Raw genomic sequence first — 72,089 nt, forward strand, 5'->3', positions numbered from 1 at the left:
GGGGGGCTCTTATTCCTGGCACGTGATGGGTGGGGTCTTGTTACTGGCACGTGATGGAGGCTCTTATTACTGGCACATGATGGGGGCTCTTGTTACTGGCACATTGGGAAGTCTCTTATTACTGTCAAATTGGGGGGGCTATTATTACTGGTACATGATGGGGGGCTCTTGTTACTGGCACATGATGGGTGGGGTCTTGTTACTTACACATGATGGGGGGCTCTTATTACTGGCACATGATGGGGGGGTCTCTTGTTTCTGGCACATTGGGGGGCTCTTATTACTGGCAAATTGGGGGGCTATTATTACTGGCACATGATGGGGCTCTTATTACTGGCACATGATGGGGGGCTCTTATTACTGGCACATGATGGGGGGCTCTTGTTACTGGCACATGATTGGGGGGGCTCTTGTTACTGGCACATTATGTGGGGGGGCTCTTGTTACTGGCACATGATGGGGGGCGCTTATTACTGGCACATGATGGGGGGGGTCTCTTGTTTCTGGCACATTGGGGGGCTCTTATTACTGGCAAATTGGGGGGCTATTATTACTGGCACATGATGGGGCTCTTATTACTGGCACATGATGGGGGGCTCTTATTACTGGCACATGATGGGGGGCTCTTGTTACTGGCACATGATTGGGGGGGCTCTTGTTACTGGCACATTATGTGGGGGGGCTCTTGTTACTGGCACATGATGGGGGGCGCTTATTACTGGCACATGATGGGGGGCTCATGTTACTGGCACGTGATGGGGGGCTCTTATTACTGGCACGTGATTTCGGGGCTCTTGTTACTGGCACATGATGGGGGGCTGGGCTCTTATTACTGGCACATTGGGGGGCTCTTATTACTGGCACGTGATGGGGTGCTCTTATTACTGGCACATGATGGGGGGCTCTTATTACTGGCACATGATGGGGGGCTGGGCTCTTATTACTGGCACATTGGGGGGCTCTTATTACTGGCACGTGATGGGGTGCTCTTATTACTGGCACATGATGGGGGGCTCTTATTACTGGCACATGATGGGGGGCTCTTGTTACTGGTACATGATGGGGGGCGCTAATTACTGGCACATGATGGGGGGCTCATGTTACTGGCATGTGATGGGGCTCTTATTACTGGCACGTGATTTTGGGGCTCTTGTTACTGGCACATGATGGGGGGCTGGGCTCTTACTACTGGCAAATTGGGGGGCTCTTATTACTGGCAAGTGATGGGGTGCTCTTATTACTGGCACATGATGGGGGGCTCTTATTACTGGCATGTGATGGGGGGGCTCTTGTTACTGGCACATTGGGGGGGCACTTGTTACTGGCACATGATGGGGGCTCTTGTTACTGGCACATGATGGGGGCTCTTATTACTGGCACATGGGGGGCTCTTATTACTGGCACGTGATGGGGTATCTTATTACTGGCACATGGGTGGCTCTTATTACTGGCACATTGGGGGGCTCTTGTCACTGGCACGTGATGGGGGGCTCGTATTAAAGGCACATTGGGGAGGCTCTTATTACTGGCACGTGATGGGGGGATCTGTGGATGACACTGTTATAGGGGGGGGGATCTGTTGATGACACTGTTATAGGGAGGGGAATCTGTGGATGACACTGTTATAGGGAGGGGGTTCTGTGGATGACACTGTTATAGGGAGGGGGATCTGTGGATGACACTGTTATAGGGAGGGGGATCTGTGGATGACACTGTTATAGGGAGGGGGATCTGTGGATGACACTGTTATAGGGAGGGGGATCTGTGGATGACACTGTTATAGGGATTGGGATCTGTGGATGACACTGCTAAGGGGGGATCTGTGGATGACATTGTTATGGAGGGGGACCGGTGGATGACACTGTTATACGGAGGGGGATCTGTGGATGACACTGTTATAGGGAGGGGGATCTGTGGATGACATTGCTATGGAGGGGAATCTGTGGATGACACATATAGCATAAGATGCTATATACGGTATGTGTCATCCACCGATCAACCCAAAACAGTGTCATCCACAGATCCCCCTCCCTATAACAGTGTCATCCACAGATCCCCCTCCCTATAACAGTGTCATCCACAAATCCCCCTCCCTATAACAGTGTCATCCACAGGTAACTAGGACATGTTGAAATCTGAGTGATTGTTGTTGTTTTTTTAAACCACAGACAGCAGGACTTTTCTTCCCTGTTGCGGTTTTAGGTATTGGTAAAGTATTGCATCATTTCTAAGCATACTTGTGTAAATGTATAGTTGTTATAGCTGCCCCCCTACTTTTGTCCTGGCCCCCAGTGTGCCCCCCTAAAATTTGAAAGCTAGAGACGCCACTGTTTGGCTCATACACAGCCAACTATCAGCACAACCCGGCCAGAGTGTGAATCAAATAGTGCACTTCGTCAGGAGCTGATAAGGTGTATAGCACCAAACAAATAAAGTCTGCCTAAGCCGCACTCTCTAGTTTGAGAGCCTGCATGCTAATGTGGCTCAGGTATAGCTATGGCACTATGCTGGCCGCGAAGCGGCCGCCAATGTGCCTCGGTTTAAAGGGCAAACACCCCGCCCCGCTGGCGAGCCTCCGCTCGTACAGCCAATCCGGTGAGAGACAGCGTTAAAGCATCACTGGTCAGCTGATGAGCAGGAGGAGCGAGGTACGCCCCGGGATGAGCGCAGGAGGGCTGCAAATACATAGGGGAATTAAAGCGGCAGCACAGGAAAGAGGAATAATATACAAAAAATGGCAAGGGAAGGTCCCAGATGATGACTTTTATTCAAAGCATAATAGCATTATTACTGACTTGTTTCAGCAAAAGCCTGAACCTTTTTCAAACTGAGCCGAAAGTAGTCACTGATGATGCTATTGTGCTTTGATTAAAAGTCTCTTCATATCGAAAGTGAGTGCCAGTCCTTCTTTGCTATATACAAGTGTATGACATGTCAGAACATACATATTATATGGACTCCTCCTTTGACATAAGAAAATCAAGACAGCAAATATTTACATGCTAATAAAGAGCTAGACTGATATATAAAATAGTTTATTAAATAAAAACATTTATTGAAAACATTGAATGCAAATAAAAAAAAGCTCAATAAGATCTAAAGTGTAATATAAATGTAATGTCCTTCCAGACTTATTAGAAAATCAAATTACTTTTTTCTATTACGTTACTTTCGCATTTGTGCTTTATTATTCTCTTTTAGAAATTAGATCATGCTGAGTTTTCATTAAGTATTTGTTTTCATTGTTTCCCTTTTAATGTTGTATAGTTGACTTGGTTAGCACATATTAGAGATGAGCTAATTTCTTGAAATTGGTTCCATCTCTGATTTGCCAAATTAAAAAAAAATATACAATGGAAAAAATCTAGTCTACTTGGATGTAATGTGCTCCAATTGCCCTGGAAATTGACATATAGTATAGCAATTTTTTTCTCTCAAATATAAATGTTTTAAAAATATATGTACTAGAAGACCATAGAGACTGACCCACACGTAATAAAAGTCAGACATGCACGACAGCTTTCCTTCCAAAAGGACAAGAGTACTGAGTAACTTGGGGGGGTTTCCTTTCTCATTAGGGAGACCACTTAGTATGCAAGTGGAGTATTGTAGTCCAACCAACATTGCTCTATATTTCTGGAAAAATATATGCATATTAGCAAATCTTAAATCTGCTGGCATCTGATAGGCTTAGTGTTCTTTTCTTTTTGGAAGGAAAGCTAATTTCTATACATTTAGGTTTCTGGGAAAGATATTCAAATTAGCTTCCTTCCAAAAAGAAAAGAACACTATCCTATTTGATGCTTAATAATGGTGGTCTCCCTAGTGAGAAAGAGTACCACCATGTCCAGGGAAATTTTCTCTTGACACACTCAGTAATCTTGCCCTTTTTGGAAGGAGAACTGGCTTGCACGTCTCACTCGGAGAAGTATAACTCATCAGTCTCTCTCTTTGATTTACCTTTGTTGGAATCTGAATTTTTGGGGACATTTGGGAGGAATTCTGAATTGATAGAATACATTTGCTTATCTCTGTTGCATATCAATCGGCATCAAAAGACACTCCAAGATAAGGTTATAACTGTTCAGAGTTGGGTTGAGCGAACCCGAACTGTAACATTTAAGTAGAAGTTCGGGTTCGGTGTTCGGGTAATATTAATCAGAGCATAAAATTTAAGAGGACAAAAAATTCTTAAACACGTTAAATGTATTATACAGATTCATATTATACAGATGCAGATGGTTAACATGTTAAGTTAACAATGGCAAAAAAAAAAAAAATTGACTTTTGCAATGGATTTCAAAGGCTTTTGTAACAAAATAACCGAGATAGCACAGTGACGTGTTATCAGAGTGAATTTTAGCTCGGCTACATCTGTAATTTATAGTTTCAAGTATATCTGGTGATAAATGGACAACAAATAATAGTCGACTTATAAGTGTTAATCTATTATTTCTAGTTGGAATGAAAATATAATTGCAGTACTCACTAATAGAGATGGCCTTGCGGTTCGCCCGGCGGTTGTTTCGCGGCGAACTTTGCGTGTTCGCTATTCGCCGAACATGCGAACATATGGAGATATTCACGCCCGCCATATTCTTTTACATTGTGAAGAACTTTGACCCATGACTAGGGTTGAGCGAACCCGAACTGTAACATTTCAGTAGAAGTTCGGGTTCGGTGTTCGGGTAATATTAATATTCCATAGGATCAGAGTTTTCTCCAATCCGATGGTATATTTTAACTTGAAGCATCCCCATCACCATGGGAACGCCTCTATGTTAGAATATACCATCGGATTTAAGTTAGATCGTGAAACTCAGATCCGACAGTATATTCTAACACAGAGGCGTTCCCATAGTGATGGGGACGCTTCAAGTTAGAATATACTGAGAACTGTAGACATAACGGCCCCCTGCTGCCTGGCAGCACCCGATCTCTTACAGGGGGCTGAGATCAGCACAATTAACCCCTCAGGTGCGGCACCTGAGGGGTTAATTGTGGGGATCACAGCCCCCTGTAAGAGATCGGGTGATGCCAGGCAGCAGTGGGGAGTTATGTACACAGTTCTTGATATATTCTAACTTGAAGTGTCCCCATCACCATGGGAACGCCTCTGTGTTAGAATATACTGTCGGATCTGAGTTTTCACGATCGTGAAAACTCAGATCTGAAAAAGCTAATACTATTATTTTCCGTTATAACCATGTTATAACGGAAAATAATAAAGTGAAGTTCGGGTCCCCATTGACTTCAATGGGGTTTGGGTTTTAAAGTTCGGCCGAAGTCCCCGAACCCGAACATCTAGGTGTTCGCTCAACTCTACCCATGACACATCCATCAGGTGGTACAGGACAGCCAATTGAGACGTTTCAGCACATGGACATACCCCCTACCTTATAAATAAACCCGATCTGGCTTCCATTTTACATTTAGTGTTTTGCCAGTGTAGGGAGAGGTTGCTGTGTGGAGCAGAGACAGGCTGTTAGGGACACCAAACGCTAGCTAATAGGGCCACAAAAGTCATTTTAAGGACTGGTATAGGTGTGCTATCGATAGGTGTGATACACAGAGGGAAGTGATATACTTATACTTTTATAATGAGTCAAAAACACATAGATCTATATAGTGATCACCTGGAAGTCAGGGGCCTAGGCGCTAGGGGCTTACTTGGGCCATTTTTATATAGGTTAAGGTTCCGGACGGGGTCGCTCTTATCAGGGCGGGTTGTCTGTGGTTAGGCTATCAGGACCAGAATAGCACCCCCCTGTAGGGCAATATCAGGGACAGTTCTTTGCCCACCCTGTCCTTCAATAACACATCATCATCTAGCCCAGGGATAGATGTTTTTTGCTTTCCCTCTTGGATTCATGGATGTGCACTGGAACCCCCCGGATTGTGGTAGGACATATGGTTTCTGATTTGGCGCCGCCGAGCACCTGATTTAAGTGCCGCCGAGCAGTTGTTATTGCCTACCACATCTATGCTTTTTGCTTAACTTTAATAATTACATTTATTTTCATTTTGAGGGATATCTTTTCCATTCACACGTTCGCAAAATGGGTCCGCATCCGTTCCGCCGAAACGGGTGCAGCCTCATTCATTTTCAATGGGGCTGGAATGTGCTGTCTGCAACCGCATTTGCGGATCCAAAAAACATTTGCGGATCCTCATATTAACATTATTGAAGGTTATGTTTTATCTTTATGTATATTCTAATGGATTGCCTTCCGTGTACAATGTTATAATATACTTTCTATGTTAGAAAGTATATTATTGTGCATTTGTATTATGCAGCAGTTGTGTGTGGTTCTGCTGCGATACTGCAAGTATATAGAGGGACAAGCGTTATTGGAACAAATAATATCTACTGGTGTGATATACCAGTCGCCCCCCAAAAAAACTGATTGAAGCGGGGTGTTATATACCAATATACTTTCTTTATAGTGCATTTGGGTACTGTATTGTGCATTTGCGCATGCGCGTACGCGAAAATTATATTGCCAATATTTTGCATTGAAAAAAATAATCAATGAAGATCGCAAATTCGAATAATACATCTGGTATGTCACTGTCCATGTTGTGGGACTATTTGTGCACTTCTGGTAATTATTTCTTGGCTGCAAATATGAGCTGAAGGTTTTTCAGGCTCGCCTGCCATTAAAATGAATGGGACCCGCCGCAAACTTGCGGTTCGCAAACATTTGATCGTGTTCGCGCGATTCCGTTCGTGAACCGTCCCGGCAGATGTTCGTCCATCTCTACTCACTAATACACTAAAACAAACAAAAAGATTGAATATATTTTGCCCCTCTTTTTTTATTCTAAAGTAAAACCATATACAGGTCATCTATAAGGGGAATTACTCCAGTAATTTTATTGGCAGACATACAGTAGCATTTAGCAAAAATTCAGTATGTGTGGAGGTCCCAGAAAACCTTTTGGCTAGGGTTACGCAGAAATCACAGCAACCATCACATGGCCAAGACTTTTTGACTTGCAATGCAGTTATTGAACTGCATGGGATCGCAGCACAACTTGAAGGTTGCTTTGACTTTGACTCTAGAATCTAAAAAAATTGTGGTTGTGTGAGCTTGCAAGTTACGCTGCAACCCATTACATTTCTATGGCTGCAGAGCTATGCAGCGATCCTTGGTCATGCAACAGGTGTCACTTCCAAGATAACCATGTAGTCCCAGCCATACTAACACAAAATAGTTTTTTGAACAAAGGTATTGAATTTAAAGAATGTTCTCAGGAAATTTCTTTCTAGAAAATAAATAGTTAAATATGGTAAGCTAAAGGAATGCTATATTCTCCAACATGTGCATGCAGTATTGTAGAACTTATTCCTAGACTGGTGTATGGCTCAACAGGTACGACAATCTAAATAAATAACCAGGAAACCTACTACTTTGTAACTGGCTCCTCGGCACCATATAATTTAAAGCTATATATATTACTTTGATGGTTGTACAACTTGCAAGAAGATTCCAAGGTACAGCCAAATAAAGTATAGTATAGCTGGTCTATTTGGAGCCAAAAGGCCTATTTCTTTCAAGTTGGATTCCTGGGTAGTGATGAGCGGCAGGGGTCATATTCGAATTCGCAATATTTTGCGAATATTTCGTAGAATATTCGTAGAATATTCGCAAATTGGAATATTCGTTATATTCTACGATTTTTTTTACTCAAAAATTCGGCAAGGTGATATGCAAATTTTCGTATTCGAATTTTCGAATTTTCGAATTTTTATTGCGAATTTTTCAACTTTTAGACAAAGAATATTATAGCACTATATTAGCTAAATTGCTCTATATTCATTTTTTTTTCCGAATATTCGCTATATTACTATAACTTTGTTTTTCAAATATTCATAATATTCTAAAACAAGAATATATAGCAATATAGCGAATATTTGAAAAAAACGAATATAGAGCAATTTAGCGAAAATAGTGCTATAATCTTCTTTGTCTAATATTTGTAATTTTTTTCTCATCTGAAGTTCAGATTGGAAAAAAATTACAACTATAAAAAAAAAGATTATAGCACTATATTAGCTAAATTGCTCTATATATTTTTATTTTCCAATATTCGCTATATTGCTAAAACAAGAATATATAGCAATATAGCGAATATTCGAAAAAAAAAGAATATAGAGCAAAATTTGCAAACAACACTACTCCTAAAGTCAAGTATATTGCAGCCTTCTTATTGGCCCACAAGCTAGAAGCAGGGAGGGATCATGTGTACTGATTTAAAAAAAAAAATATTGAATATAAAAAAAAAAGAATCTTCAAAATTACGAATATATATCACTATATTCAAAATATTCGCAAATTTTTGAAGTACCTATATTCGCGATAAAAATTCAAAATTCGAATATTCGTGATCAACACTATTCCTGGGTGGCTTTAGGTTAAACTTAATCTACAAGATACAATAGCTTGCCACAAAGGAACCTGTTGGACATGTTACTCATTTGGATATACTATTTGGGGGTAGTTCAATGGTACCATAAACCGAATATGTATAGACTAAAAGTATTGTTCATATTCTCCATCAACTCTATGTTAGATTGGTTTATTATACATAATTTAAACCAGCAAAATATTTTTTTTGCCCTATCCATCATCCACTGGATTAGTTAAAAGATGTTGCAGCAAAGGCTGTATGATGGCAGACAAATTTAGGGTAGATTTAGGAATGATGTAAAGGAAAATGGTCTTTAGTTGTCCTGAGCAACCAGTTAGATTTTACTTTTACTTTTCCAAAGGACCTCTGAAAAATGAAATGTGGAATCTGATTGGTTGCTATGGGCAACTAAGACAGTTTTCCCTTACACCATTTTTTATAAATCTCCCCCGCAGGGACTGTAAGGGCTGTTTCACACGAGCGGATGCCGTGCGTGACATCCGCTCCGTGAATGACAGCCAAGACCTGATGCAGACAGCAGAAGCACGGAGCATTAACATGACTGATAATGCTCCGTGCCTCTCTGTGATCTCTTTACTACGAAATCACAGTGACAACTTTCTCTCACTGTGATTTCGTAGTAAAGAGATCACAGAGAGGCACGGAGCATTATCAATCATGTTAATGCTCCGTGCTTCTGCAGTCTGCATCGGGTCTTGGCTGTCATTCACGGAGCGGATGTCACGCACGGCATCCGCTCGTGTGAAACAGCCCTAAGACTGCCGTTCCATGTGATGTCTAATGATCTCTCAAAATGGCACCATATTAAAGAGAACTACATTTTTAGAATGACAATGACTGATACTCTGATACTCTAATGACTGAATAGTAATAGATACAATTAAATACAGTTAAATAGGGGTTTAGGACCAATCTGAAATGTTCTTTGTGATTAGGCATTATTTGTAAGTAAACTTCTAATTAAAGTCGTATTTGTTCTTGATAGAAAGGGTGTTTAAAGTGACCTATATTTCCTTCAGTTTTCAGCAGTAAGCGCTGAAAGCAATTAGGGATTAGTGACTCATATTGATTGCCATGTCGAAGCAATAAAGCACACACATAAAACTGAATCAAACTTTAACACTTTCAGGGTAATTATCATAGACTAGAGAGGAATGGAAAAACATGGCACATATATGGTGACTGCTGATGGAATCTTTACATATTTTTATTTATTTTAGTCCTGTACACTGTAAAACAGCAATAGTCATTATGTGTTTTATCATGTTTATTTGACCATGTGAGCCATAATATAATATCACACATAAGATAATTATGGCATGGTGTAAGACAGAGTGTGTCTTTTTCTATTTAATGATTTTATTAACTTATAATGATGCCCCCCATTGTCACACTTAACAAATTGACACACGTCTCACTCTTGAAGGCTTCTAATAAAATAAAATAAAACACACAATGGGGTAGATTTATTATCATACACCAGTCTAAAAAAAAGAGGTTCAGGGTAAATTGTGGGGAATAAAAAATAAAATAAAAAATAGTATACCTCTTAAAATAAAAATAAAAATTTGGTGCATTGTGGACTGTTTTAAAATCTGAAAATTTAATTTTTTGACTGTTATTAGTGTAATGGTCAAAAATGTCACTTCCTACTTAGTATTAATACATTTTTGTGAATGTTGTACACCATGCTCCCTACCAATAGGCCATACCTTTTAAATTTTTTGAATTCGCTCCTATTATATGGGGAGTAGCATTCTTGTGCACTTTTTTCCCCACATATCCCACATGCTACTTTGCTTAGGTGGTACATATAGGTGTGCATAATTCTCCTCTCATTGGTTTCTTGATTCACGCAGAGATAACTAGGAGCATCACACAATATGTGCAGTTTCTGCTCTCCTGAATGTAGATACCAAATGGCACAGGTAGGTTTAGCATAGGATCTGCCTGACTGAGACCACCTTGGCGCTGGTAGGCGGGCACAGATGTGTTGTGAATGTGATTCAAATATATTGGCTAAGAGTCTCAGATTTTATAATATGAGAGTGAGGGCTTAGTCAATATATAATGTTTGCATCTATTGTGTTAGTGCATTATTTTTCGTGATTTTATCAATTACAGCTTGACAACGACGTCTCCTGCTGTTCACAAGTTGACTTATTGTCTGCTGAGGCATGGTATCCCACTTAAGGTCTTGAGGTTCTGGGGAACAGAGTTATGAGCCTCTACGCGGCGACTCAGCTGATCCCATAGGTTTTTAATGGGATTCAGGTCTGCAGAAAGTGCATGTCACTTCATTTGAGGTACCCCTGTCTCCAGCACCCATTCCCTAATGATGTGACTGATGAACTGATGTATTGTCATCCATGAAGATGAAATTAGGCCTGTGTTGTTCATGCAGAGGCACAATGGCTGGATTAATGATGTTATTCAAGTTATATGGGTTTGTTACTGTACCATTGACAAAGTGTAGGGCAGCCCTGTATTGACTAGACACACTTGCCCACACTGTAACACCACCACTCTCAAAGGCTCGACAACAGTGGTTGATGCATAGTGTTCTTCTTGATGTCTCTAACACCATTGGCGGCCATCATTTCTCAGCGGTAATCCACTTTCATCAGTGAACAGCACTAAGAAGTGGGTCTCCTGTCCAACATAGATGCTAATGCTCCCTGGACTATGCAATACAATGCCTGTGGTAAGGTACCATTGTAGGTCGTCTAGCACACAGACTACGCTGATGTAAACTGTTTCAAATGGTCTCACTTGACACTTGGGTGCCTCTCACCTCCCTAAATGTGCCTGGATTTGTGTGGCATTCATCATCCCGTTCCGCAGAACACTGTTCACAATGAAGCGGTCACCAGGATGTCCACTTCTATGCATTTCTGTGACTCTTGCAGTCTCTTTGTATCTCTGTTGCAACCTGCTGATGACACTTTGTAACACTCTAAGCTCAGTGGCCACTTCCATCTGTGAACATCCTGCTCAAAGCATTGCAATGGCGAGGCATTGTTGATCAATTATTAGGTGTTTTCTTGGTCTCATGATGTCAAAATGTGAACAGCATAATGAGGAGGACTGTTTAAATATCAATTCTAATTGAACCAGGAAATTTATTGGGTGATTCATGGATCAAACACCTGTTGAGAGAGCAGCAAGTTGTGCAAAAGTATTGAAACATTGAACAGTTGGACATGTGCATTCAAAAGTTTTAGAGAAGGTCACATTAAGGTCACCTATAAAGATTACATTGCATTTTAGGTATATCCTGAAATTTTACCCACAAGCGAAATATTCCTAACTTTTTATGAGTGGTGTATATATATTTGTGTGGTAAGAAAATTATTCTGACATTATTAAATTTTCGTTTTACGGTGTTCACTAAAATTAAAAATGGCAACTTTATTCTTAATCAGTATGATTGCGATAAAACCAAATTGATATAGTTTCAATTATTCAATTATTAAAAACATTATCAGGATTTTTTTATTTTGATGGCCTGTAGTCATGGACGAACATCGGCTGGGACGATTCGTGAACGTGATCAAATGTTCGCGAACCGCAAGTTTGCGGCGGGCTCCACTCACTTTAATGGCAGGCGTCATATTTGCAGCCATCAAATACTTAATAGAAGTACACAAATCAGTGACATACCAGAGGGGAATCAATGGCAAAAATTCCCACAGAAAAGATGTATTTTAATCAGGGGCCATTTTATGCATCTTAGGCTACTTTCACACCTGCGTTAGGTGCTGATCCGTCTGGTGTCTGCACAGACGGATCCGCACCTATAATGCAAACGCTTGTATCCATTCAGAACAGATCTGTTTGCATTATTCTTTTCAAAAAAAGTCTAAGTCAAAACGGATCCGTCCTGACTTACCGTACATTGAAAGTCAATGGGGGACAGATCCGTTTTTAATTGCACCATATTGTGTCAGTGAAAACGGATCCGTCCCCATTGACTTACATTGTAAGTCAGGACGGATCCGTTTGGCTCCGCATCGCCAGACGGACACCAAAACTCTGCAAGCAGCGTTTTGGTGTCCGCATTCAGAGCGGAATGGAGGCGGCACGGAGCCAAACTGATGCATACTTTTTTTTTCAAATATAATCTTTGTTAGCTTTTGTCATTTTTCATTCCAACATCATGTCACAGTGGTATGATAGTTTGACAGGTGATAACACATGCAATACAATACAACTGGGGTAAGTTAGACAGAATAAACTGATGCATTCTGAATGGATCCTTATCCATTCAGAATGCATTGGGGCTGAACTGATCCGTTTTGAACCGTTTGTGAGATCCCTGAAACGGATCTCACAAACAGAATTTAAAACGCCAGTGTGAAAGTAGTCTTAAAGGGAAACTCTCAAAAATGTGCTCTGCTGGAGCCTAGAAAATTTTTATTTTAGGCAACGGGAGTACCGGCCCCAAACATTAGGCATACACCGGACAGAAAACATCAAGTGATTATGTGGCTGGAGGTATATTAGACGGTCATTGGATATCAATTTAATTGCAGGCCAGTGGACTTCAGGCCCCAAAAAAATTATTGATTCACCTTACAGAAAAGAACAATTAATAATGTGGCTTGAGGTACATTAGGCGGTCATCGTATAACAATTTTACTGTTGGCCAGTTAGATTACAGGCCCCAAAAATTATGCATTCACAGTACATAAAAGATCAAGTGATTATGTGGCTGGAGGTATATTAGACGGTCAATGGAAATCAATTTTACTGCAGACCCCAAAAATTATTCATTCACCAGACAGAAAACATCAACTGATTATGTGGCTGGAGGTACCGTATTTTTCGCCCCATAAGACGCACTTTTCCCCCCCAAAAAATGGGGGGGAAATGCCCCTGCGTCTTATGGGGCGAATGCTGACAGTTTAACATCGCTGGATGCGATGTACGAGCGAGCGGGGGCCGGGGGAGGGACTGGGAGGAGCTGGGGGCCGGGAATAGCGGTGGGGCGGTGCAGTCAGTGTACTATAGCCCCTCCGCTCGGTATAGTAATATAAAATGTCTTATTCAATTAAAATTTATTACATATGCCCCCTCACTTCTAAATTCCTAATAGTACCTTACATCCTATTCCTAATAGGCTCTGTAAAATGCCGGCAGGTTACGACCGGGAGCAGGCTGGAAGAAGACGGGGCCGCCTCTCTGCACCCGCAAGGTCCTGCAGAAAACAGAAGCCTGGAGCACTCGTCAGCGCTGAGAAAGATCAAAAGGCACCCCCTATAAGGTACCTAAGTGGGGCCAGTGACTGCTCCGATTACACCAAGGCCTGAGCCGAATCGGGTGCCGTGACCTGAACTTCCGGTTTCGGACCTGCCGTTGGCCTAAGAAGAAACAGCTGCGCAGTAAATAGCATCAGAGCCCGATTTAAATAGAGAGTTTTGTACTACCACCCGCGGCTGTGGAGGACAGTAAATTGGCCAGCAGGGATCTGCTGTAAGGGCCACAAAGTCCTCCAAGTTCGGGGCCTAACATAGGGGGATGTAGATCCCTGCACTCATCTGCGCTCATCTGCGCTTATCTGTGCTTATAAAGCAAAGAGAATCAAAGTTATGCCCGCATAAATTGGGCCCCTAAAAAGCTGAAAACCTGATAATTTAAAATAGGGGATACCCTAACCATACCCCTGGATATCCCCCTGGGTCACTGCTGCTAGGTGGCCAGAGGGCCCTGTTGACACGGGAAGCTGCAACTTCTGCTGCACTTTGAATATCTAATGTACATAATGTGAAGTGAACAACTTCAGCATCCTTCAAGCCTGGTATTACTGCGATAAAGATCAAATATGGTCAAGATAGGTAACCCCAAGGCAGGTGAACACACCAACCACCCGAAATCCGGGGCAAATAGTGGGGATATGGAGAAATTTATAAAGAAAGCTGCTGCCACATATGTCTCCAAGATGACGCCGACGACTCCACGAGCAGCGAGCCAGAGACAGCAAGAAGAAGCAAGCACAGCAAGCGGAGGTGAGAATGAATCAGATAACCTCCCGATATCTCGCTCATACCTAAAAGAGATTCTGTCAACCTCGCTAGCTATAGCGCTGGAACCTCTGAGCGCCGACTTAATGGCTATAAAACAAGATGTCCACCATATAGGAACGCGAGTAGAATCTCTGGAGGACTCAACAATCTTCCAGCATCAGGCTGCAGTAACGCAACGCTTACAAATCTATCAATCTAACCTGAACAACACATATAATGCGATTGAAGATCAAGAAAACCGTGGGAGACGTAAGAATTTACGATTCCGTGGAATCCCCGAAACGGTTGGTGCTGGCGATATCCCCAATACAATCGCACAAATATGCCTGCAACTTTTAGGCCCAGATTCCGCACACAAACTCATTCTAGAAAGGGCACATAGAGCCCTTCGCCCGAAACCGCCTCTATCTGAGCCACCAAGAGACGTTATCTGTAAATTCCTCAGCTTTCCTGTGAAAGAGGCGATATTATCTAGAGCAAGAGACACCAATAACATCATATTGGACGGCCACGAAATCCTTGTGTTCCAGGATCTAGTACAATCTACACTGAAAAAAAGAAGAGCACTCAAACCTCTGACAGATCTGCTAAGATCACGCAAAATCCTGTATCGTTGGTCTTTTCCATTCGGCCTTTCTTTTGCTCCTGATGGTCGCAGAATTTAAATTGCCTCTTTCAGTGACTTCAGCGCGGTCTACAACCTGCTACAGATCGAAACACTGGCCATCTCTAACTGGGATCCCGTTGAAGAACTTGCAGACCTGCCGGAACTGCCAAGACAAGATCCCTAGGAAAGACAACGCACTCCCAAGTCTATATACAATGGAGACGTCTTATCCAGCCAAAATCATCTCCTCCAGATATGATGTGTTTATTGGGCTCTAGCTCTTTACCTTACTAGCTCACTCTTTTAGGACCATCTACCCCCTTCCCTTTTTTCCACCTGTCTAGATTCTTCGAGTCTTTGACCTTATCCTCATTTCTACCGTTGGGTGCTGTAACACACTACTGTCCCTCCCCCCCCCCCTTCTCTACCCACCTATCCTAGTCACTTCTAGCTAAATGATACAAGTTGTACTCAAAAGGCTATCTATGCTTAGATTAGCCATATATATTTTAACCTGTTACTGGTTATTTTTTGTTTCAAAAGTTTTTTATATTATCAGCACTATGAAACAAAAAATAAAGAAGCAACAAAGTGTGGGCGCAGCCACATGATATATATGAATATATACGAATAAAGTTATCAAAACAGTGGGCGCAGCCACAAGTTGAGTAATAGCGTAATGGTACAACAAACATATTGGACACAGTAGTAGTACAGGTTGACTATAATGCAGGTATAGCACTAGGGCATCTGCGTAGATGCTGCCTTCCTAGCGCTGTTGTGAAGCAGTTTCGAACATATATGGTAGAAAAAAAGAAAAACTGAAGTAATGAACAAAGCAGTCACTAATTTGGTGACCGACGAACGAGACAAATAGTAACCAGGAGCTGTGGAAGGCCACAGAACAAAATAGGGTACAGTGACACCTAAAGAGAAGGAAGTGAGAAGCAGAAGAAAAGGATAGGAAAGGGGGAAGGAACAAGGGGGAGAAGGACATGGGGACCTTCTAGTTGCATCCTCGTCGTCCCAGCGGGCAGCCAAGAGAACATACATCAGGAGGAGTAGAAAGTGCTATGGGTCCACCCACTCCAGGCCGCCTGTTTAAATTTGATGGGAATAATTGATGAGGGTAAGGAGTGTTCATATCTGCAAGTCTGGTTAATGACTTCGGAAACAGAACTGGTAATGACCAGTTTGGCGCTGAGCAGAACATGGCCAGTGATGTGTCTATGGGGAGGAGGGATCTCATGAATACCTCGAAACAGCAAGGCTAACTCTGGGCAAGGGTCCACCCTGCGGTCCATTAGTTCCAAGTTGGAAGATGTTCTTCCAGTAATCAGTGAGAATAGGGCATGTCCAGAGGATATGGAACAAGGATCCACCTCCGCCACAACCCCTCCAACAATAGGGGGAAGTGGAAGGGTAGATTATATGAAGTCTCTGGGGGGTAAAGTACCAGTGGAGAATGGTTTTTAGACCTGCTTCATAGTGAGTGACACATTTAAAATTTGACACGATAAATCCTATGGCTACAGTCCAGGATTCAGCAGGAAAAGTCTTCTTTAGTTCCCTTTCCCATCTATGGATGGGGGGACTTAATGAAGGTAGCCTTATCCCCCAGAAGATCATACAGGTGTCTCGTGGAATGTCGCATGAAAAGGGAGGGGAATTGAAATAGTCGCAAGATGGACGAGTTGACCTGGGGGGAGATTGTAAGATCTTCAAAAGGAAGTGTCGGAGTCTCAGATATGTATAGAATTCAGAATGAGGTAGAGCGAAGGCGCTTTGAAGAGTGGTAAAGGGAAGAAGGGAATGGTCTTCTACTATTTGGGAAATAGTGTCAATCCCTCTATCTCGCCATGACGCTAGGTTAATGTCGAGTATAGACAGTTCGATAGCACGAGTGGAAGCAATTTTAAACAAGTGAGTGGACGTATCTTTCGATGTGCCATGAATGTTGGTCCAGAGGGTACCAGCATGTGATATTGTAAGGAAAGGATGTGTTGGGGAGGTAGGGCCCCATAACAGATGAATCAGGTAATCTTTAACAGGAACCTGTTTCAGTGCATGAGATTCAATCTGCTGCCACGCTTTTTCGTTATCTGAAGCTCACCATTCTCTAGTAAAGGAAAGGCCTATCGCTACAAAATAATCTTTAATGTCAGGGAGGCCCGTCCCGCCAGCGCGTTTCTTTCTGGTCAGGAGTTCTCGAGCCACTCTAGGTTTAGAATTTCCCCAGATATATTTGCCCAGCAGAGCCTGAGCTTTTTGAAAAAAATGCGGCAGGGATCGGGATTGGGAGGGCCCGAAAGATGTAAATAAGTTTCGGTAGGGTCATCATCTGGAAAGATGCTATCCTACCCACCCACGAGACCGTCTGCATAGAGAAGCTTGCGGAGTCCGTGGACATGGTGGTAAGAAGAGGAATGTAGTTCCGCGTATAAAGTAGAGAACAGGGCGAGGTGATGTTAACTCCTAAATAGGGAATCTCCGAACACTGCCAATCAAGGTCATGAGAGGCTTTTAAAGTGGCTAGATCAGAGGGCGGAATGTTGATAGGAAGGGCCTGCGATTTTGAACCGTTAATCTTGTAATATGAAAGGGATCCATAATGAGAGATTACATCAAGCGAGGCTGTAAGGGATTGCAAGGGATTTGTCAGAGTGAGAATGATGTCGTCAGCGTACCGTAAAGGGTAATAGTATGGGATGTTACTGGTTATTTTGTTCTGATTCTGTTTCTTGTTACAGTGAGTGCTCCTTAACATATGTCTCTCCAGAAATGACACAGTGGAATCCTCATGAATCCCCTTCGCTTCGCCCCCGGGGAGTATATATATATTTAATCTACACCTTATGACATACCAAATAGAGCAGAAACATCACCTTTCTGTACAACTATTTAACCATGGCTAGTCTCAAAATAGTTTCTTACAATGTGAAGGGATTCAATTCACCTTCCAAGAGATGCCAGATCCTTTCACATTTGAAGAAAATGGATTGCTCTGTTTTTCTCATACAAGAGACCCATTTTAAATTCAACCATTATCCAAACCTTTCATACTCTAGGTTTCCTACTGGTTCCATTGTGGATCTGACTCCTCAGCCTCCAGGGGTGTAAGCGTTGGTTTCAGTAGGGATTTACCCTTCCAATACTGTCACCATATCCAAGACAGTGAAGACAGATATATCCTAGTGAAAGGCAAAATAGCTAACCAAACATATACGTTCATTAATATCTACGCCCCTAATGTAAGTCAGATTGGATGATTCAAATCTCTCTTTCCAATAATAGAATCCTTCAGGGAAGGTGTGGTTGTCCTGGGAGGAGATTTGAATGTTACATTAGAACCCCAATTGGATTCAACCTCTCAAAGATCTGCCCTATCCCAGAAAGCTCTCAAAATCATTCACAGAAATCTCCAAAATGCCCACTTGGTGGATGCATGGAGAATCCTTAATCCCTCCAAAGGGGACTACACCTTCTTCTCTAATGTACATGGCTCCTATCAAAGATTAGACTACCTGTTCATCTCAAAAAAACACTTACAACTGTGCCAAGAAACCCAAATAGGATATATTCATCTATCGGACCACTCACCAGTGTTCCTGAAAATCTCTACTTCCCAAAGAGATCCCAGTGATTTTAAGTGGCGGCTCAATGAACAACTATTATCCACTCAAACTCAGAGGGAGCTGGTGCAAAAACTGCTGGATGAATATTTCCTATTAAATTCCCTCCCAGAAGCCTCCCCCCATGTAGTTTGGGATGCCCTCAAAGCTTATATAAGAGGCCAATTCATCAGCATCGGAGCTAGACTCAAAAAAGAGAGGGCAGCCCAGATCGATGCTTTGTTAGAAGAGATACACAAACTAGAACTTCTTCATAAACACTCATTAGTTACCTCCCACTTAACGAAATTGACAGATCTTAGGTCAGAACTTAAGAACATTCTGAACAAGGCCTCTGCGAAATACTACCTACATTCCCAGTACAAATATTTTGCACAAATATTTTATGATGAGCCGAATCAAACATAAGTAAGCCCAAAACTACATCTGTAAAATTAGTAAACCAGGAGGTGATATAGCAGTCACAACAAAAGAAATAGCCCCGCAATTCCATAATTTTTATCTTGAGCTATATAACATCTCTCAACATGACCTGAAGAAAGATCCCACTTCATCCCAGAGCCCTGTTGATACCTTTCTTGAGTCCTTAACACTCCCCAAACTAGATAATACTCAGAGGGAATCTCTGCAATCTCCTTTTACTAGAGAGGAACTCTTAGCTGCTATAAAAAACCTTCCCAATGGGAAAGCCCCGGGACCTGATGGCCTACCATCAAGTGATTTATGTGGCTGCAGGTACAGTACATTAAGCGGTCACCATATAACAATTTTACTGTTGGCCAGTTACATTAAAGGCTCCAAAAATGATGCATTCAACGTACAGAAAAGATCAAGTCATTATGTGGCTGGAGGTATATTAGATGGTCATTGTATAAAAATTTTACTGCAGGTCAAAGAAGTACAGGCACAAAACATTAGACATCACCGGACAGAAAACATCAAGTGATTATGTGGCTGGAGGTATATTAGATGGTCATTGGATATCAATTTTACTGCAGGCCAGAACAAATACATGTCAAATACATATGTTTAAAAGGACTAAAAATATAAAATTGGATTAAAAGCATGGCTAACAAAATCCCCCCTCTTGAAAAACAAACAAACAATGTTAATAGGTGAAATTCAATTAAACATGGTTGTCACAGGTGGTGAATTCCATGGTGAGATACATGCCTTATTCATTTATAGAAATGTGAGGTAGTCTACACTGTCGTGAGCTAGGCGAGTGCGCTTATCGGTCACGATCCCCCCTGCTGCGCTGAACGTCCATTCGGACAGGACACTCGACGAGGGGCAAGCCAAGAGTTCCATGGCAAATTCTTCCAGGTCTGACCACAGGTCAAGCCTGCACACCCAGTACTCAAGGGGTTCCTCGCTTCTCAGAGCATCCACATCAGCCGTTAACCCGATGTAGTCGGACACCTGTCGGTCTAGGTGCTCCCTGAGGCTGGCTGTCGATGGGTTGGCTACAAGAATGATCTCATATCCGAAGTGACCAACACATCTTCAAACCGCCCTCTTCTTGCATGCACGGTAGGATTGGTACCCGCAACTGTTTCTCTGTGGGTGGAAATTCCTCTGCCAGCGCCCGCAACAGCAGAATGCAGAATCTCTCGAAGCACGGCCTAGAGTTGCTGCATTCTGACAGCCCTCTGTGATGCTGGTAACATGTCTGCCATTTTGTGTTTGTACCGGGGGTCTAAGTACGGTGCCACCAAGTACTGGTTCCTGCCCTTTATGCTTTTTTTATGGGGTCCCTCTACAAACACTAGAGCATGAAGGCCCCCATTTGCACTAAATTGTAAGTGGTGGAGCGCCCTGGCTCCTGCTCATCGCCCAGGAGAATGTCGTCCTCGGTCTCCTCCCCCCATCCACAGATGACACCAGGGATCCCAGAAAAGTTTAGAGCCTGCTCTTCTTACTCCTCCTCCTCCCCCCAGCCACCATCCTCCTCTGACTCCTCTTCAGACTCCTGCTGACCTGTCTCAGATGGAGTACTTCCCCCTGGGAATTCATTCAGCTTTGCAACTTCCTCCTCTTCCAGCTCCTGCTCCTTGACGGCGTAAGGTATGATGTCACTGATGGCGCTCTTGCTGCGACTGACCAGTTTGGTGATCTCATTAAATGGCCGCAGAAGACTGCATGCATCGTGCATGAGCAGCCACTGGCGCTGTGAAAAAAACAAGCTATCCGGAACCTGTCCTGCCACAGAGTTTGTATAGTTAGTCGTTAACTGCGTGTTTCTATTGGCACAGCCTATCACGCATATACAATGTGGAGTTCCAGCCCGTCGTGCAGTCACAAATCAGATGTCTGACAGGCAAGTGGTATCGCCGCTGAACGTCAGCAAGGTAAGCCATGACCGTGTAAGATCTTCTAAAATAGCCAGAGATTTTTCTGGCCTGCTGCAAGACATCCTGGATCCGGGGGTATTTAGCAATGAATCACTGCATGACTAAGTTCAGAAAGTGTGCCATGCTGAAAGGAGTGCAGGACCGGTGTGGCTCTTGGCTTCCAGGCACAACAGCCGCCGCACAGCATGGCAATGTCTCACCTGGCACGTCGAATAGGTTCTGGGGGGTGCAGCGGAAGAGGCGGCAGCAGTGGAAAAGGAGGAGTCAGTTGAGGAGGAGACGGAGGTTGGAGGAGCAGGAAAAGAAGAGGAAGGCCTGCATCCAATCCGTGACGGTATCACCAAATCCACACGGGTGCACAGGGTTGCATGCTTGACAGCCGTCAGAAGGTTAACCAAGTGGGCAGTAAAAATGATGTACCTTCCCTGCCCGTGTTTGCTAGAACAAGTGTCTGTGGTCAGATGTATCTTGGCACCAACACTGTGTGGCAGAGAAACATTCACTTGCCGTTGAACATGGTCATATAGCTCTGGTATGCCCTTCTGGGAGAAATATTTCCTTCCGTGGACCTTACATTGTGGTGTTCCAATGGCCACAAATTTTCTAAAGGCCTCCGAGTCCACCAGTTTATATGGCAGTAATTGGCAGGCTAGCAGTTTCGACAAGCCAGCAGTCAGCCGTTGGTCAAGAGGGTTATCCGGCGTCATCAATCTTTTAAGTTCGAACATTTGGGCCACAGTAGCCTGCCTTTTGCCAGATGAACGTGACGACGGCATGGTGGAAGGTGGAGTGAAGGACAAATGGGAGGAGAGAGGAGAAGGAGAATAGGCAGGACGTGGAGCTCCGGGAGTGTAACTTTGTGGGTTCTGACGGTGTTGCTCCCATTAGGCACGGTGATGAGAGGCCAGGTGCCTTCTTAAGGCGGTCGTCCGTAGGTGAGTTTTGGGCTTACCGCGACTTATGCGTTGACAGCACAGGCTGCAAATGGAACACTATTGTCAGCAGTGTACACGTTAAAAAAATCCCACACTGCGGAGCCATGTGCCGGCATCCTGGGAGAGCCAGATGTAACCATGCATGGTGGATGGCTCGCTCCAGATACATTTGCAGTCTGCTTTTTGCCTCCTGTGCACTGCTAGTTCTGCCTGCTTCTCCTACTTCTACCCCCTTTCTGCTGCTCTGTCTCTCCCTCTGAACTCCCCTCCTCTTCCTCTCTTGTGGGCACCCATTTGACATCCATTAACACGTCAACATTGTCACCTTCACCACCACTGACATTAGAGATCTCGGAGTAGGCAGCAACAGTGGGGACCACCCTCCTTGGGCTGATCATGGTACTGTCGTCAGACCGCTGGGTGGCGGCCGTTGCTACCTCCTCTTCCTTATCCGATGCCAAGAATGGCTGCGCATCGGTAAGGTCTGGGAATGGATGGGAAAATAATCCCTCTGACTCGAGGGGAGGGGCTTTGGTGGTGGTGTCTTTGGGGGTGACCACAGCAGAGAGTGAGGAGGCTTCAGATACAGAGGATGAGGAGGGTGCAGAAACGGCAGGCTGAGTGAGCCACTCAACCAACTCTGGTGCATCCTTTGACATAATCGCATTCAACTTCTCCAACTTACCACTTTTGCTCCAGCCTGGTGCACCTGCCCAACCCCTACCACCCCTGCGGAATGGCATGCCTCTTTCTCTGCCTGTCATTTTCAATATGACCCTGTGACAAAGTCCCTATAGAAGAGCAGTATTTGCGGAAGCAGGTATATAGAATCCCTTAATGATTATTTGCTGGAAGCAAGTATATCAAACCCCTTAATCAGTTTTTTTGGGGGCAAGAGGTATATCACAACAATTGCAATTAGTTGTTACAATAGCGTTTGTCCCTCTGTATAGCTGCGGTATGGCAGCAGAGCCGCACACAACTGCTGCACAATGCAAATGCACTATATAGAAAGTATATTATAGGTATATCAAACCCCTGCCTCAATCAGATTTTTTGGGGCAACTGTTATATCACACCATTTGCAATTATTTATTCTAATAGCTTTTGTCCTTCTGTATAGCTGCAGTATCACTGCAGAACTGCACACAACTGCTGCACAATACAAATGCACTATAATATACTTTCTATGTTAGAAAGTATATTATAAGTATATCTCATCCCTCAATATGTCACACCTATCAATAGCACCAAAAAAAAGGACTTTTGTGGCCCTATTAGCTAGCATTTGGTGTCCCTAAATGTCTGTCCCTGCTCCACACAGCAACCTCTCCCTAAAACAAGCTAAAGACTGAATGTAAAATGGCGGCCAGATCGGGTTTATTTATAGGGTAGGGGGTGTGTCCATCTGCTGAAACGTCTCAATTGGCTGTCCTGTCCCACCTGATGGATGTGTCATGGGTCAAAGTTCTGCACAATGCAAAAGAATATGACGCCGGCGGACATCGCCATATGTTCACCTGTTTGGCAAACTGCGAACGAGCAAAGTTCACTGCGAAACGAGCGCCGGGCGAACCGCAAGGCCATCTTTAATTGCTTATCCTCGAGTGAATGATATTGTAGCTTTCAGCAGTGAGGCTATTCTCTAACATCTGATCAGAAGAGGTGCAGGGTGTCGGACCCCAGCTAATCTGATATTGATAGTCTATCCTGAGGATAGGCTATCAATAAAAAAAATTATGGAAAACTCCTTTAAATGTACTATTAACATTTACAAACCTTTTCTGTAAAGTAAAAATTGTGCTGTGTCACTATATTTTGACACCCTTTTTTTTTTCTTGATGGAGGTGTGTTCATTGTGGGGAAAATCACGATACATGATTTGGACGTCGCATACCACCAACTATCAATTGTCACACAGTGATTTTGTATATGAGATGACAATTGAAAGACAGAAGGAGCCCCCTAACTGCTCAGATGCAACTATCGCACCCCCACTGATCAGTTGTTTTGGGCTGCTGCCAGTCCTGGAATCTTCACAGTGGACAGAGCCTTCTGCTTTTAGTTCCATCCATTGTGTGGCTATGGCACTGGTGGCTGCCATGAACAGCTAAATGGTGAGGGTCCAAAGTATGTCAAGAGGGCATCCATAACGAAGGACAGGTCATGAATATCTAAGTTTCAGAAAACTGATTTAAATGCACTTAGAACAGAATTTTTTTTGATACTTTTTTCATATAAACAATATATATGCTAGATTTGTATGAATAGAGGTACTGTAGAGGTAATGATGCTCATGATTATGCCACATCTTTTCTGTGCAATCATGGACTTTTTGACACTTTCCTAATGTTATTGTTATAATGACAGTTTTTCTACATTCATGACGAAAGGTCGTATCTGAAGTTACGTTCAGATCTGCTTTCAAGTTAGGAGACAAATGATTCTCTTTATCTATATGGCCTATTTACATAAGGACATCAGCTTTATCCTGCAGTATTCAGGAACCTTTGAATGTCACACAGCTTGAATTCAGTTTCCACATTTCACTTTGAACAATCAAAAACAATTTAGAGAAATGAGTTCTATTTACTTCCTCAATCGACATTGCTTCTTTTCATAAAGTCAGTCACAGTGGGGAATGCAGAGAACACTTTCACTGAGCTTAGTTCAAAAGTGCATCAGAATGTTCTGAAAGAGTGTTAAATACAGTATGGAAAATCCACATTTACAGTTCTTGTCTGCAAAATCTATGCATATGATTTGATGACTTGATTAGCTCCTGGAGTTAGTTGAAATTGCAATACAAACAGAGGCAAAAATATTATGTAGGTAAAGAAAGTAAACATGGCAAAGATTAGTTAGGAAATAGGCACAGTAACAATATTTACACATCCATGGGAGGCATATGTAAGCACGCAAATTATTTAAATTTGTAGCCAATAGTGTTGAGCGTGAATATTTTGAATCGCAAATTTTAATTGCGGATATTGCCACTTCAAGAATTCGCGAATATTTAGACTATAGTGCTATATATTTGTATTCGAGAACAGTGTTGATGGCGAATATTCTAATCAAGATTTTATAGCGAATTTATCGTGAATATCAGCACTTAGCAACATTCCTAGCAACCAATAGGAAAGTTGCCTACCCCTTAGTGTTGATCGCAAATATTCTAATCGCAAATTTTTATTTCGAATACAGTCAGGTCCATAAATATTGGGACATTGACACAATTCTAGCATTTTTGGCTCTATACACCACCACAATGGATTTGAAATGAAACTAACAACATGTGCTTTAACTGCATGCTGTCAGCTTTAATTTGAGGGTATTTACATCCAAATCAGGTGAACGGTGTAGGAATTACAACAGTTTGCATATGTGCCTCCCACTTGTTAAGGAACCAAAAGTAATGGGACAATTGGCTTCTCAGCTGTTCCATGGCTAGGTGTGTGTTATTCCCTCATTATCCCAATTACAATAAGCAGATAAAAGATCCAGAGTTAATTTAAAGTGTTCTATTTGCATTTGGAATATGTTGCTGTCAACTCTCAAGATGAGATCCAAACAGCTGTCACTATCAGTGAAGTAAGCCATCATTAGGCTAAAAAAATCCACAACAAACCCATCAGAGAGATAGAAAAAAAGTGGCCAAAACAACTGATTGGAACATTCTAAAAAGAAGGAACGCACCGATTAGCTCAGCAACACCAAAAGACCCGGAAGACCACGGAAAACAACTGTGGTGGATGACCGAAGAATTCTTTCCCTGGTGAAGAAAAAACCCTTCACAACAGTTGGCCAGATCAAGAACACTCTCCAGGAGGTAGGTGTATGTGTGTCAAAGTCAACAATCAAGAGAAGACTTCACCAGAGTGAATACAGAGGGTTCACCACAAGATGTAAACTATTGGTGAGCCTCAAAAACAGGAAGGCCAGATTAGAGTTTGCCAAACGACATCTAAAAAAGCCTTCACAGTTCTGAAACATCATCCTATGGACAGATGAGACCATGATCAACTTGTACCAGAGTGATGGGAAGAGAAGAGTATGGAGAAGGAAAGGAACTGCTCATAATCATAAGCATACCACCTCATCAGTGACGCATGGTGGTGGTAGTGTCATGGCGTGGGCATGTATGGCTGCCAATGGAACTGGTTCTCTTGTATTTATTGATGATGTGACTGCTGACAAAAGCAGCAGGATGAATTCTGAAGTGCTTCGGGCAATATTATCTGCTCATATTCAGCCAAATGCTTCAGAACTCATTGGACGGTGCAGATGGACAATGACCCAAAGCATACTGCAAAAGCAACCAAAGATTTTTTTTTAAGGGAAAGAAGTGGAATGTTATGCAATGGCCAAGTCAATCACCTGACCTGAATCCGATTGAGCATGCATTTCACTTGCTGAAGACAAAACTGAAGGGAAAATGTCCCAAGAACAAGCAGGAACTGAAGACCTGGCAGAGCATCACCAGGGATTAAACCCAGCGTCTGGTGATGTCTATGCGTTCAATACTTCAGGCTGTAATTGACTGCAAAGGATTTGCAACCAAGTATTAAAAAGTGAAAGTTTGATTTATGATTATTATTCTGTCCCATTACTTTTGGTCCCTTAACAAGTGGGAGGCACATATGCAAACTGTTGTAATTCCTACACAGTTCACCTGATTTGTATGTAAATACCCTCAAATTAAAGCTGACAGTTAAAGCACATTTTGTTTGTTTAATTTCAAATTAACAAGAATTGTGTTGATGTCCCAATATTTATGGACCTGACTGTATACAAATAAGTAGTCATTGTATAGCTCTGCTGATATAAAATACAAATTTGATATATAAATCTAGTGTCCCACTTATGTGTGTAGGGGCCACTCCAAATTGCTATATGCCCTTTTATGTCATCTTGCACTAATCACTGTATTTTCCATTGTCAATGCTGCTAAATTCCTATTAAAGGTTGGTGAAATGCATTACACACTACCAACACTAGAGGTCACTATAACACCATTTATATAGGTCAGACACAGGAAGTTAGTGGAGATTAGGTGTGAGGAGTTAGGAGGAGAGGAGGCAGACTTGTCTCTGTTCTCCTGGGCCTTGCCCAGGGGGTAATCTACTTGAACTTTTGGAATCCAGAAGAAGGATTTAGTAATCCTATATTGTAGAGTCAAGGCCAGGCACAACTTGGACTATAGTTCAGATAACCTTTTCAAAGAATGGAGCAGAGAGTTTGCCTGCCATGAGGGAGACCGCCCTTGAGTTGGATACTATTAGTACCAGAGGATCCATATTATTGCAATAGAGAATAGCCAGAGCAAGATCATGAACCAAGTAAAGTATGATTATCACTCCTGCATAAGTTAACCTGGAACCTACATACATCACCTCACAGAGCCTGCTAATCGGGATTTGCAGCTTTATCATCTTTACCAACTTCATGTAAGACGAAGTACTGCTATTGAATGCTATACTTATTGCAAGACAAGTAAATTTCCTGTTTGGTTCAACTATTGCCTCTCTCATCATTCTACCTCACGGTGCTGGCGTCACGAACACAGGGGCCCAGCCACCAAAGCAGCCTAAGCGTTACCCAATTACCATCAAGGGCACCTCAACTTCCATCTGGCTGGTGTTCCCTGCAATACAGAGTACAACCTACTTAATCATCCGAAGGATGAGCTAGATGTGTTCCAAAATGTTATAACTGAACCAATTAAACCCAAGGACACACATATAAGGTAATGACAAATTTTATTAAGTAATAAATATTACAACAAGACATAAAAAGTTATAATGTAAGCAGCAGCAATGCAGGCTAGCGCTGCAACAAGTAGCTCGTCCCCGGGACACAGGATATAAATGATCCAAATAAAAGGGGAAAATCCAAAAGATGACACGTGCCTCAAAGTGCAGGCAATATTGGAACCACCCCCAATAAATGTGCAAGACCCCCCCACTAAACATCTGATAACTGCACAAAAATAAGCCAGCGTGAGTGCCAAGTATGAAGCACCACAAAAAAAAAGCCCATAGACAGTATGGAGAGACAACACTAGTAGCAATACACACAAAATCAGCAAGCAGACTAGAGCATATTACCTAGAGTTGAGTGGAATCACAATGTGGATCAAAACCAGGACCAGTAGAGAGCACACCCTGACGCATGTTTCGCTCCGCTTCATCAAGGGGCGTATGTGGCTGTACCCACTGACACCCTACATATGCCCTAGGAAATAAAAAATCGAATGCAATTCACCTGACCCCAGGCCAATGGCTATGCAGCAGACGGGACTTGGCAGGACCTAGGCCGGTCAGTGGTGACCGCGTCGTCTCGCGAGACAACGCGATGACGGCGTCAGTCATCACATGACCTGCCAGAATCAGGTCAGGGGATGAGGGATGGATCTCACGAGTCCTCACCGATCGCGTCATCTCGCGAGATCTCAGCAGCTGACGTCAGCTATCACGTGACCGCTTCAAGTCAGATGCAAGAAACATCACGCTAGACAAATACAGTGGGATCACAAATCGGATCGCGATCACATGATCGCACGTCACTTCCTTATATGAGGGCTCCTGTCTCACCATGGTAACCGGTAACAACTCCCTCATCATCCCACCAAATTGGCCAGAAAAGGTCCTACCCTCTATATGGAATATTATGCTACACCATTAGTCACTCGAAACCGGGGCAGGTTAAACCATAATAGCACTTGAGTGACATAATACCAAATGACAACACCGCAAGACGATATAATATAGAATAAAAGACATATAGAAAAAAACACCAAAAAAGGTTATAACTATATAAGGAATATAGAAGCGCTGGATGGGCACATTAAAAGTGCTTGAATGTGTAATAGATCCTTATTAGTGTCCTCCAATATGGGCACACACAATATAACAAGACCACATCATAATACAATTATAGTGATAAGTATAACCAACTTTAAGGCGCAAAGAAGAGCGCTGTACAGATACTACATGCATAATGGATACAAAACCATGTCCCTCCATCCTAAGTCTAATGAGACTCAATAAGTGTACAGTCGTGGCCAAAAGTTTTGAGAATGACACAAATATTAGTTTTCACAAAGTTTGCTGCTAAACTGCTTTTAGATCTTTGTTTCAGTTGTTTCTGTGATGTAGTGAAATATAATTACACGCGCTTCATATGTTTCAAAGGCTTTTATCGACAATTACATGACATTTATGCAAAGAGTCAGTATTTGCAGTGTTAGCCCTTCTTTTTCAGGACCTCTGCTATTCGACTGAACATGCTCTCAATCAACTTCTGGGCCAATTCCTGACTGATAGCAACCCATTCTTTCATAATCACTTCTTGGAGTTTGTCAGAATTAGTGGGTTTTTGTTTGTCCACCCGCCTCTTAAAGATTGACCACAAGTTCTCAATGGGATTAAGATCTGCAGAGTTTCCAGGACATGGACCCAAAATGTCAACGTTTTGGTCCCCGAGCCACTTAGTTATCATTTTTGCCTTATGGCACGGTGCTCCATCGTGCTGGAAAATGCATTGTTCGTCACCAAACTGTTGTTGGATTGTTGGAAGAAGTTGCTGTTGGAGGGTGTTTTGGTACCATTCTTTATTCATGGCTGTGTTTTTGGGCAAAATTGTGAGTGAGCCCACTCCCTTGGATGAGAAGCAACCCCACACATGAATGGTCTCAGGATGCTATACTGTTGGCATGACACAGGACTGATGGTAGCGCTCACCTTTTCTTCTCCGGACAAGCTTTTTTCCAGATGCCCCAAACAATCGGAAAGAGGCTTCATCGGAGAATATGACTTTGCCCCAGTCCTCAGCAGTCCATTCACCATACTTTCTGCAGAAGATCAATCTGTCCCTGATGTTTTTTTTGGAGAGAAGTGGCTTCTTTGCTGCCCTTCTTGACACCAGGCCATCTTCCAAAAGTCTTCGCCTCACTGTGCGTGCAGATGTGCTCACACCTGCCTGCTGCCATTCCTGAGCAAGCTCTGCACTGGTGGCACTCCGATCCCGCAGCTGAATCCTCTTTAGGAGACGATCCTGGCGCTTGCTGGACTTTCTTGGACGCCCTGAAGCCTTCTTAACAAGAATTGAACCTCTTTCCTTGAAGTTCTTGATGATCCTATAAATTGTTGATTGAGGTGCAATCTTAGTAGCCACAATATCCTTGCCTGTGAAGCCATTTTTATGCAATGCAATGATGGCTGCACGCGTTTCTTTGCAGGTCACCATGGTTAACAATGGAAGAACAATGATTTCAAGCATCACCCTCCTTTTAACATGTCAAGTCTGCCATTTTAACCCAATCAGCCTGACATAATGATCTCCAGCCTTGTGCTCGTCAACATTCTCACCTGAGTTAACAAGACGATTACTGAAATGATCTCAACAGGTCCTTTAATGACAGCAATGAAATGCAGTGGAAAGGTTTTTTTGGGATTAAGTTAATTTTCATGGCAAAGAAGGACTATGCAATTCATCTGATCACTCTTCAAAACATTCTGGAGTATATGCAAATTGCTATTATAAAAACTTAAGCAGCAACTTTTCCAATTTCCAATATTTATGTAATTCTCAAAACTTTTGGCCACGACTGTATATATATATATAATAGAGTACATACAGCAATAATGGTTTGCTAAGGTTCTTAAGCAATTCATATAATAAATAAACTATAAAGTGCAAAGTGACAGGGCAAGTGACATGCAGTGAATAGAATAAATATATTATAAAATGAATACATGATCATCGTCCGGTTCAAAAACACATTAATCCATGATTCTATAAGAGTGTCAACTACGAATGGATGATCGCCCAAATATATGTCCAAAGAAAAACCCCTAGATGGGTTAGAGTATCGATGAAGATATGAAGGTATCTCCAATGGTGCTATATTCTCCGTACTCCCATATCTGCTACCAGGACACAGATACCAGGACATCCAGATAACCCAGGACATATGCATAGTCAGCAGGTTCCACATCCCATATGTGTAAACCTGTTAAAAAATTAGACAACAAACAATGTTACTATAAAATGACAGTTAAAAACACATGAAAGAGCGACTGATTCGGAACCCGGACCATAAGTAAAATATCCCACCAAGGCGCCGAAGGCTACAGAGAAAGAACACACCCCACAGAGAAACCGATCTAAAGGAATGGGGCAAAACTATTACCCTCATTCAAACCAAAAGGTGTGATGGTATCCATGAGAAAAATCCATTTGGTTTCTCTTTGGGCCAGCGCTTTTTTCCAATTGTCAATTCTGGTATTTATTATAATTCGATCGATACCTCTGACCCGCAACAAGGACCCGTCTGAATCATGTCTTTCCTTAAAGTGCCTTGCCAAAGTTTTCAGCTGTGTCTCATCTTCCTCATCTTTGGCTGCTACAATAGATAGCACATGTTTCCTAACTCTTCTCCTCAGTTGGCGGGATGTCATCCCCACATAGATCAGGTTACATGGGCAGATGGCCCAATATATGACCCCCATCGTCATGCAATTTATGGAATGTGTAATCCTAAATGTCTTATTGTTTGCAGAATTGTGGAAATGTGTTGCTCTCTCCATGTTTGCACAGGCAACACATTTACCACAAGGCTTACTCTCCCAAGGGGTCCCCTTTGTCCCAAATAGCCCTACCTCTTTGCGGGTATAGTGGCTGCGGATCAAGCGGTCACGCAGGTTTTTTGCCCTCCTGAAAGTAATGGAGGGGTATGGGGGTATGACACCCTGTAATTAGGGATCCTGCAATAGGATATCCCAATATTTTGTTAGAGCATTATTTACCTCCTTCCACTTGTTGTTATATCCAGTGATGAATCTTAGTTGTTGTGAATCTTCCCGTGTTGTTTTCTTATGTAAGAGGTCTCTTCTCCTTGATGACCTGGCCCTTTGGTAGGCTTTCTCAATACAGAGCTTTCCATAGCCTCTCTGTTCAAACCTTTCTCTAAGGTCCCCCGCCTGGAGTTCAAACAACTCATCCGAAGAGCAAACCCTGCGAGCTCGCAGGAATTGTCCCACTGGTATGCTTTTAATTAGGTTGCCAGGGTGTGACGAGCTTGCATGCAGGAAAGCATTTACTGATGTTTCTTTTCTATATAGGTTGGTTATAATCTGTACTCCTGCATCCACCTGGAACAGTACATCCAAGAATTCAATATTTGTGCGAGCAATCTTGTAGGTAAGCTTGATATTCCTGTCATTGTCATTGAGCAAACCAATGAATCGTCCAAACTCCTCTTCAGTCCCCTGACAGATAATAAGAATGTCATCTATGTAACGTCCCCAATATTGGACGCCTCTGTCAGGGGATCTGTCTGGAGGACCCCCCTCTCCCAAAGCCCCAGGAACAAGTTGGCATATGAGGGTGCACAAGATGCCCCCATTGCCGTGCCCCGGAGCTGCAGGTAGAAGGACCCCCCAAACAGAGATAGGACAAAATGACACTTATGCTTACCCATATTGGTACTGTTGAAGAAAAATGCTGCTGCTTCTAAGCCATCTTGATGTTTAATGGATGTATACAACGATTCCACGTCGCATGTGGCAATAGGCATATCTGGTTCCAGATGGATATCTTCCACCTTCCTTAGAATATCCATGGTATCCTTAAGATGAGAAGGTAATTCTTCCACCAGAGGTTGTAAGAAGTAGTCAACATATTTACAGATCGTGTCACTCAGGCTATTAATGCCAGCAATGATTGGTCTGCCGGGTGGATTTACCAGGTCTTTATGTACCTTGGGTAACAGGTATAGTGTAGGGATTACAGGATACTCTGGAACCAAAAAAGAGCATTGTTTAGTTGTGATAATCCCCTCTTCAACTCCCATTTGGAGTATCAATGATAATTCTTGTTGAAATTTGGTAAGGGGGTTGAAGGTTAACTTCTTGTAGCATTCAGTATCATGAAATTGTCTACGGGCCTCTTTCTCGTACATGGTAGACGGCCATACTACAATGTTACCCCCCTTATCCGCCGGTTTGATGACAACATCCAACCACTTCTCGATCTCATTCAGGGCTCTTCTCTCCCGGATAGTACAATTGTCCCTGCCCCCATATTTAGTGATTTTAGGCAATTCTTTCTCTACCAGTTTGACAACCAAATCTACATTGGGATATAGGGACACAGCAGGAAAGCTCTTTGACTTGGGGATCAAAGTCTTAGGGAACTCACCAAGTTGTTCTCCTTCTAGTTCCTGTTCCTCCAATAAAGATGTTAAAGTCCTAAGGGCTTCCTGTTCAGATAGCGTAGTAAAATTGGGATCCATTCGTGAATTAAAAATCTTTTTAAAGGTCAGACGTCGAGCGAAAAGATGTAAATCTTTCACTGCTGAAAAATGATCAAAATTACAGGTAGGTGAGAAAGATAAGCCCTTCCCTAAGATAGACAATTGATCCTCAGTAAGCGTCCTTTCGGACAAATTTATTACCTGCAATTTATGGCCCCCGTCCTGCCGTCTCTTGCTGCCCGGCTGGGCGGCTTCTCCCATCTTACGTTTGTTAAATCTCCTGGGATATCTATGTGTGTCCTGTCCGGATACACTCTCTGCCTCACTAATGGAGGTGTGGGAGGATACTGATGCAGAACGTGATCTCACGCCCAATGTTTTATACTTCCACCGATATACCCTATTAGTTTCCTTATCCTGTAAGTCCCGTTGGAATTTGCTAGTTTTAACTGCTTTGATTTGTTTTTCCCAAACTGTATATGCGTCATCAACTTCTCTTTTAAAGGTTTCCAATTCCACATCACTCAATTTTGGGGAGAGTTGTTCCTCCAATTTAGTGGCTTCTGATTCAAGTTGTATCATGGCCTGCACATTGGAATCAGTAATGAGGTTCATGAGAGTCATGGAATAGGATCCACAGGCAGACTCCCACTTATTACAGAAGTCAGCATCGTCCTGTCCATATGAAGGGAATATCTGCACCCGCAATCCCCTAGGTATCAATCCCTTCTCCTTATACTTATCTAGGGTAGCCTTATTCCACCACAGTTTCATACGTCTATGGAGTGTGTTCTTGATCTGTGCCTTAAGCTCGTTGGTGCCCCTACAACACGGGTCCTCCCCAGCCACTGTGCCGCCTGCAAACACTGCATCAACCTGGGACCCCCAGGCAGAGTCACGTGACCGGAAGACCATGTTAATCACTAGAAACGAATCTTCTGTGAAAACACAGGAAAGTATTAGTACAACCTACTTAATCATCCGAAGGATGAGCTAGATGTGTGCCATAATGTTATAACTGAACTAATTAAACCCAAGGACACACATATAAGGTAATGACAAATTTTATTAAGTAATAAATATTACAACAAGACCTAAAAAGTTATAATGTAAGCAGCAGCAATGCAGGTTAGCGCTGCGACAAGCAGCTCGTCCACCGGACACAGGATATAAATGATCCAAATAAAAGGGTAAAAACCGAAAGATGACACGTGCCGCAAAGTGCAGGCAATATTGGAACCACCCCCAATAAATGTGCAAGACCCCCCCACTAAACATCTGATAACTGCACAAAAATAAGCCAGCGTGAGGACCAAGTATGAGGCACCTCAAAAAAAAAGCCCATAGACAGTATAAAGAGACAACACTAGTAGCAATACACACAAAATCAGCAAGCAGACTAGAGCATATTACCTAGAGTTGAGTGGAATTACAATGTGGATCAAAACCAGGACCGGTAGAGAGCGCACCCTGACGCACGTTTCGCTCCGCTTTATCAAGGAGATTAAAAATCAAATGTAATTCACCTGACCCCAGGCCAATGGCTATGCAGCAGGCGGGACTTGGCAGGACCTAGGCCGGTCAGTGGTGACCGCGTCGTCTCGCGAGACAACGCAATGACGGCGTCAGTCATCACATGACCTGCCAGAGCCAGGTCAGGGGATGAGAGATGGATCTCACGAGTCCTCACCGATCGCGTCATCTCGCGAGATCTCAGCAGCTGACGTCAGCTATCACGTGACCGCTTCAAGTCAGATGCAAGAAACATCACGCGAGACAAATACAGCAGGATCACAAATCGGATCGTGATCACATGATCGCATGTCACTTCCTTATATGAGGGCTCCTGTCTCACCATGGTAACCGGTAACAACTCGCTCATCATCCCACCAAATTGGTCAGAAAAGGTCCTACCGTCTATATGGAATATTATGCTACACCATTAGTCACTCGAAACCGGGGCAGGTTAAACCATAATAGCACTTGAGCGACATAATACCAAATGACAACACCGCAAGACGATATAATATAGAATAAAAGACATATAGAAAAACCACCAAAGAAGGTTATAACTATATAAGGAATATAGAAGTGCTGGATGGGCACATTAAAAGTGCTGGAATGTGTAACAGAGTGCCCCGGAGGATTTAGTGCTGTCTTCCTTTCCACCGCACGCCAGCCCAGGGAGCTACTGAAAAGTGAGTACAACTACTGCACCCATTTGGCACACTACCACTCACACCGTGCACTCACTCACTACACCTCTGTGGCTTGGACATCGCATAAGTAACCCATATGCTCATATCTGACTTTTTTAAAAGACCCCACTAAAGCCACTAAATATGATAAAACATAAAAATATCAAGTACTGTACTAACTAGCTAATCCCCTGCCATTTCCAGCACTGCCACTTTGGCCCCTTTGTCTGGTCTGTGTTTACATGGCTGCAGTGGTGACATAGCCATCACTAGCTTTAGCTATCTCATACTGAACACCACTCAGGCCAGTGATTGGCTGCACACAGGATGTGGGGCATAAAAAATTTCATCACTGGTGGCCAGCAAATAAATCCTGGAGGAGAGGTCCAGAGTAACCATGCTGGAAAAAGCAATAGAACAGGGGTGGCCAACCCGCGGTTCGCGAGCCACATGCGGCTCCTCGGACCTTCACTTGCGGCTCTCAGAGGAGCGCGGTCTCCTCTACATATGCGGCTCGCAGGGGAGCGGGCCAGGGATGTCGCAGGTTTTCAAAATATTAGCAGCACAGGGGAGAAGGAAGAAGGAAGAAGAAAGCAGTCCCCTCCTCCTCCCTGTGCTGCTGCCGCTGCCACCAATGAGAATGCAGAGGGGAAGAGGAGGGAAGGGGCTGTTTCCACTGCCACCAATGATGTTAACTCACTCATTTATTCAAATACAGGAATCGGGTTCGGGCTGCAGAATCGTATAGCCCACACCTGAGAGGTTAAGTGCCGGGGAACGCAGCATAGAGGCCAGGTGTCGGCTATGTGATTCTGCCGGCACCCGCCCCCTGTATCTGTATTAAAGGTTGTCATTGGTGGCGCAGTGCACCCCCCCTTAATACATGCAGGCTCGCGCTCTGACCTGACGCTGTGCACGTCAGGTCACTATGGAGAGGTCGCCACAGTTTTCAGAGCAGCGGCAGCAGAGGTAGGATAAGCCTCCTACACAGTTTTATTTTATTAAAGTACTGATCTGGGGGTCTTATCTGACATGGGGGTAGTATGAGCTCAGATGATCATCTGATAATAAGGCGGTTATCTGAGCATGGGGCGGTCATCTGATAATAAGGCGGTCATCTGAGCATAAGGCGGTCATCTCATAATAAGGCGGTCATCTGAGCATAAGGCGGTCATCTGAGCATGAGCGGTCATCTGTGCATAAGGGTGTCATCTGAGCATGGGGCGTCATCTGAGCATGGGGCGTCATCTGATAATAAGGCGGTCATCTGAGCATGGGGCGGTCATCTGAGCATGGGCGTTCATCTGTGCATAAGGGTGTCATCTGAGCATGGGCGGTCATCTGAGCATGGGCGGTCATCTGTGCATAAGGATATCATCTGTGCATAAGGGTGTCATCTGTGCATGGGGTGTCATCTGAGCATGGGCGGTCATCTGAGCATAAGGCGGTCATCCGAGCATGGGCGGTCATCTGAGCATGGGTGGTCATCTGAGCATGAGGATGTCATCTGAGAAATCTTGAAACACATTGTGAAAAACAAAGATTGCCAGAATTCTCACTAAAGTTGTCTACACTACAGGTAGGAAAGGTGGTTTAAATGCACTTTTAAATGTTTGATAACTCAATTGCAGTAATACTGTCATGTGCACGCTTATTTGTGTAAACGGATAGCTTGTGGCTCCTGGCAGTCATAAGATTTTTTTTTCTGGCTCTTTGTGTCTGTAAGGTTGGCCACCCCTGCAATAGAACTTTAATTACATCACCGAACAGAAAAAGGGACTATACCCAAATTTCCTTGATAAAACTATTGTCTATATTGAAGAATTACAGTATGTTAAAATAAATAGCCACATTAGATACAGATAAAAGACAAGGAGGGGAAGCCTGCATGCAGAATATGTACATATACTGTAGTTATAGCACAGTCAAGTTCTACCCATATCTGAATAATACACCAAAATCAAAACCACCTCAGACACAATTAATGTTTAAATACATTTTCTTAGTAATTCAATATAAAATAATTTTAAAATAATCATAAATATATCAATTGGCAGCAACCAAAAGTCCAAGAGATAATATAGCCAAACAGCAAAAAAATTGTAGCAGAAAATAATAGCTATAGTGTGTATTAAACGGATTCCAATAAAAGTTTCCAAAACATGTTATAAAGTGCTGGAGGCAATACAACAATAAAAAAACAAACAAAAAAAAAAATGTTTTACGGATTACAGACCGATATGGTAGCAACCTCTTCCCAACGCCATTTTGCACTAAGGCTTGATCCGGGGATTATTGAAAACAATCCAACCGTACTCCTTTTATTCATGATGCAATTTAGGTTTAATCAAAGACATTTCCTCTTTCTATTAACCTACCCTGATGGCACATATAGCAGTTTCATGGCGGCCACGGTACTTTCGAAGGCCGGATGAGGGAGATAGACAAGCCGGAGGTCGTCAGGGCCCAGAGCAAGGCCTGAGGCACACGTCACCCCATATTCATCCCAGCTGAATTCAGAGAGCTAAAATGGTTGTGCGTTCCACAAGTCGGAATGCATACCAGAATAAGTGCATGCACAGTTTCTTTTAATTTGCCTGTATGTTTGGATCAAAATAATTCAATCAAATCTACAGAGTGCCACTAAGTCTTATATTCTAGACTCTCCAAGACACTGACATTCCATAGGCACATCCACATATTCATCATATATCCACATAATATGATAATCGATAATACTTAATCTGTTATAGATAGACATATTCATTAATAGATAACCAATTCTATTAGGACCTGATTCACAAATTAGGGTGACCTGTTTCATTCTGTTTGTGGAGTGTCCACATTGATATTTAACCTTTTCTGTTAGCCAGTTACTATAATTTAGTGTTACAGAGCTGGCTTATCTGACACTGTGTAGGCAGTACAAATAAATTACGGTAATTCTTTGCATAGCAGAGTTGTCCATGAGTTGATCGTCGTTTTTTGTCGGAGAAATTATTCTTTTATCTGAATTTTTTTTTCTTTTAGCGAAAACATTAGTCTTGTAGTGAAAATAATTAGTCTTTAATTAATAAATTAGTCCTTTACCAAATAAATTAGTCTCTTACCAAATAATTTAATCTGCTCCAGCATTATAATCCCCCATCCCTATGACGAACGATGTTGAGCGGGCAACCCACACCTGTCGGCAAAGTGTAGATACAGTGATCCTTTCAGTGCAGCACATGTGCAGCCCTGGACATGTATGGGCAGCACAGAACAGTTAGTGCTAAACGTGATTAAACCCTCCAGGAAGTTGGATGCGGAACGTCTGGGGTCAAATAACTCATTGTATTAGGGTTAAAACCAGATGGGCCAAACTTGCTGGATGGATCAAACATGGCAGCTGGATTATTGCCATACAGGACGACCCCACAGATCACTCCACCAAATGGGCCCAAATTCATCGCAGCTAATACATTCTTTTAGTGAAAATATTAGTCTGCGTTGTTATTGCAATTGTTTATGGCCGGAACTATGAACCATAACAATTGCTCCACCAACTGGACCCAAATTCATCACGTTTAGTGATGAGCGGCAGGGGCAATATTCAAATTGGCAATATTTCCCGAATAGTTGGGCGAATATTCATCATATATTCGCGAATTCATGATCTCCAGCTATCATTTTCTTAATTGTGAAAATCGTCAATCGGAAAATTTGCGACAAAAATTTGCAATACAAAAATTTGCGATCAACACTAGTCCTAAAGTCAAAGATATTGCAGCCTTCTCATTGGCCCACAAGCAAGAAGCAGTGAGGGATTATGGGTACCGATGAAAAAAAATCTAGAATATTCGCGATTATGAAGATATAGCACTATATTCTAGATATTCACAAATTCTCAAAGTGCCAATATTTGCGATAAAAATTAGTGATTAGAATATTCGCGATCAACACTAATCACTTTCTGTTCCGGAAAATTTTATTCTGCGTCTTTTAGACATTACAAATTTTAAACAAATTCTATGTCACTGTGTAGTGCAACAAAATTTTAGCCCATGAGGATTCCCTCCATAAGGTCAGGAATATCTCCATACTATAAATTAGGGATCGACCGATATTGATTTTTTAGGGCCGATACCGATAATTTGTGAACTTGCAGGCCGATAGCCGATAATTTATACCGATATTCTGGGAATTTTCATTTTTGAGAAAAAAAAAAAATTCCTACACAAATCTGCTGAAAATTAATATGTTTATTGTTAATGTGTATTTTTTTGTTTATTGTTAATGTGTATTTTTTTTAATTTTTTTTTATAAATCTTTTTCATTTATACTTAATATTTTTGTGTTTTTTTTTTACTAACTTTTAGCCCCCTTAGGGACTAGAACCCTTGTCCTTTTCCCCCTGATAGATCTCTATCAGGGTGAATAGGATCTCACACTGTCCCTGCTGCTCTGTGCTTTGTGCACACAGCAGCATGGAGCTGAACATGGCAGCCAGGGCTTTAGTAGCGTCCTGGCTGCCATGGTAACCGATCAGAGCCCCAGGCTTACACTGCTGGGGCTCCGATCGAAGGAGCAGGAGAGAGGGGATCCTGTGGCCACTGCCACCAATGAGTAATACTGGGTGGGGGGGGGGGCGCACTGCGCCACCAATGTTTTTACTATTGGCCGGGATTGGGATGGGGGTGGGGGCGCACTGCGCCACCAATGATTAATACTGGGGGGCTTGGGGGGTGCGCACTGCGCCACCAATGAAGATGTCTCTCAATCATTCATATACAGGAGGCGGGAGCTGGCTGCAGAATCACATAGCCGGCTCCCGACCTCTATGAGCGGTAGCTGCGATCCGCGGCACCTGAGGAGTTAACTACCGCGGACCGCAGCTACAGCTCATAGAGGTCGGGAGCCGGCTATGTGATTCTGCAGCCAGCTCCCAGCTCCCGCCTCCTGTATATGAATGAATGAAAGGCTTATCTTCATTGGTGGAGCGGTGGCCACAGCCCCTCCCCTCCTCTTATGTTCTCTCCTCTCATTGGCGGCAGCGGCAGCAGCAGCACAGGGGGAGGGAGACACGGCTTCCTTCTCCCCTGTGCTGCGGAGGGAACACAGAGAGCGCTGTCAGCAGCGCGTTCTGTGTTCCCAATACGTTATCGGTATATCGGCAAAATAGATGCCGATACCGATAACGTTCAAAATCCTCAATATCGGCCGATAATATCGGTCAAACCGATAATCGGTCGATCCCTACTATAAATGTAAAGGTATTTTGGTTTTAACATGTATTAGGATTAAAACCAGATGGGATAAACTTGCTGGATGGATCAAACATGGCTGGAAGGAGTGTCATTGGTTATTAGAATGAACCACACAAATCACTTCATCAACTCGACCCAAATTCATTGTAGCTAATACATTCTTTTAGTCAGTGTTTGGTCAGTGTTTTGCATCAGTATTTGATCAGAATTTGTAAGCCAAAAGCAGAAGTGGGTCCAAAACACAGATGAGATACAAATAATTCCATTACATTTTATCTCTCTTTTGGACCCACTCCTATTTGTGGCTTACAACTACTGATGCAAAACACTGACAAAATATTGATCGTCTGAAAATGGCTTTATGGATGCTCGAAATACAAGATTATTTATTTTTTGTTTTGTTTTATGTTCTTCTGACAGATCAGAAGAACAGAAACATAAACAGTGATATTAACACAGCCTTACTGCCACTGCTGATGCCCCCCTTCCTCACTATGTCACAGGGCCTCTTTTATCACAGTTACTGCCGCTGCTACTGCTGCCACCACCATCCACACTCTGTCATGGGGCCACTACTTGAATCTTGGGGCACTGCACGGTTAAGTCAATGGCAATAAATTAGACCTGATGCTTTAATTGACCTATAATACTGGCGCACAGTAATTCCACAACTAACAGAAGGGATTAGCTATGAATATTGGTGCCCTGCACAGTGAGATAGAATATGATAAATTACAAATGCCTTTAATACTGATGGCACAGTACCTACAGAAAAGATTAACTAAAAATGTGGAGCACTAGAGTATAATGTACACAGTGATACTGTCATGGTCTCTCATGGGACAGGGGTCAGAATATTTAGGAGACTGGCTGTACGTGATGTGAGCTGACAGCCTCTCTGGTTTCACACTTCTGTGTCGTTGCTGGGTATGACCACACCTCTGGTCTCAGGTGTAGCTTAAGTGGTAATTCCTACACCTCTATTTAGTCTGACCTAACAATCATGCTATGCGGTTGATAGCTCCTTTTGGTTGTGAAGAGATGGTGTCTTGTTCTGCTCTGAGTTCCTGCTCGTCTGCATATTTTGGAGTTAAGTGTCTTTTCCCTATTTATTGTATGTGGTTTTCCCCTACCTTTTGGTATTAGGCCTGAGGGAGTCTCCTGTTCCTTCAGCTGGGAAGGAACAGGTCATCTCTTGTCCTGACACTATTTCCAGGGTCATTTAGGGTCAGATAGGGCCCTAGGTTCCAGCATATGAACATTTCTACCATCAAGGTCTGTTCATACTTATAGTAGTCAGGGCTCAGGTTAGGGATTCACTAGTTGGTGACCTTTCCCCCTTTCCCTAGTTTCCAGGCCTAGTACCTATTCCCTTCCCTGTTGTGGTCAGTGTGGAGTTATCCTCCCACATTGCGCCGTGACATTATTAACTGCCGAAAACCGTAATTTTTGTTTATGTCAGTGAGGCTATGGATTCTATCGTTGCACTGGCTAGACCATTGCAGGGTCTGTCTTTGTAGGTAGCCGACCTCCGCACGCAGATCCAGGGATCACAGGCTGCTGGTGCCAGTACTAGTTACCAGGCCTATCCTGAACCTAAGGTCGCACTTCCGGACAGATTTTTTTGGGGAAGCAACAATTTTATTCGGTTCAGAGAGTCGTGTAAATTGTACTTTAAGTTACATCCGCTCTCATCTCGGGATGAGAGTCAAAGAGTTGGTATTATAATTTTGTTGTTTAAAGGGGACGCTCAGTCTTGGGCTTTTTCTCTACTGACCGGATCACAGTCCCTCCGGTCGGTAGATTAATTTTTCAAAGCTAGGTCTTATCTGCGATGATCCGGATCGGATCTTCCTGGCCAAGACTAAGTTACGTGGTTTATGGCAAGGAGAGCCTTCTGTGGAGATCTGTTGCTCTGAATTTAGGACATGGGCTACGAATACAGAGTGTAATGATCCAGCTCTCCATAGCCAATTCTGTCAGGGATTATTCGAGAGGCTACAGGACGCGTTTGCCTGTCACAAAAATCATTGGAAGTGGTAGTCATTGGTAGTCATAGGAAGTGGCTATGTCCCTTGCCGTACATAATGATAGAGGCCTGAGAGAGAGATCTAAGGTCCCTCCCTCTCAGGATGAATCATCATAAAACATGGCGGCTTCTTCTGACACTTTGGGTGGAGAGACTCCTGAGTTTATGTCTGGTGATGAACCTATGCAGTTAGGGGGAGCTACCTGTGGGCCTGCTTGCAAGGGTTTTAGTCATAAGAAGGGAGTATGTTTTTTCTGTGGAAAGAGGGGACATTTTGTTAATGCGTGTCCTTACGTTCAGCGTCAAGGTGAAAACAAAAAGAAAAAAAACATTTAGTTCCCATCTTACTCTAGATGGTGTGAGTGGGGAGTCAGAAAACTTACTTTTGTCATTTACTGGTAGTACAAGATTTTTCCTGTCTGCCGAGGTGGCGCTAGAGTCCAAAACTGTGGGAACTGAGGTGCTTATTGACAGTGGGGCAGGGGTTAACCTAGTTAATGTTCAGTTCATCCGTATGCATGGGTTAACTACAATTGCAATGGGAAAAAAATATTTCAGTGTTTGCAATAGACTCTGCACCACTTACTCAGAAATGTTTGTCACAGATGGTGCAGGGCATCCTTTTAAGAGTTGGTGATTTTCATCAGAAATCCATTTTGAGTTTTGTGCTGGAGGGTCTGCCTGCTCTGTTGGTTCTGGGTTTAATTTGGTTAAGTAAACATAATTCTACAATTGACTGGCAAGTAAGATAGATTCTCGATTGGAGTGATTATTGCATGGACAACTGTCTTAATAAATTTCTCTCTGGCCACTAAATCTGTACCCACTCTCATTTCAGTGGTTGCCAGGATTTACCCTCACATCGGGAATATGATTGTCACAGTGCAGTTCACTGTGACGTGGTTTGCCGTGCAGGCTGGCTGCACGCCTTTTGTGTACTGGCTACGGGCGATTCCATGCTGGCTGGTTGCTTTTGGCTGCGTGCTGGCTACGGTATTTTGTGTGTTCCTGCCCGTGTGTGTGTGCGTGTAGCCCCCTTTGGCAGTATTGTCTCCCTGTGGGTATTCAGGTCTGTTGTGCTCTTGTGTACTGGCTGCGGTGTTCCGTGCATGCTGTTTGCTAGGGGCAATGTCCTGTATCGCAGCTAGATAGGCTGTGGTTTGTGGTTACCCCTGACCTGATTTGGTACCTCCCCATTTTGGTTCTGCTGGGGTTAACCTCCCTGGTTCAGTTCCTGGGTGTGTCCTTTCAGGTGTGCTCGTTAGGCTGCTATTTCTGCCTTTGAGCATGGAGTATTGAGATCAGTCTTGGTCAGTGTGTTTTTTCATGTCTTGTGGGTGTTTCACCCTTCTGGTCTGTGTAGTCTGTCTGTCTATTTTTGCCTTGCCAGGCTTTGCCCTTTGCTGCTGACCAAAGGGGTCCTGCCATCTACACCTCGGTATATGCCGCCTGGTTCTGTATTGTTGTCTTCTGTCTTGTACCATGCTATGACTTGTCCTTTCCTGTACCATTCTATGCCTTGTACCATGCTATGCCTTGTCCCTGTCCTGTACCTTGCTAAGCCTTGTCCATGCTTTGTACCATGCCTTGTTTCTGTCCTGTATTTGTTCGCCTAGCAGTGAGTAACTGCGTCTTGTCCATGTTTGCCTAGCAGTGCATAACTGCATCTCATAGCCTAGCAGAGCTTATCTTCATCTGGATCGCCTAGCAGAGCTTATATGTGTCTTGATAGCCTAGCAGAGTTGATCTGCATATGTTTCTGTTTATGTCTGTTCCATGTTCCTGTTATTGTCTGTCTAGCAGTGCTTACTGGTTCTGGTATTCCGTTCATGTCTGCTTCTGTTCTTGTCAGTCCATGTCCGCCTTCAGAAGAGTGTCCCTGTGTTCCCCGGAGGGGTAATGCCCATTCTCTGCCTTGCTATGCCTTGTCTGTCTCTATGTCTTGTACCTGTTCAGTACCATACCATGCCTTGCTCATGTACTGTTGGTACCTTGTCTGGTATCTCCTTGCCCCCGGCTCCTGCTGCCACTGACTTGGTTTACGCTCTGGAGTAGCGCCTGGCAACTACCGTGGCTCAAGTCTATCCTCACCACCAGAGGCGCTAGTGAAGACCTGGTGTTGCTTAGTTACGCCCCTCCAGAGTATTGCTAGTCAGTGCTGCAGTCGTTTCTCACCTACGGATCTGGTTCAGTACATTGAGATCTTCTATTATTGTCATTGTCATAAGTGTTAGTTCCTTTGCATGGTTAAGTGTTCCGTGGTCCTTGGCCTGTTTTGCCTTGTCCAGTTCGTATGATGTCCTGGAGGTCCACCTTGGGACCCCCGGCACATGACAATGATTGTCCCATGAATCATATTCCCAGAGCGAAGTTGCCCAAATCTAGGGTATATAACTAGAGTTGAGCGGACACCTGGATGTTCGGGTTCGACGAGTTCGGCCGAACTTGAAAAAAAAGTTCGGGCTCGGGACCCGAACTTGACCCGAACTTGACCCCGAACCCCATTGAAGTCAATAGGGACCCGAACTTTTGGCCACTAAAATGGCTCCAAAATAGTCCTGGAAAGGGCTAAAGGGGTGCAAAAGGGATCAAAATGTGCTTAAGAGCATGACAACTGTTCTGCAAACAAATGTGGATAGGGAAATGACTTAAAATAACATAAAATACAGAAAAATTAAAAATAATCTGGATCTAGGAGTAGGAGGTTTAGGAGGCGGTGGATGGGTGGATGTGGCGGTGTAGGTTGACGTGGCGTTGTAGGTGGAAGCGACGGTAAAAGAGGAATAAGTAGCCGACACTGATTTGTGTTATTTTTATTTTTTTTATTGGGGTATCCCCCAAAATATTTGGACATATAACAAAATAAAACAAAGAATAAGTGCAATTGAGTACAAGAATGGATGGTTGAGGCTGGTATAAATGTCTATTCTGCACAAGGTACGGACAAGTCCTGTGGGATCCATGCCTGGTTCATTTTAATAAACGTATACTTGTCCACATTGGCTGCGGCCTGTGATAATGTTCTCTGCCGTGCTAAACACACGTTCACACTATACACTGGCTGCAGGGCAGGTCAGCACCTCCAATGCTGACAAAGCTTTTCCACATTTTGACCATGCAAAACCTGCCTTCTCAGGTGCTGGCGGTGCCCCAGCTGCGTTGGCGACCTCTTCCTCCTCCTCTGCCTTTGCCTTGTGCTTCCACTGTGCCCCCGCTGTCAGGTGGGAATGCCATCAGTAGCGTGCGCTTGTAGTCGCGCATCTTCAGATCAGTAACAGATGTTTTCACTAAATTTAGTTCCCTGTCAGCAATGCAGAGCAGGGGTTCATTCACGGCAAAAGGGGGTTCATGTCACCAAGCAATAGAACAGACGATTTAGAGAGATTTAGGCCCCTGTAAGCAATGCAGAGCAGGGGTTCATTCACGGCAAAAGGGGGTTCATGTCACCCAGCAATAGAACAGACGATTTTGAGAGATTTAGGCCCCCGTCACCCAGGCACAGCAGGGATTCATTCACGGCAAAAGGGGGTTCATGTCACCCAGCAATAGAACAGACGATTTTGAGAGATTTAGGCCCCTGTCATCCAGGCACAGCAGAGGTTCATTCACGGCAAAAGGGGGATCTTGTCCCCCAGCAATAGAACAGAGGATTTTGAGAGATTTAGGCCCCTGTCACCCAGGCACAGCAGGGGTTCATTCACGGCAAAAGGGGGTTCATGTCACCCAGCAATAGAACAGAGGATTTTGAGAGAATTAGGCCCCTGTCACCCAGGCACAGCAGGGGTTCATTCACGGCAAAAGGGGGTTCATGTTACCTAGCAATAGAACAGAGGATTTTGAGAGAATTAGGCCCCTGTCACCCAGGCACAGCAGGGGTTCATTCACGGCAAAAGGGGGTTCATGTCACCCAGCAATAGAACAGACGATTTTTAGAGATTTAGGCCCCTGTCACCCAGGCACAGCAGGGGTTTGTATACGCCAAAAATGGTAAAATGTCACCCGACAATTGAAAATAATATTTTTTTCAATTTAGTGCACTAAAATTGGAACTTTTTTGCATTAAAATGGCTCTAAAAAAGTCCTTGAAAAGGCTAGAGGGATGTAAAAGGCAGTAAAATGTGCTTAAGAGCATGGCAACTGCTCTGCAAACAAATGTGGATAGGGAAATAACTTAAAATAAAATAAAATAACTAAAAATTACAAATTATTAACCTGCAACTCAGAGAAGGAGGTGGATATGGAGTCAGAGGTTGAGGAGGCGGTGAATGTGGTGCTGTAGGTGGAGGCAGCAATAGAGGAGGAGGAGGCAGCCAACAATGTTTTTATTTTATTTTTTATTGGGTAGGTAGCCTTCAAAGTATTGGGACAAATAAAAAAAAAAGAAAACAAAGAATCATTGCACTTGACTTGAGTACAAGAATGTATGTTTGATGGTGGTATAAATGTCTATTCTGCACAAGGTACAGACAAGTTTTGTGGGATCGAACCCTAGTTCATTTTAATGAATGTGAGCTTGTCCACGCTGGCTGTGGACAGGCAGCTGCGCTTGTCTGTGATGACGCCCCCTGCCGTGCTAAACACACGTTCAGATAATACACTGGCTGCAGGGCAGGCCAGCACCTCCAAGGCGTAAAGGGCAAGCTCAGGCCATGTGCCCAATTTGGAGACCCAGAAGTTGAAGGGGGCAGACCCGTCATTCAGTAAGTGTAGGCGTGTACACACATACTGCTCCACCATGTTGGTGAAATGCTGCCTCCTGCTAAGACGTTCCATATCAGCTGGTGGTGCTGGTTGTTGTGGCATGCTGACAAAGCTTTTCCACATTTCGGCCATGCTAACCCTGCCTTCTGAGGTGCTGGCGGTGCCCCAGCTGCGTTGGCGACCTCTTCCTCGTCCTCTGCCTTCGCCTTGTGCTTCCACTGTGCCCCCGGTGTCAGATGGGAATGCCACCAGCAGCGCGTCTACCAGAGTGCGCTTGTACTCGCGCATCTTACGATCATGCTCCAGTGAAGGAATTAAGGATGGTACGTTGTCCTTGCAACGGGGATCCAGCAGCGTGGCCACCCAGTAATCAGCAAAAGTTAGAATGTGGGCAACTCGGCAGTCGTTGCGGAGACACTGCAGCATGTAATCGCTCAAGTGTGCCAGGCAGCCCAGAGGCAACGAAAAGCTGTCCTCTGTGGGAGGTGTATTGTCTGTGTCCTCTGTATGCCCCCATCCAAGCACCAGTGATGGCCATGAGCTGGTCTGGGTGCCACCCTGCTGTGAACATTGTTCCTCCTCCTGTATCTCCTCCTCCTCATCCTCCACCTCCTCATTCTGGCTGGACAATTGTGTACCTTGGGTTTGTGGGTGCAGGAACCCACCCTTGGAGCCACTTGGGAATGACTGGCCAGAAACCCTATGAAATGATCCCTCTTCTTCCTCCTGTGCCACATCCTCTTCCATCATTGCCATGAGCGTTTTTTCAAGGAGGCATAGAAGTGGGATAGTAACGCGTTATCGGCACTGGCCATGTTGGTGGAGTACTCAAAACAGCGCAACAAGGAACACAAGTCTCGCATGGAGGCCCAGTCATTGGTGGTGAAGCGGTGCTGTTCCGCCGAGCGACTCACCCGTGCGTGCTGCAGCTGAAACTCCACTATCGCTTGCTACTGCTCGCACAGTCTGGCCAGCATGTGCAAGGTGGAGTTCCACCTTGTGGGCACGTCGCATATGAGGCGGTGAGCGGGATGGCGAAGTTACGCTGCAGCGCTGACAGGCGAGCGGCAGCAGGGTGAGAACGCCGAAAGCGCGCACAGATGGGCCCACACTTTATGCAGCAGCTCTGACATGTTGGGGTAATTTTTAAGGAATCTCTGCACCCCCAAATTCAGAACATGCGCCAGGCAAGGGATGTGCGTCAAACCGGCTAGTCCCAGAGCTGCTACGAGATTTCGCCCATTATCGCACACCACCAGGCCGGGCTTGAGGCTGACTGGCACAAACCACTCATCGGTCTGTTGTTCAAGGCCCGTCCACAGCTCCTGTGCGGTGTGGGGTTTGTCCCCCAAACAGATAAGTTTTAAAACTTCCTGCTGTCGTTTACCCCTGGCTGTGCTGAAGTTGGTGGTGAAGATGTTACGCTGACCAGATAAGTAGCTGGTAGAGGATGAGGAAGTGGAGTAGGAGGAGGAAGCAACAGTAGGCAAACTAAAGCGCCCTGCAATCCTTGGTGGTGGAAGGACATGCGCCAAACTGCTATCCGCCTCAGGCCCAGCCGCCACTGCATTTACCCAGTGTGCTGTTATGGAGATATAACGGCCGTGACCGTGCTTACTGGTCCACGTATCCGTAGTCAGGTGCACCTTGCCACAGATGGCGTTGCGCAGTGCACACCTGATTTTGTCCCCTACTTGGTTGTGAAGGGAAGGGATGGCTCGCCTTCAAAAGTAGTGGCGGCTGGGCACGACGTACTGTGGGACAGCCACCGCCATAAGGCCTTTAAAACTATCCGTCTCCACCAGACGGAATGACAGCATTTCAAAGGCAAGTAATTTAGAAATGCTGGCATTCAGGGCTAGGGATCGCGGATGGGTAGGGGGGTACTTCCTTTTCCTCTCCAGCGTTTGGGATATGGAGAGCTGAACGCTTCCGTGTGACATTGTGGAGATGCTTGGTGACCCAGGTGTTGCTGGCAGATCCTCTGTTTGTGGGGTGCCAGGTGGCACTGTCACTCCAGAGGTGGATGAAGAGGCCACGACTGCAGCAGAAGAGGAAGCAGGAGGAGCCAGAGACCTTTCTTGGTTTTGGAGGTGTCTACTCCACTGCAGCTTATGCTTTGCACTTAGACGCCTGGTCATGCAGGTTGTGCTTAGGTTGAGAACGTTTATGCCTCGCTTCAGGCTCTGATTGCACAGCGTGCAAACCACTCGTGTCTTCTCTTGTCTGAAGAACTGCCACGCCAGGGAACTCCTTGGAGCTGGCTTTGGTGTGCTCGGTCCCTTGCTGCATTGGGAAGTAGCAGGCGTACTGTCTAGGGGACAGCCGCTCCGCTTTTGCACCCTGCTCCCTCTTCTGCTGTGTTGGTGGCTCTATGCAACCACCGCCTCTTCCTCGGAACTACACAGATCACTCGCATGACCTTGATTCCATGTGGGGTCAAGGACCTCATCGTCCTCCACATTATCTTCCACCCAGTCTTCATCCATGCCCTCCTTGTCGGTCTGCACGCTTTCGAAAGCCACAGCAGTCGGCACCTGTGTTTCGTCATCATCCGAGACGTGCTTCGGTGGTCCTTTCATGTACTCATCTTAAAAAATAGGTGGTAGGGCATTGGTGCACTCAATCTCTTCCACTTCTGGGGCAGGGCTAGGTGGATGGCCCTGGGAAACCCTGCTAACAGAGTCATCAAAAAGCAAAAGAGACTGCTGCATGCCTTGGAGCTCAGACTGCTTGGCTGATTTGCAAGGGGGTGAGGTGAAAGACTGATGGACATCGGCTGCAGGTGACAACTGTGGTCTTTCAGCAAGAGACTGGGTGGGAGACAATGTGAAGGAACTGGATCCACTGTCAGCAACCCAATTTACTATCGCCTGTACTTGTTCAGCCCTCACCATTCGTAGAGCAGCATTAGGCCCGACCAAATACCGCTGCAGGTTTTGTCGCCTACTCGCACCTGAGGAAGGGGTTTCACTTTTGCTTGTAGCTGGCACAGATTGACCACGTCATCTCCCTGCAACAGGAGCCCCACCAGCAGCACCACAACCTGGGCCACGTCCCTTATTTGACGCTCTCCTCATATTTTTTGAATTTAGGATCTTGCCCTTAATGGGTGTTTAATTAATAGTAAAAAAGAATGACAGTATGTAAAGGGTGTATCTCACACGGCCTGAACCAGACTAGGCCTCAATTAAAGATTTCTTTGCACAAAATGGCTGAATTTCAAATGGGTGTATTTCAAATGGCTAATTCAAACCCCTGTATGTAGAGGTAGTATCTCAGAGGGCCTGAACCTCTGTAGGCCTGAAGTAAATATATCTTTCCACAAAAAGGCTGTATTTCAAATGGCTGTATTTCAAATGCCTAATTCAAACCCCTTTATGTATAGTGGGGATCACAAACGCCCTGAATCAGTGTAGGCCGGAAGTAAATATATCTTTGCACAAAAAGGCGGTATTTAAAATGGGTGTATTTCAAATGCCTAATTCAAACCCCTGTATGTATAGGGGGGATCTCACACGCCCTGAATCAGTGTAGGCCTGAAGTAAATATATCTTTGCACAAAAAGGCTGTATTTCAAATGGCTGTATTTCAAATGCCTAATTCAAACCCCTGTATGTGTAGTGTCCCACTAGGTAAAGGTGGGCACTACACAAGGGTAAATGTGCGCTATTACATTTAATGTCATGTGTATGCATTTCCCTGTGTTAACTGGTGTCAGGCCTGTCAGGGTACAGTTTAGCCTCCCAGACGTTAGAGGGAGCCATAGAGCCCTGGTTATATATAGGTAGGCCCAGACAGGGGAGTGGTAGTTCATTCCAGGGGACTAGAGGAATTACTTTGTCTTCCTGAAGCTCCTGAGGCTAGGATTAGCTCAGTTGAGTCACCCCAGTAGAAGGACAGGACCTCCTGGGAGAAACTTGCAGTCATTCACGAGTCAAGTAAGGATATTTCCAGCCAAGATAAGTACACTAATAGGCAGAGGAACTATAAAGCAAAGCAAGGATTAATACGAGAGGAAGATATATATTTACCAAGGATTTAAGCCAGCATTTAGGCATCCGGGCCTTGGGATTGAAACCAGACAGGAGTTCTAAAAGAACAGTGCACGCTATTTCTGAGGAAAGGTACAACCTGATTCTGAGTGTGTTGTGGATTTACCCTCTGAGTATCTTGCATGATCAATACCTGCCATCTTGTGAAATAAGCCTGCTTGTGAAGCTTGTGATCAAAAGGACTGTATTACTATCTTGATGTACAAAGTTGGACTGTTTAAGTAAAGCAACGTTTGGTTCACTATACCACCTGTGTACCTCACTTATTCCAACCATAAACCGGTGTGCCACCGTTACAGGCACTGGCGTCACGAATCCAAAAGGGACCTTGCCCCAGGCACACAAAATACCTGTAACATCCAGGGCACCTCATCCACCATCAGGCCTGGTCCCTACATACCGAGTGTGCCCCAGAGGAACTGTGTCTACCTCTCCTTCACTGCCGCATGCCTGCCCAGGGTTCTCCAATACAGTGAGCAACCCTCGATTGCTCATAACCGTGACCTCACCTCGCTATACCCTGCAGGTCTGGCGTGCTGCATATGTAGGGGGGTATCTCACACGGTCTGAACCTGTGTAGGCCTGAAGTAAATATATCTTTGCGCAAAAAGGCTGTATTTCAAATGGCTGTATTTCAAATGCTTAATTCAAACCCCTGTACAGTGGAGGAAATAATTATTTGACCCCTCACTGATTTTGTAAGTTTGTCCAATGACAAAGAAATGAAAAGTCTCAGAACAGTATCATTTCAATGGTAGGTTTATTGTAACAGTGGCAGATAGCACATCAAAAGGAAAATCGAAAAAATAACTTTAAATAAAAGATAGCAACTGATTTGCATTTCATTGAGTGAAATAAGTATTTGAACCCTCTAACAAAAAAAGACTTAATACTTGGTGGAAAAACCCTTGTTTGCAAGCACAGAGGTCAAACGTTTCTTGTAATTGATGACCAAGTTTGCGCACATTTTAGGAGGAATGTTGGTCCACTCCTCTTTGCAGATCATCTCTAAATCCCTAAGGTTTCGAGGCTGTCTCTGTGCAACTCTGAGCTTGAGCTCCCTCCATAGGTTTTCGATTGGATTAAGGTCCGGAGACTGACTAGGCCACTCCATGACCTTAATGTGCTTCTTCTTGAGCCACTCCTTTGTTGCCTTTGCTGTATTTTTTGGGTCATTGTCGTGCTGGAACACCCATCCACGACCCATTTTCAGTTTCCTGGCAGAGGGAAGGAGGTTGTCGCTCAGGATTTCACGATACATGGCTCCGTCCATTTTCCCGTTTATGCGAATAAGTTGTCCTGTGCCCTTAGCAGAAAAACACCCCCAAAGCAAAATGTTTCCACCCCCATGCTTGACGGTGGGGACGGTGTTTTGGGGGTCATAGGCAGCATTTTTCTTCCTCCAAACACAGCGAGTTGAGTTAATGCCAAAGAGCTCTATTTTGGTCTCATCAGACCACAGCACCTTCTCCCAGTCACTCTCTGAATCATTCAGGTGTTCATTGGCAAACTTCAGACGGGCCTGCACATGTGCCTTCCTGAGCAGGGGGACCTTGCGAGCCCTGCAGGATTTTAATCCATTGCGGTGTAATGTGTTTCCAATGGTTTTCTTGGTGACTGTGGTCCTAGTTCTAGGATGCTTTTTCACCTTTCTCAGAACCATTGACACCCCACGAGGTGAGATCTTGCGTGGAGCCCCAGAGCGAGGTCGATTGATGGTCATTTTGTGCTCCTTCCATTTTCGAACAATCGCACCAACAGTTGTCACCTTCTCTCCCAGCTTCTTGCTAATGGTTTTGTAGCCCATTCCAGCCTTGTGCAGGTCTACAATTTTTTGTCTCTGACATCCTTGGACAGCTCTTTGGTCTTTCCCATGTTGGAGAGTTTGGAGTCTGCTTGATTGATTGATTCTGTGGACAGGTGTCTTTTATACAGGTGACTAGTTAAGACAGGTGTCCTTAATGAGGGTGACTAATTGAGTAGAAGTGTCTAACCACTCTGTGGGAGCCAGAACTCTTAATGGTTGGTAGGGGTTCAAATACTTATTTCACTCAATGAAATGCAAATCAGTTGCTATCTTTTATTTAAAGTTATTTTTTCGATTTTCCTTTTGATGTGCTATCTGCCACTGTTACAATAAACCTACCATTGAAATGATACTGTTCTGAGACTTTTCATTTCTTTGTCATTGGACAAACTTACAAAATCAGTGAGGGGTCAAATAATTATTTCCTCCACTGTATGTAGGGGAGTATCTCACACGGTCTGAACCTGTGTAGACCTGAAGTAAATATATCTTTGCACAAAAAGGCTGTATTTCAAATGGCTGTATTTCAAATGCCTAATTCAAACCCCTGTATGTATAGAGGGGATCTCACACGCTCTGAACCTGTGTAGGCCTGAAGTAAATATATCTTTGCACAAAAAGGCTGTATTTCAAAAGCTTAATTCAAACCCCTGTATGGTAGGGGTGGTATCTCACAGGGCCTGAACCTCTGTAGGCCTGAATTCAATATTGGTGCACCAAATGGCGGTATTTAAAATCTCTGAATGTAACCCAAATGTATTAAGGGTGTATCTCACAATGACATCTGCATCAAAGGCTGCCAACTAAATATTTGGAGCCCAAACGACTGTTTGTTTAACAACTGAATTTGACAGCAGTATATAAGCCTGTAATTTCACACGTGCTGATGCTGCAAGGCCTGAAAATTGTGTTTTTTTGTCAAATAAGTGTGTTTTTCAAACCCCAGAAAATGATGGGTGTATTTCTAGCTTAAATTGCACACTGACTAATACAGATATTGTAGATTGCCCAAAAAGTATTTTTTTGCTAGCAGAATATGAATGCTGTATATATTAAACTTGAATTTAACACTTGCAGATCTGGCAAATACTGTTTTTTGAAATAAAAAGTGTGTTTTTCAAACCCCAGAAAATGATGGGTGTATTTCTAGCTTAAATTGCACACTGACTAATACAGATGTTGTAGATTGCCCAAAAAGTCATTTTTTGCTAACCAAATATTAATGCTGTATATATTAAACTTAAATTTAACACTTGCAGATCTGGCAAATACAGTTTTTTGAAAAAAAAAAAGTGTTTTTCAAACCCCAGAAAATGATGGGTGTATTTCTACCTTAAATTGCACACTGACTAATTCAGATGTTGTAGTTTGCCCCAAAAAATGGTGATTTGCAATGTCCCAAAAGCTCAGATGCAGTGCTGGTGCACTGAGCATGCATAAAAAGGCCCTCGCCGCCGTCACCCACCTAACTAACAGAATTCGAAAAGTTAGTATTTTTGGTCAATGAGCTCAGGGCAGGGTAAAACGATAGTGTCCTGCACCCACACAACTATTTGTCTGTAGATCGCTGAGTTAGATTCTCTCCTATGCTCTCCCTGAAATCACAATTCCAGCAGCCTCTCCCTACACTTGTAACAGCAGAGTGATGTGCAGTGCTACATGACCCAAGCTCATATAGAGCCTGGGTCACATGCTGCTCTGGCCAATCACAGCCATGCCATTAGTAGGCATGGCTGTGATGGCCTTTTGGGGCAAGTAGTATGACGCTTGTTGATTGGCTGCTGTGCAGCCTTTCAAAAAGCGCCAAGAAGTGGCGAACACCGAACCCGAACTTTTTTACGAAAATGTTCGGGTTCGGATCCGGGGTCCAAAAATCAGTTCGGGTTCGCTCAACCCTATATCTAACCTTTCTGAACCCATAAGAGCGGCCATGCGAGAGTATATTGCTGAAAGTTTGGCTAAGGGACATATTAGACCTTCCAAATCCCCACTGGCAGCAGGGTATTTCTTTGTTAAAAAAGAAATATGGAAATCTTAGGCCATGTCTGGACAATCGGATTACGGTCCGTGATCTGTAACCCGTAACCCCTTCCTTTGATTCCTGACTTGTGTTCTTCAAGTTGGACTTAAGGGGGGCATATAATCTGGTCAGGATCAGGGAAGGGGATGAATCAAAGACTGTGTTTAATACCCCAGAGGGTCATTTTCTGGTCATGTTGTTTGGGTTAACTAATGCTCCTGTGGTTTTCCAGCATTTTGTTAATGATATCTTTCATCATCTGGAGGGGAGATTTGTTGCAATGTATCTGGATGACATAATAATTTATTCTCCAGATATGGAGACTCATCAGAATCACGTGAGACAGGTGTTACAGATCCTAAGAGAGAATAAATTGTATGCTAAGATGGAGAAGTGTGTATTTGCAGTTCAGGAAGTGCAATTCCTGGGTTACTTACTCTCATCTTCAGGTTTACGTATGCATCCAGAGAAGGTCTGTGCTGTGTTGGACTGGGATCGACACGAAAATCTTAAAGCGCTTATGCGTTTTTTGGGGTTCACCAACTACTACCGTAAATTTATTTTGAACTACTAGACTGTGGTTAAACCTTTAAAGGACATGACTAGGAAAGATTTGGATGTCTCAGTCTGGTCTAATGATGCATTACAAGTTTTTTCTGCAGTGAAGGATGTTTTGCTTCTGCTCCTATACTGGTGCAACCGGATGTGTTACAGCTATTCATTGTGGAAGTTGACGCATCCGAGGTAGGGGTAGGAGCAGTCTTGTTGCAGGGTCCTTCACCTAGTAAATGGCACCCATTTGCATTCTTCTCTAAGAAACTCTTGGCTGCAGAAAGGAATTATGACGTGGGTTTGTTACGATCAATGTGGGGGAAAAACTCCACACTAAACACTGGAGGGAAGGGGAATAGTAACTGGGCCTGGAAACTAGGGAAGGAACAGGTCATCTCCTAAACAACCCTAATCCGGGCCCTAACTACCTATCAATAGGAATAAACCTTGAAGGTAGAAATATTCATATGCTGGATATCTAGGCCCTTATATCCCTATAAGGCCCTGGAATGAGGTTAGGAACAGAGACAACCCATTCCTCCCCAGATGGAGGAATGGAACTCTCTGTCTCAGACCCAGATACAAACAACAAGGAATATAACAAACACAAAACAATAAGAAAAGACAAGACTTATCTGACAGTAGAAAACTGGCAACTCCAGAAGCACCACAGAGTACAATCGACCAGCTAGTTAGAAAGCAGAAAGAGAATCTATAAACCGCACCTCCCAGAGTGAGAAGTGGCTTCTTATGGGAAAGGCAAATCACCAACAAACAACACCTGAAGAAGGGGATGTGGCATTCACCAAAACACAGACACAATAAAATCCGCAGTGAACTTGTCAATTTAACGCAGGAGTTGCCAGTCTCTCCGATCTTCTGGTAACTGCCACGTGAACGTCCGTGACAGTACCCCCCCTTCTATGGGTGACCTCCAGGCACCTAGGACCGACCTTATCCGGGTGAGATCTATGAAAGGCATTCACTAAACAATTGGCATTAACGTCGGATGCCAGCACCCACATCCTCTCCTCCGGTCCATAACCTTTTCAGTGGACAAGATATTGAAGGGATCCACGGAGAACTCGAGAGTCAACTATTTTCGCGATCTCCAATTCCAAATTACTGTCTACCTTGACCGGACCTATTGAACACATTATGAATTTTCAGGGCCTGAGGAAGCTCAAGATGAAAAGCTGCAGGATTAATAATGGCCGTGATATTATATATGCTGATAAACCTTGGACCCAACTTCCAGGAAGGTACCTTCAACTTAATGTTTCTTGTGGACAGCCACACAGAATCACCCACACTTAGGTCCGGACCATTCATACGTTTCCTGTCAGCCACATGTTTATATTTGTTACCCATATTTTTCAAGTTATTTTGAATTTTTCGCCATATCGATGACAATGATGACGAAAAACGTTCTTCCTCAGGGATACCAGAAGTATTAGAACCAGAAAATGTGCCAAACTGCAGGTGAAATACATAGGCCCCAAAAAACAACGACTCACCAGTGGACTCCTGACTAGGATTGTTTATGTCAAACTCTGCCAAAGACAAAAAGGAAGACCACTCCTCCTGGTTCTCAGATACAAAACATCTCAAGTAAGTCTCCAGACTCTGATTAATACGCTCCGTCTGTCCGTTCGACTGAGGAGGAAAAGCCAAAGAAAAGGACAGTTTAATTCCCAGACAAGTACAGAACGCCTTCCAGAATCTGGAAACAAACTGAGTCCCACGATCTGAGACCATGAGGGAATGCCATGAGGTTTCACAATATTGTCAGCAAATACCTGTGCAAGGGTTTTAGCATTAATTGGCCTGGTAATGCAATAAAATGTACCATTTTACTAAAGTCATCAACTACCACCAGAATAACTGTCTTTCCTGAAGAATTTGGTAGATCAGTGATAAAGTCCATGAATACATGAGTCCATGGTCTGGACGGAATGGGTAACGGAAGTAAAGATCCAGAAGGTCGAGTATGTTCCACCTTGGCACGTGCACAGGTAGTACAGGCTGACACATAGTCCTTCACACACTTACACTACCCTGGCCACCAGAATCTATGAGATATGAAGTTGGCAGTGGACCTACTCCCAGGATGTCCTGTGAGAACCATACAATGATGTTCTTCCAACACCTTGTGACGCAATTCTGGTGGCACAAATAGTTTTGAGTCCGGTATGTCTCCCTGAGTCTCTAACACCTTCATCTCAAGGTCAGGATAGAGGGCGGATATCACTACCCCTTTAGACAGTATGGGACTCGGGTTTTCAAAATCACCACCTCCAGGGAAACTACGTGACAAGGTGTCCGCCTTGACATTCTTAATCCCAGGATGATAGGTGACAGTGAAATTGAATCTGGTAAAAAAAAACAGGGCCCATCTGGCTTGTCTTGGGTTCAGTTGTTTCGCCGACTCCAGATAAGCCAGATTTTTGTGATCAGTGAATACCGTGATCGGATGAATCGCCTCTTCCAACCAATGACGTCATTCCTCAAAAGCCAATTTAATGGCCGGCAACTCTCTGTTAACCACATCATAATTTTTCTTAGCGGGGGATAGTTTTTTCAAGAAAAATGCACATGGTCGCAATTTACGAGGTGATGGGCCCTGTGGCAAAACTGTTCCTACCCCCACTTCGGATGCGTCCACTTCCACAATAAACGGTTGTGACACATCTGGCTGCACCAATATGGGAGCAAAAGAGAAGCATTTCTTAATCGCAGAAAAGGCTTGCAACGCCGAATTAGACCATACAGAAACATTTGTCCATTTCTTAGTCATGTCCGTTAAGGGTTTTACTATTGTCGAATAATTCTTAATACATTTTTGGTAATAGTTGGTGAATCCTAAAAACCGCATAAGAGCCTTCAGATTTTCAGGTCGATCCCAGTCCAATACAGCATGGACTTTCTCAGGATCCATTCAAAAACCTGAAGATGACAGCAGGTAGCCCAATAACTGCACCTCGTGTACAGCAAAAACACACTTCTCTAATTTTGCGAACAATTTATTATCCCTTAGAATCTGTAACACCTGTCTCACATAATTCTTATCTGTTTCCATGTCAGGAGAATAAATAAGAATGTCATCCAAATACACGATCACAAACCTCCCCACCAGGTGATGAAAGATGTCATTCACAATATGTTGGAAGACCGCCGGGGCACTGGTCAACCCGGAAGGCATGACCAGGTTCTCAAAATGACTCTCAGGAGTATTAATAGCTGTCTTCCATTCATCCCATTCCTTGATCCTAACCAGATTATATACCCCCCTTAAGTCCAACTTGGAGAACACCTTGGCACCAATAATCTGGTTAAACAAAACAGGGAATCAAAGGAAGAGGGTAAGGATCACGGATAGTAATCTGATTGAGTTCACAAAAATCCAGACATGGCCGAAGACCTCCATCTTTTTTTTTTTTTTACAAAAAATAACCCTTCAGCCACTGGAGACTTGGAAGATCTTATGTGCCCTTACTTTAAACTCTCGGCAATATATTCTCTCATGGCCTGCCTTTCAGGTTCAGAAAGATTATACAACCTAGATTTAGGCAATTTAGCCCCGAGAATAAGATTGACAGGGCAATCATATTCCCGATGGGAAGGTAAATCCTGACATCAACTCTCAGAAAACACATCAGCAAAAAAGCACCTCTGAGTAAGAGGGGCAGAATCAATAGCAAATACAGGAATGTCTTTTTTTAGTGTACGGTACTTGGTGATAACCCATGCATGCGGACAAACTGAGCATCAATCAGGTTCACCCTGGCCCCGCTGTCGATAAATACTTCAATTCCCACAGTTTTTTACTCTAGCGCCACCACGGCAATCAGGAGAAATCGGGTACTACCAGCAAAGGACAAATGCACATTCTCTGACTCCCCACTCACACCTCCAATAGTCAGATGGGATTTAGATGCCCCTTTTTGTTTCTCTTTTTGCCGCTGAATGCTTGGACATATATTGACAAAATGTCCTCTTTGACCACAGAAAAAAACATACTGCCTGTTTGCGACTCCTACTTTTGCAAGCAAATTCCAGAGTCGCTCCCCCTAATTGCATGGGTTCATCCCCAGGTATAAGCTCAGGAGTCTCTTCACCCAAAGAGTCAAAGGAATATGGTACGTTATGTAATAGAACGTCCTGAGAGAGTGGGCCCTTAGATCTCTCTCTCAGGTGTCTATCAATACGTACAGCCAAAGACATAGCGGCTTCCAAAGACTCAGGATTTTCATGAAAGGCCAAAGCGTCCTTCAGCCTCTCAGATAATCCCTGACAAAAATGGCTACAGAGAACTGTAGCGTTCCACTCAGTATCCGTATCCTACCTCCTAAATTCGGAACAATAGATCTCCGCCGAACGAATGCTCTCCCTGATGCAGGCCGCGTAATTTAGTCTCAGCCAGGGAGGTTCAGTCTGGGTCATCATAGATGAGACCTAAAGCTCCAAAAAATGCATATACTGATCGGAGAGACTGTGATCCGGTTGGCAGATAAAAAGCCCAAGACTGGGCGTCCCTTTTAAGCAACAAAATAATCACACCCACTCTCTGGCTCTCGTTCCCAGATGAGTGTGGATGCAACTTAAAGTACCATTTGCATGCTTCCCTAAACCGAATAAAATTATCACTCGCCCTGAGAATCTATCCGGGAGAGCAAATTTAGGTTCAGGACAGGTCAGGTAACCACTACTAGGATCAGCCAACAGTGGTCTCTGCATCTGTGAGATGGTCGTGCGGAGATCATCCACCTCCAGAGACAAAATGACGGTTATTCGGCAGTTTATAATGCCACGATCAGTGTGGGGGAAAAACTCCACGCTAAACACAGGAGAGAAGGGGAATAGTAACTGGGCCTGAAAACTAGGGAAGGAACAGGTCACCTCCTAAACAACCCTAATCCGGACCTTAACTACCTATCAATATGAATAGACCTTGAAGGTAGGAATATTCATATGCTGGATACCTAGGCCCTTATACCCCTATAAGGTCCTGGAATGAGGTTAGGAACAGAGACAACCCATTCTTCCCAGGATGGACGAATGGAAGTCTCTGTCTCAGGCCCAGATACAAACAACAGGAAATATAACAAACACAAAACAATAAGAAAAGACTAGACTTATCTGACAGTATAAAACTGGCAACTCCTGAAGCACCACAGAGTACAACTGACTAGCTAGTTAAAAGGCAGGAAGAAAATCTATAAACCGCACCTCCAAGAGTGAGAAATGGCTACTTATGGGAAAGGCAAATCACCAACAAGCAACACCTGAAGGAAAGGGTGTGGCATTCACCAAAACACAGACACAATAGGATCCACAGTGAACTTGTCAATTTAACCCACAAGTTGCCAGTCTCTCTAATCTCCTGGTACCTGCCACAGGGACGTCTGTGACAGGGTAATAGAGAATTGTTGGCCGTTAAGTTGGCTTTTGAGGAATGGCGTCATTGGTTGGTAAGAGCAATTCATCTTATGACTGTGCTTAAGGAACACAAAAATCTGGCTTACTTGGAGTCGGCTAAGTGACTTAACCCAAGGCAGGCCAGATGGTCCTTGTTTTTTATACCAGATTTAATTTCATTGTCACTAGAGATGAGCGAATTGAAGCTGACAAAGTCGAATTCGTTTAGAATTTCAGGAAAAATTTGATTCTGAACAAATGTGAATTTCCTTTCGCTTCATGGTAATGAATCACAATTTTTCCTAACATGGCGGCTACTATGGTGGCTGAAATGGCGGTTAAAATGGCGACTACACGTGTAAGGACATGGGGCAAGGAATTCTTGGAAGGCGGGATGACCCATACTGCCATGCATGCAGCCAATCAGCAGACACAGCCCTATAAATACGGCGGCCATCTTAGATTCTGCCATTTACCATCGTACTTTGTTCAGGGACAGATGTTTATGCAGGCGCTAGGGAGAGTGAAAGAAAACCTCATTGTGAAAAAAAAAGCGTTTTATAAGTGCACGATAAGGATAGGGAGGAATCATTTCACATCATCTAAGTGCAGGGACAGCAGTCCCCACACAGCAGAATTTAGAGATAAGTGCAGAAGCTAACCCTGCCACAATTACAGAGCTACCAAGCAGACATTTATCCTGCAAGCTTCATATTTAAAGCAGAAGTATTCATTCCTGCCAATCATTGCCAAAACCTGCTGGGACCAAGAGACCAAAGCTGTATACTGCTTGGATGAAAGTTGCCTCAAGTAAAGAAACGTTTGAACTTCATCTAAAGGTCTGGACATCATTTCTTCTGCAAAATTCCTCTATTACTCCTACTATCACTACACTCCAATTTATTTCAAGTGAGCCAGGAGCCTGGCCATACCCAGGTAGGAGACACCGTGACACAATTATCACTATCCTACAGTGACATTATAGGCCATTACACCACTCTTGCATTCCTAACCTGGGACGTGCGTTATAACACCTTGGAAGGGCCCTGGGATAGTACCCTGCACACGTTGCAATTGGCATCACGACAAATACAGAATATTATCCACCCGTACCTGGCCACTGCATTAAAAAGTGCCATCACAAACAGGACTGGATTGTGTGTCTACCATTGCTACAAGGCCTAGGAACTGTGTAAAAACCCTGAGAATTGACTTTATTGCTTTTATTGCGGTGCAAAAAGGCGCTAAACAAAGGCGCTAAATTCTCCATATTTCTGTAATGGCGCAGCTTCTTCATGACCCTAAGAAGAGCAAAAATTTTGACTATGCCCCTCTAGAAGCGGGAAACCCAAATCCTGCCAACTAAGAACTTTGCAATGTGAGCCAAGGGAGTGAAGACCCCCTCCCCTCAGGCTCCACCTTCACTTCCTGCATCCAGTGTGACCGAGGAGCAAAGGAAGATGGCGCTCCTCAAGCCAAAGTGGGACCAGATGACTACTCAAGCCAAAGTGGGACCAGATGACTATTCAAGGCAAACCGGTACATGAAAAATACCCACCGGAGGTCCTGGTCTCCCAACTAGTGAGTAAGAAAGACCCGTCTGTGTTTGCCATGATTCCAGAGTCTGGGGACTCCTCCTCAGACAGCGAGACAGCCACCACTTCTGAGACAAAGATGGCTGCCGTCCTCGAGCCCGCTCCAGTGGAAGCCGCCATCAGCCAATGACATCCCCGCGACCAATGTATCGGCCCAGCAGAAAGCCTTGATCCCCGCAGAGTCGACTGCAGCTCCAGAAACAGCCGCGACCACCGCCGAGCACCAACAGGTCGTAGCCATCTCGCTCCCTGAGTTCCCGGTCCAAGCCATAGCTGCCCATACACCATGGCCGGTGGTACCCGATAGCTCTGATATGCCCAGAGAGGCCCAGCTCCGCACACCGGCTGGCGCGGCTGAGGCGGCAGGAATTCCCACTCCGCCGCCCAGAAAGACCAAACCCAGGCCAAGTCACCTCAATCCCAAGGTCCCTGTCATGCCCAGAGCCAGTGGGAATACAAGACAGCAGTGGAAGAGTAGGTTAAGCAGGACCTAGATGAACCCCAGCCAGGTGACCCCAAACTAAACAGACGCACAGGAACTGTGTTGTGGTTCTTCGTGGGAGAGATGTTGGGTTCCTCCAAGACAATCATAGCGGGGACAAACTATTTGTGGGCCACCGCTTCATTAAAAAGGAATTACCTGCCATAGGCCCGCCGCAACTTATATGTTGGGGACCAGGTTGAGTACACCCCGATGCACTCCGTGCAGGGCCCCTTTGCTGCAGGGATTACCCTCCTGGCCAAGCCACTATCCCCTGCTATCACCCCAGAGACTAGGCAGGAAGAACCAGGTTCTGCTGGGAGAGTCAGATGCCTGCAGGAAGCCCCGGGTGGCCAGCTGTGGTTCAGGGAATGAGCCCAACCTGAGTCAGAGCCCCTTATCCCTGACTTGGCTGCACACCCAACACTATGGGTGGATCAGATTAACAACTCAGTGTTGACTTTTAATCCCAGGGTACAACCCTATGTCCTACCCTGGAAACTTCCACAGGCACCCCTGGATTGCCTACCAGAACCTCTTCAGCCAGAGGTTTGGCATACCTCTGCACCAGCAAGGGATTCCGGCTTGCAGCAGGTTACCGCAGCATTCTCCAGGCTGACTGCTCAACCAACCTCAAAAGATACCACTAGAGGGCAGTGGCGCACCACTACAGCCGCAAAGCTTGCTATCAGAGGCAGGAGCGCCCTCTTATGAGCTTTAGTAGCTCCAGCAGTGAGGAGGACCTGCAAGTCCTTCTTTAAATGTCTCCTTCACTACAATAACAGAACTTATGGGAGCCACAGTGTGGACTGGTCCTGAAAACTGAGAGACTGTTGGCCAGTTTGTTTTGTTCCGTTGCCATTTATTGCAGCCTCAGGTGATGGCCACTTCTGTCAGGACACCCCCTACTTCAACAACTGTTTACATCCCAGTTTGTGCCAAAGTTTGCGCATTGTTTTATCCCCTTCCTCAGGTTATTGAGAGCCTCATAGAACTATGGTTGTCATCATGCTGCTATTTTATGTGTTTTTGTAATATTTTATACTGTTCCTTGGATTACAAATATACCTCCTATTGGATTACAATTAACCGTGTTTCCAGAGGAAGCCAAGAAACTGATGGACTTTTCTTTATGTCCACATGAAAGCACTTAATGAAAAGGGATTCAAGTCATATGTGAGCGTATTCTGATAATATTGATTGCACTGATATTTGCATAATGTTTTTGCACTAATTTTACTTCAATGTTACAGGTAATGCAACGTTAAAGCACTTATGCCCATTGTGTGTATTCTTTTCCAGGTGCCGCAATAGTGAATCTATGCACTTTTTGTGAAATTGCTCTTAACTTTTGCACCTTTCTATTGGGTCACTGTGCTTTACAGCTCTTTTCTCTTTACATGGACTGCCTCTTCAGATGCTTAATACTAATGGCCTACTCCTGGTGTCATGTATCCTAGGTACCCAGGTAGGACCAAGTGGTAAATCTCAGGCAGGCCCAGCAACTACAAGGTTAACCCCGATGCTTTGGGAATGGCTAGGGGAGTAGTATACCCCTCCTTCCTGTTTTTTATATGTGCCAGGATCAGTACAGGATTATAGACCCCCATCCTGTGATGTCTTCCAGGAGTTCCATGGGATTATTATACCCTCCTCCTGTGATATTGCCAGAAGTATTGGGAGACATGGATACCTCCCCTTTCTGTGCCTTTTCCTAAGGCATGACGCCTCCACTTAGAGCCATTTAGCTACCCATATTCACCATAGTGATCGTGCTATAAGCCTTAATTTCGACTTTGGTGCAGGGAAGGGAATACAGGATAAAGCCACCCTTCCATTTGTGGGCATTTCATTAGACAATGGTGGGATTACAGAGTAAAGACACCCCCATGCTTTCTTTTGTATAAGTTCCAATATACTTCAAAGTCAGTCAGTAATGATTGCTTAGTGCAGACCGTTGGTTCACTGGTTATACCAAGAAGGCAACCGTTAATAAGACACCCTGCTCATGCAGGAAGGAACCTTAGGGTAGCCATTATATGTTTGTCTTTGTATGTCTTTATGTGTACTTCATGCAGCACTTTGTATTTAATTGGGTACCCCAGAGCTTAATCCTCTTATCGTAAGCACAAGCGGAGGATGGCTTGACTCAAAGTAAGGGGGAATGTAACACCCCAGAGTTGTGTTACTACACGCCTCGACCCCGCTCCTATATTCTAAGAGCCTTTATACTGTCATCAGATATGATTTTGCTCATGCCTTCCACAAATGTGCATATAAATCTATGTTAAATGCGATTGTTTATGTAATTAGCCTGGTTACCAGTAGGTGGCAGCAACACATTGGCAGGTACAAGTCACAGTTTAGTGTATTTGAGATAGAATGGTTTACTCCAGCTTAGCTCCCCCTCTGTGGAGAGGCGGGCTGGTCCCACGTCCTGCAGCATGGGTGGAGAAGGAAGTTAGAGGCAGTGTAGCAAGGGCCTAGTCTTGGCTGAGACTTGGCCATACACCCAGCTTGAGCACCTTCAGCTCAGCTGGATGAAGAAAGCAGAATCTACAGACAACCTCCAGAGTTCCAGGAAGAAAGCATCCCCTGAGAATCCATCTGTGAGATAAGTCCAGAGACCTAGGAGAAGCTATTTCCTCCTCAGCTAGTCTTTCCCCACACGGCAGAAGTTAGAGATAAGTGCAGAAGCTAACCCTGCCACAATTAAAGAGCTACCAAGCAGACGTTTATACTGCAAGCTCCACATTTAAAGTAGAAGTATTTATTCCTGCTAATCATTGGCAAAACCTGCTTGGACCAAGAGACCAAAGCTGTATACTGCTTGGACGAAAGTTACCTCAAGTAAAGAAACGTTTGACCTTCATCTAAAGGTCTGGACATAATTTCTTCTGCAAAATTCCTCTATTACTCCTACTATCACTTCACTCAATCTTATTGCAAGTGAGCTAGGAGCCAGATGTCCGGCCATACCCAGGTAGGAGACACCGTGACATAATTATCAGTATCCTACAGAGACATTATAGGCCATTACCCTGCACACGCTGCATTTGGCATCATGACAAATACTGAATATTATCCACCTGTAGCTGGCCACTGCAGACAGACGTTGCAGGGGCTAGGGAGAGTCATACAGAAAACATAATTGGGAAAAAAAAAAGTGATTTACAAGTGCAAAGATTATTTGGGGATCCAAATAGCCATTATACAGCTCTGTCATTCCAGCAATTTGTTGTAGGGGTGCAAGTGTTATGTTGAAAAGCCTTTAGTGGCTTATATCTGTGGAAAAAAATAAATATATACTCTGTTCACTTCTGCAGCCATATATGGTGAAATCGTTTAGTGCCATATTATAATACAGTATGAGAAAAATAGACGCTGTTCACATTTGGTGTTATTTGGTCTAAAAACATCTATTGTCAGTTCAGTACAATACGAGAAAAATGCATTGTTCACATTTGGTGTTATTTGCGCTAAAAGCGTTTTTTGTCATATTTCCATAGAAAAAGAGAAAAATACATGCCTTTCACATTTGGTGTTATTTGCGGTAAAACCATTTATTGTCATATTTCTAGAGAAAAATACACGCTGTTCACATTTGCTGTTTTTTGCTCCAAGAACATTTCTTGTCAGTTCAGTACAATACGAGAAAAATAGATGCTGTTCACATTTGGTGTTATTTGCGCTAAAAGCGTTTTTTTTTTTCATATTTCTGTAGAAAAAGAGAAAAATGCACGGCGTTCACATTTGGTATTATTTGAGCAGAAATAATTTAGTGGTCTATTTCAGTACAATACGAGAAATATATACTCAGTTCACGTTTGCTGTTATTTGCGAATAAATAATTTAGTGGCCTATTTCAGTACAAAAAGAACAATATATTTGTTGCATTTGTTTAGTTCAGCTACAAGTATGTCAGGCAGAGAAGTGCCAGAGGAGTGGCAAAGGCATGAATGTTTCTGGCTCAAGCAAAGGTCGCAGCATTAGTCGCAGCGAGAGGCCTGAGCTCCCGGTGTCATCTAGCGGTCGTGTCTTGACCAACGGCCCAGCGGTTCTTGATTGGTTAACTCGGTCATCCACGTCATCCCAAGTGACATCAGACACCCCTAGCCAACAGTCGGTGGGTTCATCATACACAACCCTTAGTTGGCATGGCCCGGGAGCAGGCCCTGTGCCCTCACCTGTCCTCAACCTGCCTCTATCCTTTTCTGTTCCCTCACCCCGAGAAGTAGTGTATGCTGTAGGCTCAGCTTCAATTTTCAGTGAGCAACAGCTACTAGAGGACAGTCAACAGCTACTACCCAGCCAAGATCTGGAGGAAACCTCCGCCGCTTCCTCCGCTAGGCGGTCAAGTAGTGTTGAGGAGAGTAGCACAGGAGCTTGTGCTGTAAGTGGTCAGGCTCCTGACCCAGAGGCTGTTGAGGAGGACATAAGTGATGTGCAGACACTAATCGATGATGACGAAGCCGATCGCACTTGGGAGCCGGGTGCAGAAGGGGCTTCATCATAATCAGGAGAAGAGGGTGGCAGGTTGCCAATAAGGCAGCGGCGGAGCCAGCAAGGTGGTAGCATGGCTGGAAGTCAGCAGGGTGACAGCAGTGGGAGGTTGGGAGCCAAACGTGCCCGGGGCAGACCACCTGCTTCGCAGCAGTATACCTGCCCGGGAAGTAGTTGTGCACCGGTTCATGGAGTCAGCCGCGGTAACAATCAGTCAGTGTGAAATGTTGGGGGGGAAAATCACCTACTCGGTGGTGCGGCAGATTTGTTTTTTAAAGCGCCAGAGGAAGTGAACGTGGCCATATGTTGCATCTGTGGGCAGAAGGTGAAGCGTGGCCAGGGTGCCAATGTTGGCACTACGGCCCTGCGTCAACATATGCAGCGTCGCCATACAGTGGTCTGAGAGAACCTGCTCCGATGTGGTGGTCCAGCCTGCCGCAGCAACCGTTACATCACCCAGTGGCACACACCCAGTTCAGCCAGTCAAGGCTCCACCACCTCAGCTGAAGGGAGCTGTCTGTCAATCCCATCTTCTGCTGGTCCAGATACTCCTGTTCCTACTCCTCGTCAGTCATTCCGTCAGCAATCGATCAAAGAGGAGATTGCCAAGAGACAAAAGAATGCGTGCACGCATTCAATGGCGCAGAAGCTGAATGTGCTCCTGTCCAAGTTGCTGGTGCTTCAGTCCCTCCCTTTCCAAGTGGTGGACTCTGCCCCTTTGAGACAAATGATGGCTTGTGCCGAGCCAAGGTGGAAAGTCCCAAGCTGTCATTTCTTTGCGAAAAAGGCAGTACCAGTCCTGCACACACATGTAGAACAGAAGGTGGGCCAGTCCTTGAGCCTGTCGGTGTCTGCCAAAGTGCACGGCAGCGCCGACTTGTGGAACTGTAACTAAGCTGTTCTGTACCTGGTTTGCCTTGGCGAACAGAGTCACACAGGGGAGGAACTACTCCATGTGATGCATCAAGAAATTGAATCCTGTCTTTCTCCCTGACAACTCAAACTCGGAACTATGGTGACCGACAATGGGAAAAACATTGTGTGGGTGCTGCATCAAAGAAGGCTGAGCCATGCGCCCTGCATGGCACAAGTGTTCAATCTGGTTGTCCAGCGGTTCCAGAAGTCTTCCACCCATCTGCAAGACATCCTAAATATGGCCAGGAAACTTTGCTTGCACTTCAGCCACTCATATACTGCAAAGCACACCCTTCTTGAGTTGCAGTGGCAGAATGGCATTCCCCAATATAGGCTGATATGCGACGTTTCTACCCATTGGAATTCCACCCTCGATATGTTGGACCGACTATACGAACAGAGAAAGGACATCAACGATTTCTTGATGATGCAAGCGGATAGGAGTACTCCACTGTGTAACTTCGATATCAGCCACTGGCAGCTCATGCGTGACACCTGCCGTTTGCTCAAGCCCTTTGAGGATGCCACGTTATTTGTCAGTTGCCAGGACTACGGGATGAACGTCGTCATTCCACTGCTTCATGTCCTGGAACAGATGGTGGTAACAATGGCTGCTCAGGGGACAGGAGACATGGCGCCTCAATCTCACGGCCACATGAGCCCTGTGGGGACTGAACTGGAGGAGGACATTGGAGCACAAGCAATGTGTAGCCAAATGGGTGGATTTTTTAGTCAGCTGAGTAGGAGCAGCCAAAGGAGCTACAGGATGATGAGGAAGACGAGACAGAGGACCCGGACACACCGTGGCAGTATGCAGTGGAGATAGAGACAGGTCGTCCCTCCGAGTCACTTGCACAAATGGCCAGCTGCATGCTCACTTGCTTGTCATCATTCGGCAGAGGGACCCTCGCTACCAGTCCAGAATGCGGGCCTTTTTTACACCCACCGAGAGGGAGGACAAACTAAACTACTACAGAGACATCCTATGTAGTGAGTTGGCCGCTGCCCCATCGTCCACCCTCTCGCAGGTCTGACCGGGGGGGGGCCCTCTGCGCTCATGTTCCACTGCCATGGCTGCTGGGGATGGGTGGGGTGGCAGGAGCAGTACCAGCTCCATCAGCAGCAGCCTGAGTCTAGAGTCGCTGATGAGTATCATTCTTCAGCCGCGTAGTGAATAAACTACTCACCAGCAGTAGGTAGACCTGGAGCAAGACCTGAACCAGCAGGTGGTGGCATACTTGGACAGCACCCTTCCTCCCCACATTGAAGATCCGCTGGACTACTGGGTAGCCAAACTGGATTTGGGGCCTCAACTAGCAGAGTTTGCCCTGGAAAAGCTGTACTGCCCGGCCAGTAGTGTGGCATCAGAGCGGGTGTTTAGTGCGGCGGGGGCCATAGTTACCCCAAGGAGAACTCGCCTGTCCACTAGTGATGAGCGGGAGGTGCCATATTCGATTTTGCGATATTTCGCGAATATTCAAATGAATATTCATATTATTTTCGTCGAAATCGAATATTCGTAATTATTTTATTTTTCGCAAATAATATGCGATTAAATTAATCGCACGATTTTATATTTTTTTTTTTTCCTGTATAAGGCAACATTCCTATGACTATGGCTAGGCTAATATGTGTATTTTACGAAATTTCTTAATATTGCTCTAACTTCGTCTTTTAGAATATTCGTAATATTCTAAAAGACGGAGTTAGAGCAATATTACGAATATTCTAAAAGATGAAGTTAGAGCAATATTAAGAAATTTCATAAATGACACATATAGATTGTAATTCAGCTAATATAGTGCTATAATTTTTTATTTTTTTTGCCTAATTTTTTTTTGCCTCTTCTGCACTTTAGTTTTGGGAAATATGTACACTATTAAAAAAAAAAGAATATAGCACTATATTAGCTAAATTGCAGTCTATATGTGTATTTTACGAATATTCTTAATATTGCTCTAACTTCGTCTTCGTACGATTAAATTAATCGTACAATTATTTTATTTTTTTCTGTATAAGGCAACGTTCCTATGACTATGGCTAGGCTAATATGTGTATTTTACGAATATTGCTCTAACTTTGTCTTTTAGAATATTCGTAATATTCTAAAAGACGGAGTTAGAGCAATATTACGAATATTCTAAAAGACGAAGTTAGAGCAATATTAAGAAATTTCGTAAAATACACTTATAGATTTTAATTTAGCTAATATACTGCTAAAGTAATTTTTTTTAATAGTGTACATATTTTCCAAAACTGACGTTCAGAAGAGGCAAAAAAAATTAGACAAAAAAAAAGGATTATAGCACTATATTAGCTAAATTACAATATATGTGTATTATACGAAATTTCTTAATATTGCTCTAACTTCGTCTTTTAGAATATTCGTAATATTGCTCTAACTCCGTCTTTTAGAATATTACAAATATTCTAAAAGACGAAGTTAGAGCAATATTAAGAAATTTCGTAAAATACGAAGTTAGAGCAATAATATTCCACTTTGGCATACTGCTCCCCGACAAGCGTCCCCGTCACCATGGGAACGCCTGTGGGTTAGAATATACTATCGGATCTGAGGTTTTACGATCTCAGGGAAAACTCAAATCCGATGGTATTTTCTAACCCACAGGCGTTCCCATGGTGACGGGGACGCTTGTCGGGGTGTTTGTTGTATGCTGAAGTTGATTAAATAACGATTTTGTCATGCGCTCGGGCACACATATTAACCATTACGATTTTTCTGTTGTAATATTCGTGAACTCAAATATTATAACCGAGATTATTGGTTTCGATTAGAATAGGACGGATATTCTAAAATTGAATATACAGCAATATATTCTTTATTTCGAATATTCCGGTCCATCTGAAAACGTGATTCCTTCCAGCTTCAATTCAGTTGCTTGTGGGCCAATGGCTCATTGACCCACAAGCAAGAAGCAGGGAGGAATCATATATTTTCAGATGAAAAAAATAAATAAAAATATACGAATATTCGATTTTGCGAATATATGGAACTATATCTCAAAATTGCGATATTCGAGAAAAAAATTCGAAATTTGAATATTCGCGCTAAACACTACTGTCCACCCAAAATGTGGAGAGACTGACCTTTATCAAAATGAATTAGGCGTGGATCAGCCAGGATTTCCAACCACCAATTCCTGATGCATTAGACTAGATCATCCATGGTGCCACACCAACACTTTGATACAAGAGACCGGTTTCTTCTGACTACCTGCCTCAGCTACTACTTTGATGCTGCAACCTGTCTGATGCCACACATCTGATGCCAAGTGCTCCTTATTTCACCCACCTTCGTCAG

Source organism: Bufo bufo, chromosome 6, assembly GCF_905171765.1.
Source record: "Bufo bufo chromosome 6, aBufBuf1.1, whole genome shotgun sequence".
NCBI lineage: Eukaryota > Metazoa > Chordata > Amphibia > Anura > Bufonidae > Bufo > Bufo bufo.